General features: G+C 29.2%; 3 protein-coding genes across 3 annotated transcripts; 2 read left to right on the top strand and 1 right to left on the bottom strand.

Moving 5' to 3' along the window:
• The first annotated feature begins 2,268 nt into the window (after positions 1–2,268).
• On the top strand, positions 2,269–28,286 carry LOC135929074 (DNA-directed RNA polymerase III subunit RPC2-like). Its single transcript, XM_065465566.1, has 22 exons — positions 2,269–2,327; positions 2,367–2,456; positions 2,498–2,742; positions 3,198–3,516; positions 5,068–5,364; positions 5,841–5,970; positions 9,878–9,932; positions 10,111–10,342; positions 10,798–10,986; positions 11,043–11,169; positions 13,062–13,215; positions 13,358–13,578; positions 15,986–16,095; positions 20,836–20,914; positions 21,277–21,384; positions 21,861–22,048; positions 22,588–22,726; positions 25,250–25,391; positions 25,613–25,834; positions 26,008–26,233; positions 27,701–27,834; positions 27,978–28,286. Exons 1-22 carry the CDS (start codon positions 2,286–2,288, stop codon positions 28,189–28,191), a joined length of 3,663 nt encoding a protein of 1,220 aa, XP_065321638.1. The 5' UTR covers positions 2,269–2,285; the 3' UTR covers positions 28,192–28,286.
• Positions 28,287–36,150: 7,864 nt separating this feature from the next.
• LOC135928114 (uncharacterized) lies at positions 36,151–54,551 on the top strand. The gene is made up of 10 exons (XM_065464468.1): positions 36,151–36,339; positions 37,615–37,734; positions 39,684–40,577; positions 49,345–49,657; positions 50,351–50,627; positions 51,088–51,184; positions 51,508–51,574; positions 51,753–52,010; positions 53,777–53,874; positions 54,165–54,551. The coding sequence occupies exons 1-10, from the start codon at positions 36,195–36,197 to the stop codon at positions 54,473–54,475; spliced, it is 2,580 nt and encodes an 859-aa protein (XP_065320540.1). The 5' UTR covers positions 36,151–36,194; the 3' UTR covers positions 54,476–54,551.
• A 1,109-nt stretch (positions 54,552–55,660) lies between these two features.
• LOC135927990 (delta(24)-sterol reductase-like) lies at positions 55,661–67,318 on the bottom strand. Its single transcript, XM_065464285.1, has 9 exons — positions 67,079–67,318; positions 66,900–67,037; positions 66,736–66,859; positions 64,076–64,194; positions 63,709–63,889; positions 61,321–61,619; positions 58,999–59,196; positions 57,191–57,591; positions 55,661–55,958 (listed from the first exon to the last, which is right to left on the bottom strand). The coding sequence occupies exons 1-9, from the start codon at positions 67,307–67,309 to the stop codon at positions 55,772–55,774; spliced, it is 1,878 nt and encodes a 625-aa protein (XP_065320357.1). The 5' UTR covers positions 67,310–67,318; the 3' UTR covers positions 55,661–55,771.
• Between the last annotated feature and the right edge of the window lie 4,771 nt (positions 67,319–72,089).

Genomic DNA, 72,089 nt, shown 5'->3' with positions numbered 1-72,089 from the left:
CCATCTTCGAGCCCAAGGTGTCGGACGATTATTTGATATTGGGGAGATTCCTCTTCAAACAACCGTTCTAAAGACTTATGATCTGTCCGGAGTACAAATTGTCGACCGTAAATAAAATCAAGGAATTTTTCTATTCCAAATAGCAGTGTCCACGCTTTATTATTAATTGGCGGATACTATTTTTCAGAAGCAACAACGTTGCATCGAATATGCGATAGATTTTTCCTGGTTAAGTGAAACCTTATAAAGTAAAACTGCCCCAAGACTTGTAACTTACGCATCACACAAATGACATCTTTACTACAATATACATCACAATTTTAGTTCAGTAATATGTAATTTAATATAATACATATAAATCTTAATAAAATATATCATTGCTTGGGACCAAAATATTTTAAAATTTCGCAAATATCCTCATTTTCGCAATTATACTACTAAAATTAAAATCAGTTTGTGTTTTTTATAAAAATATTTATTCTCTATATATATTTTAAGCATATAAATTATCAAACTTTCTAATAAATACAATTTTTAGTTAATATACCAACTCTATATTTAAAATTAAATAGTTATTAAACGAATGAAAAAATAAATTTTTAAAATTTATCAAGTATGTTAACATATGAATTTGATTTTTCCTATGTATTAATTCATTTTCAATTTAAAAATATATTTTAATGTTTCCATTTTTTGAGAAATAATTCGAATAATAGGTAGAACAACAATGATATAGTAGTTAGACAAGGTAATAATTTTTTTTATAATTCGAATAATAGGTAGAACAACAATGATATAGTAGTTAGACAAGATAATAATTTTTCTTAACTTTTTTAATTGAATGCATAAGATTTACTTAAATTTTATTTATGATAATATTTAAAATAAAATTAAAATAATACGAACTAGAAACTTATTAGATGGATTAAGAAAATAATGTACTTTATAATCTATGGAAAACAAGTTAAATTATAACATGTCTTTTTTTTAAAGATTTTATGATACCCAAGAAAGTTTCATATGATAACAAATGCTTATAAATGTGAAACACTTCTACAAGCAATTCAAATCACAAAAAATTATTCAATTAGAAAAATATAAATATTTGATTTCATATATATAGTTACAAATTTATACCAATTAATTGTATATTTATATATGCCAATAAAATAAAGACAGATTTGTAATAAATTTTGAATATTATCATATGTTAATTAAAAAAAAACCAATCTATTCTAATTTTTTAAGCTCAACATTTTTTTCAATCTAATTGTTCTATCCCAAACTTAAAATTATATTTATTTTAGTAAAATTATATTATAAGATCTTTAGATTCCCTTTACCATTTCAGAACTTTAATTACCTTTTATATTAACTCATCTTTTTAAAATAAACTTATGAATTCTAATATTATAAATGTAAATGTATTAACAGGCCATGCTGGAATGAAAGTTTATTAATTAATGATTTGTTAACATAATATTTTATTTGAACTTATTTTATTATACATGCATCACAATTATAAAATAATGTAAGATTTAATAAAAATATTTTATGATAAGAGTTTGGCTAGACTCTGGAGTAAATAATTCTTTTCCTACTATATTTTCTAGCTTTCTCAGTGAATCTTGGTCCCTTAAATGATCATGAGCATTTTCTAGAATATAGTATCCATTAAGAGCCTGATTTTTTGCAACTAAAGGATTTGATTTGAGGCGTAATGTTTGATTGATGTTTTACTCTAAAAATAATTTGAATATGATTATAATATATAATAAAATTACGATTTTTGTATTAAAAAAAAAATAAAGGTGCAGTTCATGTAAAAAAAAGAATAATTTATTTCTGTAAAATTTTTTTATTTCTCTTATCCGATTAAATTAATGTTATTGTCATATAAATGGAACCTGGAAAATTTCGCAATTAACCGATATTTCGCAATTAACCGATTCGCAATTATAAATGCAATTTAATATTATGCCATAGTAATTTTTATCAAAATCGCGGGGTTTTTTCGCATTTAAAATTGTTTGCACTTAAGCGATATACAATTAAGAGGTTTTGACTCTATGTAATATTATTATTTATTGTAATATATATTTTTAAATATAATCAACATTATATCAAAATGATTAAAAAAATTAAAATCTAAAATATTTTATTGTGGTCGAGACAAAATATTTGTACCCCAGACCCATTGTTAAACACTGATGGGTTAAAATGTATGGTACCGGTCATAATTTAGCACATAATGTTTACGAAGCCATCCAAAATTTAAATTTAAAATGCCATTAGAAAAAAGGGAAAATATAGCAAACTATCTTAAGGTTTATAAGAGAAAATATAATAATATGAATTTTTTACAGGAAAAATGGAGATTACTTCCAGCTTTTTTAGAAGCTAAAGGATTAGTTAAACAACATATTGATTCCTTTGATTATTTTATCAATACTGAAGTTTTTTATTAGAATATTTTCGAATAATTTTTTATTTATAGATTAAAGAAATAATGAAAGCGAATAAATTTGTAACCAGTGATGTAGACTCCTCATTTTATCTTAAATATCTTGATATTAGAGTTGGAAAGCCAGATTTAGAAGAAGGTTTTGGAATCAATAATAAAGGTATTAATCCCCATGAATGTAGATTAAGAGATTGTACATATTCTGCTCCTATATTTGTAGATGTAGAGTATACCAGAGGACAGCAGAGAATAATTAGAAATGATTTTCTTGTAGGAAGGTTTAATATTTAAATTTTTATATTTTGTGTTATATTATATTGTTATATAATAAAATTTAAGATAAATAATGAATTACATTTTTGATTTTGGTAGTTACTCATTTTTAGCTAATAATATGGCTTAACTTTGAAGAAAGCAGAAATAATTTAGTCTACCTCAATTCTTAAACTATTTTTTTGTCAGGTGCCCATAAATTGATCAATTTCTAGGCTATTGCCCAACTAGATCTTAAGTATTAATATTGTTATTAACTTTAAAGTGATAGATGACTAAAATTTTAACCCAATTAATATTATATGAAGTCTTGATATTTTTTTTAAACAAAAATTGTTTATTCCCTTGCTCTGAATATATTCTTTTTTTGATGTAAGTTTAAGATGACCCTTCAAAAAATTCAGATATATTTATCACAAACATTTAATTTTTATCACGATTATATTTTATCACATGTCAGAATGCCTGTAATGCTTAAAAGTTGTATTTGTGTCTTGACAAATAAGACTGAAAGGGAACTTGCTCAAATGAATGAATGTCCTCTTGACCCAGGTGGCTATTTTGTGGTCAGGGGTTGTGAACGAGTTATACTTATACAGGAACAAATGGCCAAAAATAGGATGTTAGTGGAAAAACTTCCTAATAAAACTGCTACAAAGGATAGCAATGTCAATAATTATATGTGCTCAGTAGCCAGTCAGACCCATGAAAGAAGGACTAACACTAGTTTAGTGGCCAAGAGAGGAAAATATTATGTTAAACATAACCTGCTCTCAGAGGTTTATCTTTTATTTTTTAGTCATTATGATTATTTATTTTTTTTCTAATTTATTTTAAAGATTTAAAAATTTTTTTTTATCCATCATTATATTGGTCAATATTATTTAATGATTGGTTATTAACCAATTTTTCACAGACATTTTATCCTTGAACATGGTAGCCTATGTAAATTTTTAACAAGGATTATTTAATATATTTTCCTTATTTCTAGCCATTGGATCTTTATGCATTAATAGTTTATTAAAATTATTTACCATTATAAATTTTAATAAACAAAAATGATATATTTAAAAATATACAATTAACTTTAAAGCGTAATCTTTTTTCAGCAAATGGATCTTTATAAAAAAAATATAACTGGAATCATTTGTATTTCCTAAAGTAAATATTATTTTATAACTCTAAATATTAATTTATAAATATATAATATGATGATTTATAGATCTAATGATCTTAATAAATAATATTGTTAAATGGCTCTGTTTGAAACTATTTTTAAAAATGGCACCATAAAATATGCAAGCCTGAAGATTTTGTTCATAGATGCACAAAGGTTAAGACATTATTAGCGATATCTCGAGGCATATGCAATATATTTTTGGCTAAAATATTGAGTTAGCCATTTTAAAAATTTGCTTATTTGATCCATTTAACCAATAACTAAAATCAGCAGTTTAAAGACATAATTTATCAATAAACATATTTATTTCATGAATTTATAGATAACATAAAATTGTATTGAGAGTTAATATTATATAACAAATTTTAAATTATTTACTAGAGATATAGTGGTTTCTAATTTTTCATAGGTTAATAGTACTAGATCCTATGCAATTTTAGTTACTCAGTCAGATAACACTAAACAGCCAAAACATTATTATGAAACTTTTAACATTGCAACAAATCTAAATCATCCAGATATTTTTATTTTTCAGTAGTGCCCCAAGGGCAATCCAAAGTGTTGAATATTGAAATAAAAATGTCCCTTATAAAATAGAAAATAATTATATGATGATTGATAGAATTTTAAAAATTATCACTATTTTGTAGAAGAGGGGTAAAATACATAATCAAACCGATATAAGACATACTAGATTATTCATTATTATTATAGAAACATTAGTACTTTTTATGGAAGTAAAGGTAAAATATCTAAGTTAAAATAAGGTGTATTCCGCATTTTCTCAAAACGTATAATTAATATTAATATACTAATGAAAACCAACTAAATTAATGTAAGAATTCACTGAAAAAAGGAGTTTAATATTGAATCTTTTAAGCAAAATTATATTAAAAGTTATATATATCTTTTATCGAAGGAAATGAAATAGATTAATATTCTTTTGAATATAATGTAGGAAAGATATAAAGGTACAGGGTGCAAAAGGATTTAGTATCTTAGATACAGGTTTTGACATGACTGCTCACCTCTAGTTATGTGAGCCTTTCTGTCTGTCTGAAATCGGCTTCTTATAATCGATTTATCATGGATAAGATCATAATGACAGTCACCTGAATATTTTTTTTATTCCTCTTAACAATATCACCAGGACTTGCCTATAGCTATAGTCTTCAAAGCAATGGGCTTCGAATCGGACTACGAGATAACTCGCATGATCATAGGCTGTGATCCCGAGCCTTTTGTTTACGAGCAGAATGAATCAATAATAACAAGTTCAATTAGCCCCTCTCTGGAGGAAGCCCACACGTTTCAGATCTTTACTCGCAAAATGGCTCTGACCTACATCGGATCCAAGATAAAGGATTCCAGGCTTTGGAACATCAAGAAGAGCAAAATAGAACAAGCTTGGGAGTTTCTCACTTTCACACTACTGTCTCATGTTCCGGTATATTTTTTAAAAAAATTATAATATGTGAATTTTAAATTGAAAGAAAGAAGTGTAAATGTCGATTCTTAATCGTAAATTGTCCAAGTATAGTATTAAGTAGTAATTTTAAGCGGATCAATTTGGATCGATTTTTAAAAAACGGGAATTTTGGCCAAAATAATATTATGTAAGCCCGGAGATTTTACTTATATATCACACGGGGTTTGGGCGTCTCTATTTGGCAAATCTTGAAGCTTGCATATTATTATTTAGGCTAAAATCTGCTCGAGCCGTTTTTTCAAAATCAACTAAATCTGGCCGTTAGACAACATGTCTTATTTATTGACATAATCTCGTTCGCGGTTGTTTTAATTTATTAAATATACAGGAGGGGAAAAAAGGAAAGTAACATGAAAGGATTGAATTGGTGGCAAAAAGTCATTATAAACGTTCATTAAAAAAATTTTTTTTTTGGTTTATGATCTAAAAAACAGGTTAAAACAATACCACCGAATGTGAATAGAACTCAACCGGATAGCTTTGATTTCACGGGCAAGGCCTTATATTTAGCCGTAATGTGCAAGAGGGTAATCTTATCTTGCGCTAGCTCCAGTTTCAATCAAGGTATGCAATATGGTGCAATGTTTTTAGATAAAATTAAAGAAGAAGGAAATACAGTATATCCCCCAAATGTGATCATCTCATTATTATTGAACCGTTTTACTTCGGTCCCTTGAGATGGTAAGATCAAGGGTTCTGGACCCGAATTCGGGTTCAGGAATTTTAAATCCTATTTAGCCGTAATCTAAAACCGATCTTTTAAAAGAGGTCGAACTTGCCCCTGGTCCATATTTCCCCGGATTCGATGGGCTGCCCATAAATTAGTCCCTGCTTAGTCTGTGGTCTCAAAATGCCCAACTAAACAATTTTAAATTTCTGAACCAGAAATCGGGTCCAGAACCTTGGTAAGATTAATTTTATTCTTATTTATATTAATCATACCTCTCTTATTCTAAATATTGATAGAAAAAAATTTATATTAAACATTAAAATGGTCTTTGCAATAAAAAACAGTTTCAACATGTATAACGCAAGCTCATTTTAATTGATATTCGACCTGCCAATCTGTCATCAAAAATCTTTTAAATATATATTACTATTTTACCTCCAAATATAATATCTGTTATACAACTAACCTGCGAGTAAATGATCCATAATTTTTAAAAAGGGATTTTACAGAAATAATTTATAAAATTTGTAATAGCTTAAATCTTTTAGGATGAAATAAATCAAATTTTAATATATTATTATTACTGGGAAAAATTAAATGTGGATTTTTATGGGATAAAGTAAAATTAGGATATGATTATTGACTATTTTGATAAAGAAAGGATAGATATTTCATAGATCGGTATTATCCTTGGATAATGATATTTTTATATTTGTAAACCCACCACTAATCAATTCATAGATATGTTAGATAATGCTGACACATGTGAGGAGCCAAAAAAAGTAATAAATGATTTTGATAAAATAGAAGATCATTAGAATAGTATAGAAAGACAATTTTTTAAGTGCCATCTTGGTTTCTTGATTCCTAAATTGGAACAAAATCTGAGCCACTTACTATAAATGGAATATATTTTTAATATTTCAGCAAATAATGTCACTCAATGGTGCCCTGGAATCTTGCTTATAATTACTCATTCAGAAAATTAACAAACGTGATTCGTAAATAATACGAGCCGACACAAAATTTTGATATTAAACTCCCCCAAAGAATATTAAATTACCTATTCCATATTATAATTAACATCTGAAATGAAATAAAGCACTTATACCTCCAATGGGTGAACCTAGGTTGTAAAGCTAGTTTTGTCCACTACAAAATTTTCAGGTGGACAGTTCGATTCAAGGGGGGAATAAAAGTCACACTTATTAGTATTTAGTGAAAGTTCCTTTATGGGGGCTAAGCGATTTATAATTGTAGGAATTGTTATGATTTCATTATATGGGCCAACTATTGTGCCGTCATCGAGGTACCAAACATTTAATTTAAAGTCACAATTTGAAGAGATTTCTTTTATGATTAATTGAATGCCCTGACAGAATAATGCAGGACTTAAAGGATCTCCTTGTTGGATGCCTTGTTTAGAGAGAATGATTGAATCAGTAAATTTTTAAAATGTGGATTGGTTGTAACATGCTGCAATGTATGTTGAATACTCTGGGAATGTGTCACAGAAAGAGGGCAACGCACTCACACATTCTACTCTATTGCTCAATCATATTTTTTACAATACACCATTCAGCTCAACATTTTTGGAGCCCGCTTACTAACCTTAAACAAAACAAATGGGGACATCAGAACTATTGAAGTAGGGTCATTATTCCGGCTAATAATTTTTTCCCTTTATAAAATCAAACCTACTCAACCTACTACAACTTAACCAGTTTGATTTTAATGTTCCTGGAGGATGTGAGACTGCATCCCACTCGATGCGTATCATACTCTATAATGCGCATGATCAATGCATCCTCAAAATAGATCTACAAAATGCCTTCAATTTACTTCGAAGTGAACATTTTATACCCTCTTTCTGTGAAACATTCCCAGAGTATTCAACACACATTGCCGCATATTTCAACCATTCTAATTTTTTAAAATATAATGATTCAATCATTCTCTCCAAACAAGGCATCCAACAAGTAGATCCTTTAGGTCCTGCATTATTCTGTCAGGGCATTCAATTGATCATATAAGAAATCTCTTCAAATCGTGACCTCAAATTAAATATTTGGTACCTCGATGATGGCACACTAGTAGGCCATAGTGAAATCTTAAAAATTCCTACCATAACGGTACTGTCACTAAATCATAATAAGTGTGAATTTTATTCCCCCCTTGAATCGGATTGCCCACCTGAAAATTTTATTGTAGTGGACAAAACTAGCTTTACCCACTTAGGTTCACCCATTGGAGGTGAAAGTGTATATTTCATTTCAGAGATGAATTTCTTGCCAAATTCAATAGAATGAAAAATATTTTAAAACATTTACCTGCTCATCAGGCTTTTATTTACTTAAAATTTTTTCATTCATAAAATTTTACATGCCTTTCGTTCATCAACAATTTTCATGTCCCCTGAAATATTATTAGACCTTGAAGTTCATATAAAAAAATCTAATCTATTTTAAATATCAAGTTCTCAACTCTCCTGGATCTAAGCTACCCATCCATCGCTAGATGGTATATGTATCTATTATTCTTAAGCATTTAAGCCATTTTATTCTCAGTTGATAAGAGTCTTAGATACTATCGATCCACATAATACGATAGCGTTAGACCTCTGGAGCCAAAATGCTCCGAGCCGCTCATATCCAAATTCTATAAGATAAAGAGACTAGAATTTACTATTGTACAGCATTGCGTCGAATACTTACACTTCAAAGGTTAGAGAATATCCATCGCTCTTTTTCCACCTAAATCCAACACCGAGTATACAGAATAGCAATAATACATGCCTGATCACATAATTCCAGCCTCAACCATATGCCAACTTAGTTATGAATGGTTAAAAACCATACCTTTTCTAATTTAGGCTTGTTACTAACCAATGAAAAACTTAGAATAGCTATAGGTCTTCGTTTAGGCTCTGATATCATAACGCCGTCATCATGTGTCCCTGTGTGAAATTCATATTGATAGCCTTGGACACCACCCTTACAGTCGTTTTTCAAAAGACAGATTAGCCAGGCACTATGCCATCAATTCGATCATCAATAGAATCTTGAAATCTATTATTATTCCTTTTAAGCTGGAACCCTCTGGACTCTTTCCTGATCAAACCAGACATGATGGAATGACGTTAGTTCATTGGAACCAAGGTATAATCCTTGCTTGGATTATACATGTGTAGATCATTTTGCCAGATCTTTTTCTCTCAACTTCATCACGAAAGTTGAACATAAAAAAAATAAATATAGCCACTCTAATAATCTTTTGTTTGTTCCGGCAGTCTCAGACACCTGTGGATCATTTGGTCTAAAATTATTCAAAACAATAAGGCAAAGGTTACGTTTAATCACAGGTTATTAAAAAGATTCTACCTACAACAGTGAATATCTAAATTTGTCGACCTAATTGTATATCTAAACATGGGTCATTAAGCCCCGCCGACCAAACCTAAATATATTTCTTGTATAGCGTAAAAAAAATATTCATTATTTTCAGGTATAAAAATAGAAGAAAAAAAACGAAATAATTTTTCTAAAATATCAAAAATATTTTCGTTAATTAATTTTAAGCTATTATTTTTTTTTAAAAAAAAGGTTCCATAGTTTGACCAACTTATGAACCGTCACGGAGGTTCTACTGTAAAAAATATTATATATTGAATGAACAGAATAAAAGGATTAAATATTTTTGAAAGAAAGAATAGAAAGAAGGATGGATGGAAAAAAAAGAAGCAAAAGAAAATTTTTTAAAGAACATTACTACTGGATTTTAATTTTATATTTTATTGTAAAGAATCGACCATTGCTTCCGACATCTCAGATGACAAAGATTATTACGGTAACAAAAGGTTTGTTTTCTGTAATGTGTGTACAAAAAAAATTATTTTTATTTTATAATATTTTGATTGGCGTATTTTAAAATATATTTCACCGTTATCAAAATCTGAAGATTGCTCAAAACAGATTTTTGTATAAATAAAGAAATAAATTATACTTTTTTTTTGGTCACTTTTCACTCCCCTGAAGGCTCGAATTAGCCGGGAATTCTTTGGCCCTCCTTTTCGAAGACCTGTTTAAACGGCTCAACGCCGAATTGAAAATCGCCGCCGATAAAATCATCCCCAAACCCCGCACTGCCCAATTTGATCCCCTGAATCACGTCAGAGTCGATATTTTAGGGAAAGGTCTCGAGAACGCGCTGGCTACTGGTAATTGGACCATCAAACGATTCCGAATGCAACGGGCAGGGGTTACTCAGGTATTTATGATTATTTATTTGGAGGAGTTTTTTAAACTCTTTTTCCTAGTTTTTTTTTATACCTAATATGCGATAGATGAAGAGCTGTTTTTTAAAAAAATGGAGAATGTTATTCCACTCTAAATCATATACCATATCAAAATAAGTTTTTATACTTATGGTCTTCGATTTAGATACCTATTTTTTTTAGAATTTGGTAAATCAGCTTTTCCACTTTTATATCCCATTTCAGTCTTATCTTCTCGTCCTTTTTCACTTAGTTTTTGCTTTCCTTACATCTTATTATCACTGTCTTTTATCTATATACCCCGATTTATCATGAAAATCCTTAATGTAATTTTACAAACAATTTATCCCCTCCCCATCCTAACTTTTCTTCAAATCTTTCTCATTCTTTTTTTTAAAAAACTTTCATTTTATGAACTTTTATTCCATTCTTTTATTTCTTTTTTTAGGTCTTATCCAGGCTCTCTTACCTTTCGGCACTGGGTATGATGACTAGGATTAACTCCCGCTTCGAAAAAACCCGAAAGGTTAGCGGTCCTAGAGCTCTCCAGGCTTCTCAATGGGGTTCCGTGTGTCCGGCTGACACCCCTGAAGGAGAATCTTGCGGACTAGTCAAAAATCTTGCCCTCCTCACTCAAGTAATAACCTTATCGGTTCATAAAATTTCTAAATCCGCTCTTCTATTTACCTACAGGTTACCCACGATGTTCCTGACCAAGATGAACGTGCCGTCAGTCGATTCCTTTGTAAAGTGAGCAAGTTGGTGGATAGCGATCTGCTCAACAGTTTGGGTCATGGTAATACTCTCGTCTTTTTGAATGGTAAATTTTTTTTTCAACTGATCAATGCTTAACATAAATAAATATGGTAGTAATGGTTTTTTTTTATATTAAACTGCCTATCACTCCTAGGATTTAATTCTTCGACATTCAAGTTAAACGACTGTCAATCAAAAGTTGACATTACGAAATAAAATGAACTCTTATTTTTACATAACATTTATTTATTTTTTGTTATGGTAATTAATTTTCAGACAGCAAACTCCTTAATCTTGACTATGAATGTAAAATGACCTCTTTTTTTGAACGACACATTATTTTAAAACATTGATGATGAGTGTGTGGAGGGAAAAATGTTATTTACATCATTTTTTATTAGGTGCGACTTCGATTTTCATATAGGCAAGCGCATGACTGGCGCAATGATTTTTTAAGAATATGTTTCAAATTTACTATTCTAATGATGATAATAACAATAATGCCACAATTATGAAAACTTTAAAATTTTAATCCCAACCAGGTGGCATGGTACATTAATTGCTGAAAGCATATTCTGTGGAGCAAATAAGAATTTAATTAATAAACGTTTTGAAAATAAAACACTATATCAAACTTTGAGTCATATCTAGTTAGAAAAACTATTTTTTCTTTCAAAATTACAGAAACAGCCAAATTTCTATCTGCACTAAAAGGCTTACCTTAACTTAGTATCTTTTTTAGAAGTGAAATTGATACAAATTTAATATTTTTTAGAAATAATTCTCGCAATATAATTTTATTTTATCTCTTATCAAAATGCATTTTCTTTTTCTTATTCCATAATAATAATATAATAATGAAAATAAACATTTTACAAAACTTAACAATAATGATAGCTCAGAAATCATTTCTTTAAAGGAAAATATCTTAAAAAAATTGCGTTACGATTTCTGGTTTGTGATCTGCAAGTAATAATATATAAATATGTTCATTTATTTTTATTTCAAAAATAATCTATTTGGCTTCCCTTCCAGATCTAAGAATTTCAAAAATTGAAAATTGTGTCAATGTATAATATAGTAGAACAAAATTACTCAGCTTTGTAGTGTATTATAAAACATCTTAAACTTATAGAGTACGATGATAATAAGATTATTAAGATAACTATTGAGAATCAAGAGGAAAATATTAAATTCAAATTATTTGTCAAAATTAGCAACTAAACATTCAAACAACAAAGTAAAAAATATGATTCCACTTTGAGTGATTTAGAATAAGTATGCCATATTTTTCTCGGAAAACGCTATTCACAAAATATGGAATTTCAATATTTCTGGAGAGAAAAGAGGATCGAATAATCTTTACACGCTAGCTAAAAAAAAAAATTATTTTCCGACAACTAGCACACTCAATGGAAGAGTTTTTTTTCTACCGGTTGACATTGAATTCAAAGAGATCAGCATTATGTCCAAAAATTTTTAATACGATTATTTTTATACATGATATAATTATAAAATTACAATATCGATTTTGTTTATATAATGTGCTTAGCGATTTTAAAAAATATATATGTTATAAAAATTTATGACAGTGCGTCGAATTACGCCGTCTATGTTGACGACGGCTCTCGCGTCGGCCGCCGATAGTTTCGTCGGCTCACAGGTTTAGTTGTATGTTACATATTGTTATAATGAAGTCCTTCTTTCATGTTTGCCGAAAAAAAAACGCATTTTCATTCATATAAAAATGTTATTTATTATATACCAAGTTTGTAAATATTTTTTGTAGTGTTTTTTTTTAAAGTTATCAGTAACTGTATGAATATTGATCAACTCTCATTAAATTAACTTCTCGTATAAAATATATTTACGAATTTGAAATTCGTTATTATTGAGCTTCTCTATCCAGATCTCTTACGAATTATCATGTTCCTTTGTAATTTTCGCAAAATAAAGGCGTAATTCTGGGCGTAACCTCCAATCGCGAAAAATTAACGCTGACTGTTAGGATGCTTCGACGCAAGGGCTTCCTAGACCCCTACGTGTCCATCTATTACAACACATCTCATAAATGCGTCTATATATCGACCGACGGTGGAAGGATTTGCAGGTCATTTCCCTATTATTCTTTTCTCTCTATTATATCGCTATTGATTCTGATTACTAATCCAAAAAAAATATAAGGTTGAATTCTGTATCTTCTAAAGATAAATTATTTCGTATATATTTCTCTCCTGATTCTCCCGGCCCAGGCCCTACATAGTTGTAGATCAAGTTGGTCTCCCTCTCGCGACGCAGTCTAAATTGACCGAGCTTTGTTCGGGTATTCGGAATTTTGATTCGTTCGTACAAGATGGTTCTGTCGAATTCGTGGATGTGAACGAGCTCAACGATTGTTTCGTGGCCCTTTACGTCAAGGATATAATACCCGGAAAGACTACGCATTTGGAGATAGAACCTTTCACTATCTTGGGTAAATTCATATTTTATTTGGAAATGCAAGTATAAAATGTTTATATTTAAACCCAAAATCCTATAAAAAACGTCACTCAAAAAATATACCTGAATAAAATCTGAAATAAATTTAATTTATAATTATTTTTTAAAAAAAAACAAAATGAACAAATTTTAATACAATAGCGTTAATAATTATTGTATATAAAATTGTTATTGTTGTTAAATTAGCTAACTTTGACCATCTCTATTGTGGCTTAGTTTAGCCTTTAGCTTAAAAAATTGAATTAGGCTTCTAAAGTTAAGTCTTAACTTGAAGAGTGATTTGAATATTTTTGGATAAATACATAGCTACACTTGTTTTATAGATGACAAAAGTTAGATAAATATCGATCTGAATTAACTCGCAAAAATATTATCCAAAATTCACCATCTAACTTTATTTTCTTACTCTTTGAATTATGAGCGTTATTTAATCCGATTTATGGAAACAAGCCAACTCAATATTTTATCCTGAAAAAAAATATTACGCTACGCAAGTTTGAAGATTTTGGCCATCGATGGTGGCACAAAGGTTTGGGCATCTATCAAATAAATCTCTAGGCGTAAGCGGCTAAAATATTGAGTTCGCCATTTTTTGAAAATCGGGCCGTGTAACAACACTACCCATAATTGTGAGTGACGAGACATCATTAGTCGTTTGGCTCCCGCTCCCCTAACTTTTTTTTAAAAAAGTGACTAGGAATATTATACCTCCAAAAGAGATTGACCATTAACATCGTAAAAGCGAATTATAAAAGTTTTTATATATACTCGATTAGTAAGTGTCAAAATGTCAATCAAGACCCCTAAAATTAACATTTTCTTTTATTTACTAAATATTTGCTTATATAATAATAATATTTAGTTATTTAAGGCGCCTATTTAAATCGGTGAGAATTAAAACTGAATTGCTCAGATTAAAAGATGAATCGCTTAGAAATGTATAAAACGCTCAGAAATTCGTGTGCTATTTTAAGAAAATATATGTGAAATTCAGTGAAAAACCTTTTTTTATAAAAATTCTATTGATTTATTAAAATTCATATACAAATATGATTATTTAAAAATTAACATGGTTGGTATAATATAAAGAATACAGTAAAATATGTCATATATAAGTTCAAGTTAAAAAAAAATATTTATACAAAGCATGAGAAATTTTTTTTTTAAAAATCAGGTGGCGAGGTCTTGCCAGGATGTTTTATATATTTGATAGTTAGATCTAATTAAAGAGACGGCGATTTTCTGCTTGAGTTTATAAAATGGAGAAAGGTATGATTTTTTGATTGATTTGGATATTATTTTGAAGGGATTTAATGCCGCTTCTCCAAAAGGGCAGGTTGATGTAGCTGCTACGGGAACAAAGTGGTTGTCACACATTAGGTGCGAGTTATTTTTATTTTTTAGAGATTCAGCTCTATTAAGGAGATCATGCAAATTATTAGATGGTGCCATGGGATCAATGCAGATAAAATCCCACATTAAAGGCTTTCCCATTAAAAACGGTTACGATTGTTTTGAATTCAGGGCGTTTTTTATCTAAAAAGATGTCGGTTCTAAAATACAAGGAAAATTGGCATTATTTAAAAAGTAAACTATTATTGAATTTATTTGATCATGTCGGCTGATTTTTAATATAAATTTACAGTGGAGAGCGTGTCTCCCATACGCATCTGCCGATTGATTGCATTATGCAATGTATATTGGTTTAGAAATACATCCAGGCTTAAATTGATTGCATAAAGAAACGAATCGTTATCTATTAGTTGGTTATTTACTTTACAATGCTGGGATTCATGGCCAGAGTTGTTAAGTGTTCTTAGGAGGGATTTATATGGTGATCATCGCTCTAGTTTAGAACCGACATTTTTTAGATAAAAAAACGCGCTGACGGCAAAACAATCTTAACCGTTTTTAATGGGAAAGCCTTTAAGGTGGCATTTTACCCACATTGATTCCATGACCCCATCTAATAATTTGCATGAAAAATACTCCTAAATGTGTGACAACTGACAACCACTTTGTTCCCATAGCAGCTACATCAACCTGCTCCTTTGGACAATTGGCATTAAATCTCTTTAAAATAATATCCAAATCAATCAAATCATACCTTTTTTTATTGAATAATGGATAAAAATTTTGAGCTAAATAATATAAGTCGTTATTTAATCTATATACAATTTTAAAAGATACAGTAATTATTAATTCATTTGTATCATTAAATTTTTTATGATTTTATTCGAAAGAAAGAAAGAAAAAGAAGAATAAATTTAAAAAAAAATGTTATTAGCCAACCCCTCCTGATATTTAAAAAAAAAGAACCAATCATGTTTTGGGAAGATAATATATTTAATATTTTTTTAAAAATCATTCTTTAAAAATAGGCGTTTGCGCAGGACTGGTCCCATTTCCCGATCACAATCAATCTCCTAGGAACACATACCAATGCGCTATGGGTAAACAGGCCATGGGTACCATCGGTTACAATCAGCAGGTTTATTTTATATTTCATTCTATCTTAAATTTTTTGTTTGTTTGTCTATTATTCCTTCGTTATAGCTAATATTTTTATTCTAGCACCCCCCCCCCTACTCCCCATCTCATTTAATTTCTTTCTTTCTTTTTATTTGGCCTGATTTATCCCTTGAGCATTTTCTCTGGATCCAAACTAGAGGTCCGCCCCGCCTACTTTTGGACAGGTTAAAGAAAATTTAAATATTGAGCGATCAGGTTGGCGGGTTTAAAATTATTTTTAAAACAATGGACGGATGGGTGAATTTAAGATTCGGGCTAAATGAACAGAACGAACTTCTATTTATTTTAAATACGCTACGCGAGGTTACGGGTAAAGGTCGCGCAAAGTATTTTCTAGGCATCGAGACCTTGCGACTCTCCGCCTATTTAAATTTATATTTGCATATTTTAAAACTTTTCAATCTCGTAGTACAGGACTGAATGAATTAATTTAAATATTAACAAGATTTAAATAATTAACTACAAAATAATTAAATCAATTTCAGCTTTATTTTAAGGAAAAAACATAAATAATAAAATTTTATTATAAAAGCAATATTATATATTATAATCCTTTATCAACATTTGCATATTCCAATTGTATGCGAAACATATAACTTTTCAAAAATTATGAAGATCCACAAAAAGTAAAACATAAAAATTAACATAATAAAAATACATCGCAACTAATGTTGGCTCTTTTTGAGTCGAATTTTAAAAACGGCTAATTCAATATTTCATCCAGAATAATATTACGCAAGCCTGAAGATTTTGTTTATAGAAGGAACAAAGGTTTGGACATCTATTAGTGAAATCTCGAGACTATGGTAATATTTTTCTGGCTAATGGTAATATTTTTCTGGCTAATGGCAATATTTTTCTGGCTAAAATATTGAGTTAGCCGTTTTTAAAAATCAGCTCAAAACGAGCCGTTTAACAACGCTAATCGCAACAAAAATTAATCAAATAATTTTAAAAAATTGAGCTAACGGGTTGGTTAAACCTATTTTTTCTTTAGATAGATTGGCGAGCGGGTAAATTTTTGTTATGAAAACTAAGGTCGTGCTATTTAAAAAAATAAAATAATAAAACATTGGGCAGGCTGGTTTTTATGTTAAAACCCAATTGATGTACCCCGCTAGTTCCATCATGACCCTATAGTTTTCGATAACCTTATAACTTAAAATCATACATCGAAGTCAGCTGCAATCAATGTCGTTGGCTCTAAGAGACGCCATTGTTTAAATATTGCCTTTCAATGGCGGACTACCTTTTTTTAATCCATTTTGATGAAAAATAATTGTAAGTCTAGATTAATACGAACGTGATTCTCATTGGTCCTACCAGGCCGCCTTTAAAAATTTGGGGTTTTTTTGCTCATATCTATTTTTTTTTGAATTTAGCACTTTGCTTCATAGAAATATCATTTCAAACTTAAATTGTTGTATATGCTTTCAAAACTTGTATTAAATATTTAAAATTATACTCTACAAGCACTGTTGTTAAAAATCCCGAAAGATTTTTAGCTAAAATGATATTATACAAGCCTCGTGATTTGGAGGTCTAAACCTTTCTGCCCTTCTATGAGCAGAATTCTCCAGGCTTACATAATATTATTTTGGCTTAAAAATATTAATCGGGACGTTTTTAAGAATCTGAATTTTTAACTTTGCAAAAGAGGAAGTCGTATTTTTAAATCTAGCTCTCAACAGGTGTAAGAGAAAAGAGAACCTTTAAACACGGTTGCAATAGCAAAGTTATATTCAAACTTAAACCAAATGAAAATGGATACATAATTAGTGTTAAAAAAGTTTGATAAAACCCACAATCATCATGAATTGGGTATTATTATATCTTGGTTTTATAATTTTATCTAAATATTTGTTAATGGTTTTAAAACATTTACTTATTTCCAATAAAAACCAGAGTTGATACTTTTCAAACATATCTACACATCCATATCTTAAAATATTCATGTAAGGGTGAGTCTAATGTCAAAATAAATAATTAAAAATTTTTCTGGCCCTCCATTTTATGAAATAAAATTTACTATGAACTTCCAGAATTTTATTAAATTAATAACTGATTAAATGTATACATGTCATACAATATTTCACATCTGTAGGTCTCTGGTATTAAAGATGAACTTTTATAATTCTTATTCATTTTAATATTCTTTTTGAATTATTAACTAATATTATATTAAATCGTAATTTACATATGGCTAGACTGTTAAATTTTAAGTTCATCTTTATTAATCTGATAATTTTTTTATAGATAGGAAACGATGGGGCAAAATTATTACAAATAAAAGGAGCAAACATTAGGGCAAAAATTATTACAAATAAAAGGAATATAAGCATTGAATAGGTAGTTTCAGTAAATAAAAGACACCTTAGAAAAATGGTGTATGCGAATTCAATTGACAAATAAAATCAATTTTATAACCAGCTTAAAAATTTTAATTTATTTGAAATACAAAAATATTTCGATAATCATTGGCATCCAATTAGGCATCAATGGTCTTCTTTCATGGCGGAAACATACTACAAATTTTAAAAACTACAGCTTAGATAAAAAGCACAAAATAATAAACCTCTATATGACTTTCAATCCATCTAGATTCCATTCATCATCTCCACAATTTCAATACCATGCATTACTTACAAATTATGCTTTCAAAATTGTATTAAAGGAGCTTACATATTCAAATTATATTTGTTTTGAAATGATGAAATAAATTTTATTATTGATAAAGAAATATATAAGATTACCTTAACTCATTTCAGCTATGGATCTATAGAATCTATGTTTCTACTATGCCGACATATATTTGCTAGGGGGGGCAGTGAAAATATAGCTATATATTATAACATTCTGTTCTGAATTTACAAGCCACATGCCACATATATGGTTAAACCCTTCACCATCAATTAAAATTAACAAAAGTACTGGCATGCAGTAAATGTTCAATTTATATGTCGCGTCTATGAAAACAACTTCAGGATATGCATCAAACATTTTTCGCATATCCCTACTCTGAAAATAAATCCCCCTTAGCTCATAACCCTCAATATACATATCTATTATATTATTAGCCCCATCTTGATTCTCCATTAATTGAACCAACTGTTTTAGGTCATTCATTTTATTGTAAATGTTGTCATCCACATTTTGATTCAATTTAATTTTTAAATTGTACAAATTAGCAGCTGTTACAACTTTACCCAGCTTGTTAGAGTAATAATTTTACTTGATTTTCCATCAAATTTGAGGGCAACATTAGTTAAAAGATTGTCTAATTAAATGGCCCTCCTTTGTTTGGGCTTGTTATTAGACTCCACATCATCTATAAAAAAAATTAAAGCAATTATCAGATGATGAACTTAAAATTTAACAGTCCTGTCATATATAAATATAAATATAATTCATTAAACATAAAGTAAACTATAGCTTTTCACAAGGTTGTTCCATAAAAATTTTTTTACCTCCTAGCTTAAATTTTCTTTCGGAATTTTTTATGGCCAGATACTGCAAACTTTATCGTTGTATTGTTAATGATTTATGCTGGTCAATCATCCAATGAAGTCCATTTTTTGGGCCTACATAGCGTATATATTTATCCAAATTTATTTGAATTGTAAACTACTGTTTTAATAAAAAAAAAATTGCGTATTGACCCCTAGCTTTTTTGATTCTTTTATCTAAACACATAAAAGAATTTTGGCTTAAATATATTAACAAGTTACGAATTTTGTGCAATTGACTAATAATTAAAATGGCATATCTCATAAACATGTGCTCGATCCAACTAAGTTATTAACTAATCCTATAGCTATACATAAAATAAATTTGAAAGCCTATTTTATCTTATAACAATTTCTAATTTTTTTTACATTTAAATTTTTTTAACATTATATAACCTTAAAGACCTACCATTAATCTATATAAAGAAATTTTAATGACGCTTTTAGCTCATTGATATCCAAGGATATCTAAAATAATTATAGGGAGTGCATTTTTCCCCAAAATGCCCCATTTTTTTGACCTTTAGATGTCCGTATCTCAACCGCTGTTATGAGTCGGAGGCTTGGAAATAAATTTTTTAATTATAAATATGCAAACTCTATTGTAAAAATATTTAAAAAAATCTGAGGTGGTCATGGTTGAAAACTCATGATGATTTGTCATGCAATTCCACCATGTTTAAATTTCGAATATAATAAGTGTATCATTTCTTTTATTCACGGAACCATTACTCGAGACTAGTGTTGTTAAACGGCTCATTTTGAATCGATTTTTTAAATCGGCTAACTCAATATTTTAGTTAGAAAAATATCGCCTAAGCCTCGAGATTTCGATGATATATGCCTAGACCTTTGTTCCTTCTCTAAGCAAAATCAGGCTTGCGTAATATTTTCCTGGATGAAATATCGAGTTAGCCGTTTTTAAAAATCGGCTACTCTAGACTAAACAATGGTTCTAACTATTTAACCTCATTGCTAATGTGTAAAGCAAAGGAAAGCAAATTATGGAAAAAAAACTTTTTTAAGAAAAATAAGGGAATAAATTAAATGGAATTGAATGAAAAGGATTAAATAAATCAATATTAAAAGTATACAATGATAGTGATGTGGTAATGGTAACCATATATAGAACGAATCATTTCGCTTATAATACTTCAATTTTTTTAAATATATTTTATTTTGTTCTTTCCTAGGTGAGAATAGATACTCTTTTATACTTATTAGTTTACCCCCATCGCCCATTGGTCAAAACGAAAACACTGGATCTTATAGGTTTACATACATATTAATTTTACATTGTTTTATATGACGTGTTTTTTCTTAAGCGTTCTACAACTTAAAAAATTTTAAGCAATAGGCAGACGGGCGGGTTAAACAAAATTTATAGATAAATAAATGGGTGAGAAAGCGAATTAAAATAAATTTAAAACTAACCACTACCTTGAACCCTCAACTTTTAAAAAGGGTTCGGTTCTGGTTCAGAAAAAATAGCATGCAGGATCCTTGAGTTCGCATCCCTGGTGGCCCAACATTAAATTGAGAAATTTAAATTCGATTTAATTTTTTTTAAAAATTATTAAGAGATGAATATGAGAACCATTTTATTTTTGTTTTAAAAAATTTATTATTAAAAGGATTCGATAAATTGCCAGCCGGTCAAAACGCGATGATAGCTGTCATGAGTTACAGTGGTTACGACATTGAAGACGCCATCATATTGAATAAAGCTTCTTTGGACAGAGGTTGTTTTTTATTTATATATCGATTTTAAGAAAATTGGTGCTCACGAGTGGGATTTGGACCCGTGCCCTTAACCCCTGTAATATCCATAAGGGGTGGGGTAAATTAGACCCCTGGAAATTCTATCTTTTTGTATAGGTTTATCAATTTTTAAGCCTGGCCTAATTCGTATCTTTATTTTAGGTCTGAACCCACCCCCGAATTTTTTAAAATTAAATATATAAATTACCCGCATTTTTATGAAGTAAAAAAAAAAATTGTTTTCTCTTGATCATGAACAAGAGAAAACATAATTTTATATGTTGTTTTTTTTTCAAACCCAACAGTTCGAAAAATTTTGGATATTTTTAGGCCCTGCTCCAGGTCTATCTGTCCTCTAGTGTGAATAGGGGTAAATGATTTGCTCAGTGGATAAAGGGAGAAGGAATAAAAATATATATATATCTAATTATTGAAATATTCAAAAAAAAACTCTTAGGTTTTGGGAGATGCTTTACCTATCGTAACGCCAAATGCACCCTCAAGAAGTACGGTCATTCCCAGGGTTCTAGCGATAGAATAATTCCCCCGACTATAGATAGCGTTACTAATCAGCCCGTTTTCAAGCACGCCTCTTTGGATATAGACGGAATCGTGCGGGTAGGAGCCAGAGTCGAAAATCGACAGGTTTGCAGAATGAATCGAACAAATTACTAATAATTAATTGCCTCCTTAAGGTAATCATGTGGCTAGGATTTTAGGAATATTAAATTATTGTACCCGACACTTTTGAGTCCTGGGATGAATTAATATTTTATCCACAAATCATGTTCCGTTAGCTTTCGCGTAAATTTAAATCCTTGATATTTGGAAATTTGTAGAAATAATTCGATTTATTAACTTCTGGTCAGACCAATAGCCAGGTTTGCGAACAACGATTAAATTGGTGTTGAAAAACTAATCAAGAACTCAATACCAATATGCAGTAGGCTTTAATTCTGGAGACCGCAATTTCCATTTTGGAATATAAATTAAATATTGAGACCTATCTTTAACTAGTGTTTACATTATTATAAAGGGACTCCAAATCATCTGTTACGCTATTCTAAATTTAAAAATTTTTAGATGGCGTTAAATACGCGAAATTTAGACGAAATAACGGTTGTTGATCTGAACTTCATTTTCTTATTATACCAATTCTCCAATTTATTTTTTTCTCCCTATAGGTTTTGATCAACAAATACATGCCTCTCTTATCTCCTCCTACCCCTAACGCCTCATCGGTCTCAACGGCTTCTAATAATCAACAGAATCAGAACATGTTTTGCGACGAAAACTACAAAGAAACCCCTATTAGCTTCAAAAGTAAACTTATAAAAATGAAAACTTTGTTTATTTATTTTTCCCTCGAAATTTCTTACAAAAGAAACCCTTTAGTCAAGGCCCTGACTAGATGATAATACAAAGATGGGATATATCCTAACTGTTAATTAGCATTGAGGCATCGGCCAAGTGTATCTGTTAGGATTGAAAGTATCTGTAATAAAAATACTGACCGATGCCGTGAGTTTCAGCGCATCTCTGATTTTCGGAAATAGAAATGGTTAAAAATATTATTTTTATATTCGTTTCGGATGAAGAATTCACAAATTTTCTCCTACTTAAATTAATATTATAATTAAAATCTTATAATTTGAGTTTAAAAAAATAATAATCATATTTAAAAAATTGCAGATTAAATCAGAAATGGACTTGGGCTTTAAAAGGAATATGATTGAATTATCTTCTATTTTCTTTATAAAAAAAGGTTTATTCATCTATTATGCACATTTGTCTACAAACCTGTCCTTTAAAGAGATCATCACACTAGCTTTTTTTTTCTTGAGGAAGTCTACAAAACCTTGTTACACGGATAGAAAGAATAATATGGGGGGGGGGCGATAAGAATGCCTTAATAGGTTTATATAAATTAGATTTAATACTTCATATAAAATATAAAAACTTATCTTTCGAAATGATATAAGGATTGTCTCTTTTTCTTTGCAATTATTATAATTTTTAATCACAGTACAATTCTTAAAATTTATCGTCTGAGACTTAAAAGCTAAAAACTTAAATATTCATATTTTCTTCCATTTTAAAAGGCAGACGATTCTTTTCTATATATTATTTTCTTATAAAAGAAATCATTGATTGATTTATAATATCATGAACTCATTTAACTGACAAAAATCGAAATTTTTTTATAAGAGATTTTTTTTATAAAATTCCTTCATTTTTTTTTACTTTTCATCTGCTCTAATCTATTTTTGAGCGTCGTTTAATATAAATCAGCTGTTATATTTTATATTCTGTTGTCTTTCTTGATATAACGCCTCATTTATACTAAACGTGATTTGTTCAAATGCAGCATTTAACGCTATCGAAATTACAGCTGATTCTTCACAGTGATAATTTTGAAATATACGCCGCGACATTATCTTAGCGTTTTCATGGTTTCTCTCCATATCTATAAAATTATACATATTTACTGAATTGATTTTATAAGACACCGTTGAATGTTTACCATAAATGAGACCTAACTCACATTGATTTTTTTCAACAATTAGATTATTATTTGTCGTTATTTTTTGTAAAATCTACTCCGTGGGCTTGAGCAAAATCTAAAAATTGTCCAAATTAATATTGAACATATGGTAAAAAGTATATATAAATGTTCATTGAAATTTATTAGGGGTCCCAAGAAAAAAAACATCGAATTTTCGACATGCACTATATTTTAAAATAAAAGAAGAGTTTTTACCCTGCATTCACAATTGCTATTTTGTATACTTTTCTCAACGAATTTTATATATTTTTCCGGGAAGTGTACTATTTCAAAATGGCTTATTGTTTATTTTACGAATTGTGAGTATAGTGGGGGAATAGCCAATTTATTGGCTAAGAGCACACCTGAGCCGATTTATTTTAGCAAGTCTGAGTCGATTTATTTTGGCTAAAGCTAAGCAGCTGTTTTTTGATTGGCTAAGTTTAAGCCGATTTGATTGGCTGAGTTCTAAGCTTAAAATTATTTTTATTGTCTAAGGTTGAACTTAAGCTAATTTTGACTAGCTAACACTCTGTTTTAATGTAGATTTAATAATATAATTCAGAAGGGTGACATTTGTAATATTCGTCATTATAAAACTTTGTATTTTAATGAAATTAGGTGTGAATGAATATTTCAAGTCTTGTTTTAGTAGAAATTCAATAATAGTGTAATTCAGAAAGATGACAATTGTCATAATCATTATTTAGGTAATATTTTAAATATTTTTAGGTACTAATATATAATATCATTTAAAGGGATTACAACTGTCATAGTCGACATTTTAAAACTTTTCCAATGTTTTTTAATGAAAATAGGTATAAATGAATATTTTATTGTGTAAATTCAATAATAATATAAGTATTAAGGGTCACGATTGTGATGTTCGTCGAAATAGGTTAAAAATATATTTTATATCTGTTTTTGTAAAAATTTAATATAAATGAAATTCATTAGGATGAAAATTGTTATCTTCGTCATTTTAAAACTTTTCCAATGTTTTTTAATAAGATTATATTGCCATTTATTAAGTTATACGATGAATATAAAAATTGTCACCCTCTCACTTAAATTATTATTAAATTTACAGTAACACAGAGCTTTATCCAATCAAAATCAGCGTAAGTTCAGCCTTAGCCAAAAAAAATTAGCTAGGGATTATCCATGTATAATTGTGAGTAACAACCTTTTATTAACGTTATTAAAAGCTATTCGAAAAATTACCTCTTCTGCTTGTCCCCGATAATATTATTTTTTTTAAAAAAAACTTTTATATACTTTACCCGTGATTCTGCTTAAAGGTACCCCCGACATTAATACATACGCCGAAAGGGTCATGATATCATCGAATGAAGAAAATTCCTATCTCGTCAAAGTTTTGCTTAGACAGACGCGGAGGCCCGAGATTGGCGATAAATTTAGTAGTCGTCACGGCCAGAAAGGGTAATTTTATGAACGCCATTTTGGAAAGGAGTTTTTTTAAAAAAAAAATGAGATAATTGGTATATCAGGCCTGAAAAAAAAGTTCTTTAAAAAAACTTTACAAATAAATTGAGCAACCTGAGTTTGCAGAATCCTCTTTTGCAGTTTACAGGAACATTAACCTTTTAATTATTGTTAGCAGACTCTGTTGTTAATCCCTTTTTTCCTCTTTTCTATCATAGAGTGTGTGGTCTGATCGTGGAGCCTCAGGATATGCCATACAACGAAGCGACAGGCCAAGTGCCGGACATTATAATGAACCCTCACGGGTTCCCATCCCGTATGACTGTGGGTAAACTGATGGAACTTCTGCTGGGTAAGGCCGGCTTAGCTCAGGGTACCCCCGACAATTACGCGACGCCCTTCCAACTCGATAACCCTTTCGTCACTATCGACGATGAAAAGTTCGATGAAATTTTTTTAAGCATCTTGTTATTTTCATGTTTTTATAATCGAATAGGATGAAAAATGTATATTTGTGGGATAATAGAAATAAATGCGCATAAGAAAGTTAGAAAGAAGCGAAAAATATTTTTAAAAAGTATCTTTATTAAAAAAATATATGGGGGAAAAAAAGTATACCAGAATCGGAACGAGTCAACAGTGTACATCAAGCCCTAATATCCAATGGCTTTAATTACGAAGGGAAAGATATTTTCGTGTCAGGCATAAACGGGCAACTACTATCGGCCTATATTTACAACGGGCCCGTCTACTACCAGAAGCTTAAGCATATGGTGGCGGATAAGATACACGCCAGGGCTAAAGGACCCAGGGCTGTACTCACTAGGCAACCAACTGAGGTAATATTATATAAACAAATTTAATATAAAAAGAAAAGAATATAAAATGGCAATAAAGAAAGAACGAATTACTATTGTGAGACGAGACTGTTAGTTTTGTTGCAGCAAACCGAAGCCTTATAACTCAGAGTTTGAAAAAAAAATCATTAATAATTCTGACGTGAGGGAAAGATTAAGAATACGATTGTAGAGGAAAGGAAACAAGGAAGATACAGGCACTTGGCCATGTGGGATAGGTGTTGTTAGAGATTCAATACACCAGCTGCCAGAAAAATGGGTACTTAAAAGATGTAGTGGTGAGAGAGGAAGCCTAATGATAGCTTGCGCGACTTTTATCTGTAGAATATGCCTGGAGCCATGATAATGATAACTTAGAGAAAGGTGGCTTAGATATTGGCATTGGAGCTATAAACTCTTCCATTCATATGTGTACATTTTTATTTATTAAAATGAACGACATATCTCGGAACTTCTTTCAGCATATCTGACCCTCGCAATAACAATTAAAATCTATATCTTCGACCTAAATGACAAAGTTTCCCATTTTTTCATAATTAGCTCCAATGCCAATATCTAAGCCACCTTTCTCTACGTTAGCATTATCATGGCTCCCTACATATTCTACAGATAAAAGTCGCGCATGCTATCATTAGGCTTCTTCTCTACACCACATGACCTAGTGCCTGTTTCTTCCTTGTTTCCTGATCCTTCCCCTAGTGATCTGCATCGGGCCTAATTTTTCAAGCCCGGCTCGGCCCGAAATTTTTTATAGAAAAGTTTTGCCGGCCCGAACCCGAAATTTTTTTAAAAAAAATTTACCGACCTAGCCCAGCCCGAATTTATTTAAATATAGAAATTAATCTTTATAATTACTCAAAATAAAAGTCATGTTGTATGTCGTTTAGTTTCAATAAATAAAATCAAATATTTTTATTTTACATAAAAAATTCAATATAAAATTAATAAATTTAGATATATTTTAAAAAAAATCTAAGGTCCGACCCGACCCGGTCCGAATTTTTTTTAAAATATTAGGCCCGGCCCGAATCCCGTTTGGGCCGGGTAAGGGTCGGGTCTAATTTTGCAGATCTCTACCTTCACCTACAATCGTAACCTTACTCTTTCGTTCACGTCAGATACTTCAGTAGTGCTTGACTGCTGGACTCCTTATGAATTCACTTGTAAATCTTCCCACTTTAATATTCATAACTTTTAGCCTTGGCACATATTTCCATCTCTTCTTTCTCACACGTCTTTGACCAAGGGTCTCCTACCAAATAATATTTGAAATAAATTCTCGAATAATATTACTACACATTTATAATCTTATTTTGGCCTTTTTATAAAATAGTGGGTTAGGATATATCCTCCTTTTTTTCTTCTAAGTTAGTCAAAAATGAATTAGAAAGAATGAAAAAACCTAAATGAATGGAATAAAGAGGAATTTTTTTTTTATTCCTTACAAAGGGTCGCTCGAGGGACGGCGGTCTTCGACTAGGGGAAATGGAGCGTGATTGCCTTATTGCTTATGGCACTAGCTCGTTACTCACCGAAAGACTTTGTTTTTCATCCGATCAATTTACTATGGACGTTTGCCCTAGGTAATTATTGACACCTATATTATAAAAGTTATTTTATGTTTAATTAAATGAAAAATCGAAATATTATAAATAAGAATGTAATATTCTCTAAGTACGAGATTAGGACTTAACCTTATAATATATTTATTTTCATTCGATAAAAGGTGTGGTCTTCTAGGAACATCTTCAGGACCCCTGGGAGGCTGTAACTTCTGCAGCAAATCCAGCAGTACCCTAAATTCTAAACATACCGCTGCTGAGGCAAATGAGAGTACTATGGCACGCATTAAGATACCTTACGCTTGTAAGTTGCTCTTTCAAGAGCTTAGAGCGATGAACGTGGTTCCTAAATTAATTCTCAAGCCTGCCATTGATTGAGAATTTAAATGTTTTACTTTAATCATGATATTTTATTCATATCGTAAAAATTATTTGTATGTCAATCATGATATAAGGATGTATATGTACATATATTTATACTAGTCATAAAATATTGAAACATAAAGGAATATTGTAATTCCTTTAAAAATGTAAATATTTTTATTAATGCCAAATTATAGTTATTATGATCGATTATAGTACTGCAATAGGAGGCGAGTTTAAAAATTTTTTTTAATATTTGGGGGACATGCTGATGACGTTGAAAATATGTTTTTTTAAAGGGGCTAGGGGGATAAAGGTGAAATATTTTTTGGGGAGAATGACAGAACTGGTTTACTTATATTGAAAATTATTTATTTTTAAGTTTAAATAAATAATATGTATTTAAAATATTGAAAAACAACCAATCAAATTATTTTTAAACATTGGAAGAATCGGAAAGCAAAACAAAATGTTTAAATAAATGGGCTGAAAACTATTGGCAGATTAATTTTTTAATCAATGGAAGGAGGGAAAAGAAGATACCGTGAATCTGAAATCGTCAATGAAGTTTATGTTATCAGATTTGACTATATCTATGGTTGATGTTTGCCCCAACCTTTACTAGGATTAGGATCATCATTTTTATCCGGTGCTGGAATATTCGATGATTTTTTGCCCTTATATTCTCATATATTAATAATATGATTTGTTTTGAAACATTTCCAGATATTTGTAACAACTTTGATTATTCAATTTGCTTAAAGAAAGTTGCTACAATATATGGAGATGTTTTGCAACCATTATTCCTCTAAATATTTAGAGTAACTTATTTATTAATTTTTAACTAGGTGAAATGTATTAAACAATATAACATATATAAAAACTAATGTTGAGAACGTCAATAGCTTACCCAATATTTTAGTCAAAAAATATAATGCATGACTCAAGATCTCTTATTAGATGTCTAAACCTTTCTGCCATCTATGAGTTATTTTACAGGCTTTCGTAATATTTTTTGACTAAAATATTGGTTAATCGTTTTTAAAAACCATACAAAAACAATATGAGATATTAAATTAAAAAATTCTACGGAAAATGCATGACCATGGATTGATAAAAAATTTGATCTACAGTTATATAAGCCAATCGTCTGGTGCAAATATGAGTATTCTTAAGGATCGCTGGATAGCACTGAAAGTTTTTGCCCTATAGATTTAAAAAAGGCGAATGCCTCATGTCCTAAATTTTTAAGTGTTATGGTAACGAATGAACTGGATTGTTTAGGAATGAGTATTATTTCTTTTACTATTTTTTGCTTGAAAAATGGAATTGTCTTGGATTTGATTACGCTGATATATCTATGCAGGTATAATCCCAACCAAGAGGAAGACCGTTCACCTAGGATATCAGGATCAACCCATCCAGCCTTTTGCCGTCCAATGTATTGAACTCTATAGGTTCTAATGAAGATGGGTTTAAGGGCTTTAGATATTGTATATGACGGCCTTTAGAAAATTTGCAGTGGGGCGGATGATGGTCATTTTTTCAACAGAAGCCTAATGGATTCTCAGTTATTCAATTCATTGTAAACCTACCGAGATTTGCGAAAGGAGAAATTCAACATAACGTTCGAACCAGAGAAAAATATCAATTCTTTTGAAGGACGGGTTAATATTGAGGATTTATTAAGGTCCCAGATAATAATAGTTTTATCTAAATGAGGAGACAGAATTTAAAAACCAGACTTTGATGGGAAATAAACCTGGATCCAGGATAAAGTATAGAACCTTAAATTCTCTTCTAGCTATCGTTCCTACTTAGCCACGTGATTTAATTTGTACATAACAGGGGAAGCACGAGAGCCATGGAATAATTTAGAGATATAGAGGAAGCTTTTAGTTAAGAAGAATGCTGAGGTGATAATATTGTTAGCAGATCTTAATGACCAAGGGAAAGGTTTTTTAAAAAAAGAGACTTTCAGGATCACCAATTGAAGAGCCTAAATAAGAAATATTAGAGGTATTATACTTGTCAAGATTAAGGCATAAACCAGTTCAGGAGACATGGCTTCAATAATTTTAGGGACTTATAGTAGTTCATCCAAATCGCTTGCTAATGTACCAATATCTAAGTACTACTATCTTTTATTCTATCCATTATTTGGATGATATCTATGCAAAAGAGAGCAGGTTTTAAGGGGGTCACCTTGTTAGATAAGATTTTATACAATTTTGATTGAATTTGAGGAATAATCTATGCGCGTATTCAATATGAAGGTGTTTATATTTGGAAGAGATTTTGAAGAAAATAAAGATTTTTTTGTAGATAGAGAAATGAAATCATTTTTAATATCAATTATATTTTTATGCCTCTAAATTTAAACATGTGATATAATCAACGAGTGCTAAATTAATGTTTTAGATTCACCTTCTGAGGTAGTTTGTAGAATCTTTTATCCGGCCTATTTTCCGGTCCGAACAATCAAACCCGTTTCCCAAAGATCATATCCAATTTTTTTTATATTCAAATCTAAATAAAATTACTATATTTGAACTATCGCCTCATTTATAATAAGCGCGATTTGTTTGAGCGATACGAAATTATTCGCTCCCTAATTTACAAAAGTTAGCCAATAATTTATAACTATGGAGCGAAATGATGAAATCGTGACAGCTGTTAAAGTATATATCAGAAAGTATTATAGTTATAATCTGCAGTGATTCTGCTAGCGACAAGAAATAGCACTTACTATAATCTTCAGCTTAAAATTTTTTCGAGATACTAAAAAATAAATTGATATTTTTCTTGAAAATAAATTAGGAAAACACAAGATATTTAAAATTTTACAGAGGTCCGACTCCCAACCGAAAATATGTTTTAAAATCATGGTCTGACTGCGAAAGAATGTCTGTCCGATTGATCCGAATCGCTCCTTGTAAGGCTCTCCTTGTTAGGTCACTAAGAAGAACGATAAGGGAATTTATTTCTAATTATCATGAAACATAGGGGAAGTTTGGGACTCGCAGATAACAAAGATAAACAATAGTAGAGCCTGTTATGATTAAATTTATAAAAAGCCTAGTAACTATATTGCGCATGACACCTTTTTAAAAATATCTATGCAATAATACAATCTATGTGAATTAATATTTGACAACTGTCAATATATCTTGTCTAGCTTTGACAAATTTTATAACTTCATATTTTGTTATATCGTCAATGTCCACTTAAGGGGTAAAATATTTAATGATTTACATTATCAATGATTTTTGGAAAATATTGCATAAAATACTATTTCTACTTAAATTAATTTGTTGATTTCTAATGCAAAAAAAAAAAAAATTATTATCGATTTCCTTAAAAGGTCTTTTTTGAGTAGATGTCTTTTTCAGATTATCTGCCATTTAACTCAAACCTATAATTGGCTTCTTAACTTCATGAAATAAATGTTGCTTTTTTTAAAAAAAATTGAATTTAATTGGCATTTTGTTAGCTTTGTATATTTGCCTCACACGGGGTTAGCTATACGTCTGACACTATTTAAATTGTTACGAACATGAGTAATATTTTTATTCTCATGATACTCTATAAATATTAATAACTATTAATTAGAATATATATATATATAAAAAGAAAGAAGGGTTAATTGGGTGCTATGCAATTTAAAAAGTTTGTTAGAAGTATCATGAAAGGGGTAGAAGCAATTTATCTTCATATATCTTTCAGGAGTGTGGGTGTAAATTTGGCTTCTTGCGTTTAATTTATTATTCTCTCGTGAAAAACGATTGGACGAAGATTCGATTGCCAAAGAAGATAGTTAAAAAAATTGCTAAATTTTTAATTTCAAATAAATCCTTTTTTTCTCCTGAATTCAGCCTAAACAGGAATCTTACAGAGATATAATATATGATTATCATTGATTCCCTCCCTCTTTCGTTCATTCCTTTTTTTCCCTCTAAGCTTTCTCGTTTTACATAAATTTATCTCTTTTTAAAATGTGAACGACCCTCTCCCTCCCCTCCCCCCTTTCATATTCATATTCATAAAATATATAAGCAATTTATCTCATTAAAAATTAAAAAAATATATATAAGAGATTTGTATTTATTATAAAATTAAATATTTTATTCATGAAAAAAATAATTTTCGGTGTCTGAAGACTCAATAAATTATATAAAAAAAAAAATTTATTCTAATTTTATTCCGAAAAATTCCTTCTTATATTTTTTTAATCTCGAAAAAAATATTTTTAATCTGATTAACATTAATTATTTTTTTTTTTTTCTGAAAATTTCCACTTATTTTTTATTTTATCCTTAAAAAAAGTTGAAGTTCTTTGCATACTTGATTAAAATAATTTATCAATTTATCCTAAAAATTTTTTTTTTCTTTACTCTCCTTCATCCGGCTTTCCTATGTTGCAATGACATATAATAATAATAACTAGACTGACCATACATTCATAACAATGCCATTTGAAAGGGTCGTTGAATGTAAATCAGCTGGGCCCGCCATTTTGATAACCCATATAGTAATTATTCTCATGTTAAAAACCTAACTATTAAAATTGATAACATGTCCTTATTATCTCGATGATCAGGCAATTCTTTAAATAAAGTTTGAGTCAAGACATAGGAATAAATTGGCCTCTTTTTTAAAAATGATATGGATTACCAAAATGGCGTCCCCAGCTGATGCACCTCAGTCTAGGTATTATCGTAAGTTATTTGCTATGTTGGCTTTAAAACGTGAGTTAAATATGTTAAAGTAAAAAAAATAGATTTTACCGAGTTAAAATTTTTATTTTACCTATACTCAATTCGATTTAGTTTATTTGTTCACCATAAATTTGTATCATTATATTTTTTTTCTTTCTATCCTTTTTCTTCTTGTTTTAATTAAGGGATATACAGTGAAAATTAATCAATCAAACAAAGTACATTATATATCAGTATATAATATAATATAACAGAATAAAAAAGGAGTTTTTTTTAAAATATTTTATTTATATATTTAAGTTTAGGACCTTTTTTTCTCCCAGTTTTAATAGGAATATCTGGGTATATTTAAGCCTTTTGGCAAAAACAATTCGTAGCTCTTTAAGAATTGTGTAAAATTAAATTAAGCTTAGATTATTTTTTTTGGGCATTGCACAAACTATTAAATATCGAGGGAAGGTAAATCTTTACAAAAAAAATATTTCTGAAGTGAATTTGGGGTTTTGTACTGCACTTTACTAAGATTGTTGGAAATATTCAGATACATTTTAGATTATATTCGAGGGAAACACTTTGGCCACTAGTAAAAATTTAAAAATTCTAGTGTCAGATCTATATTTTTATATATTGACCTGAAATGTAATTATTTTTTTGCTCCAACTAGAAGGGAGACGGGGGATGGGGTGGGGTGTTGAATCTAAAAAATGCATCCGATTTATTACCAAATAAGAAACATTTATTGATAAGTGTAACTTCATTCTAATGAATTAATCCAATGTTTGTGAAAAGAAAAGATTATCAACGTTCATTTAATCCCAAATATATTGTTTCAAAGCCTTGCTAAAAATTTTGGCAACGTTTATTTGAAGAAAAAAAAAATCAACTTTCCCTATGTTTATATCCAAATTTTTTCCTACATTTTGAAAATAAGTTTCGATTTGTTATATAATAATTTTTTTTAAAATCCCATATTGGTATATCTTTCCAGAAACATATTGCCCTCTTTGAAACTTAGTTATAAAGGTGAAAGTAACTGTTTTTTTTGCATTAATATGACAAAGAAAACATTATATAAATTGTTGTATTACAAATATATGTTATAAATACAAAAAAAATACCAATATTACGAGGTGTATATTCACGGTTATAAATTTCACGATTCTTGCTTTTTTGATTGCAAAAAGCATTTATTTAATATTTGCGATATTGAAAAAATATGCAATATCATTTTCATTGGAAATTATTTAATTTGCCAACTAGACGATTATGCGTCGTGCAGAATCTCAGGTAAGTGTCATGAATAACTTTAAGTTAAAGTTAAGATCGCCTGGCGCATTGGTCAGAATCGTTAGAAAAATTTTTATATAAAAAGATTCCGCTAGTCCATTAGCGTGAAATAAAGCTCACGAATTTATATTGCGCCGGTTATAATGCGTGTGGGTTGAGCTAGAAATTTAATTCTCAAGTTGAGCTCATTAATGTCGGCTTCCATAGAATCTTGTTCAGTGTTGGCTTTGATTAACGCTAAATTTGACGGTGCTTAAAATGGGATGCTGCCGCATATAACAAATTACTTGATCATTTTATTTTAAAACAGTCGACATATAAAATACTTGTTTCTTTGCATTTTTTTTTTCCTAAAATATTTCATGAAATTTGAGATAAGTAATATAAAATAACTGAAGATAAAATGTAAATTTAAAATGGCATCTTCTAATGATGTATTCGTGATTCATAATACCCTGGTTTAGTAAGCCCCCACGTGAACTTGTTTACAAATCAGGAGTAAAATAATATATTGACAATAATGAATGTTTGTTTGTCAAATTATACAAACAAGTACAAACTTTCTTATATAAATTAAACTCTATATTATAAATCTGCAAAGTTTGCCCAGGTCCGCCTAAAAAACTATAGCCGACATAGCCGGTCTACCGGACAATTTAAACATAAAATATCACTCAGGGTCGCCCAAGTCCCTTATTCTTATATAAAATTTTAATAGTCCTGACATTAACATTATTTTTAATATATTTTTTTTTTAAATTTCAAGCTTAATATTTCTTATTTTGATTAATACTATTTTATTTTCGAAATAAATTACCATATATTAGTATTCTTTATATTATTTTTAAGAGTTTGGTCTAAACTAAAATATTAATTCTCTAAATAATAAATATAGTAAATTCCGCAAAAAAATTAAACAATTAATTTATGATACGAATTTAATTACAAATGCGCAAATAGATTATCAAACCCAATTAATGTTATAAAACGGTTGTTATGGGAATAGATAGTCATAAAGGTGAGATATAAACGCCATTAGTTGACATTGGGAAGAAAAAAATTAGAAAAAAATGCGACGGGCTGGTAAATTCATAAATAAAAATATAACGGGCTGAAGCGGAGTTTTCGTAAAACTTTAACGGGCTGGGATGGGTCTGACTTTTTGTAAATTTTTACGGGCCGGGCTGGGCATTATAACGGATCGGACCGAGAAAATTTTGTAAAATGAATTATAATGGTCCGGTTCTAGTCTGGAAAAATTTAGTGGGATGGGCAACCTATCTAATAAAAAAATTTTTATGTACCAAAGCGCACCCAAGCCTTCGCAGACTTTCACTCTTTATTAATAATTTTTTTTATTTAAAATTAATAGAAATTATATAATTTTTTATCTCAAAATTTTTTTATATTTTATATAAAAATTTAATATGATTTAATTTACTTCAATTTATAGAAATAAAATATAAAATAAAAATAGGTTAAAATTTTTAAAAATGGGATCAAATGGTTTGTCGCGATCGAAGGTTTGACTAGCCTGGATATTATTAATTTTAAATAAATTTACTATTTCTTTCTTTCTTTCTTTCTTCCTTTTTTCTTTCTTCCTTTTTCTTTCTTTCTTTCTTTTTTCCACCAATTCTTGTATAACTTGTAATATCGGGGGAAAAAATAATAATTTATTATTAATATATAAAAAAATTTTTTTTATAATTATATTTAAAAACTGTTATCTATAAAATTTCCAATGGTCACAAAACAATTCACAAGCTATATGAAAAAAAAATTTATTACATTTTTTATTTTTAACTTAAAATTAATTTCTATGTAATAAAATATTATATCCATTGATTATGATCATATTTATAAAAAAAATATTATTTTTATATATATAAAAAGAGTTCAAAATATTTTTCGATGAATTAGCAAAATTAAATTGTATTTTTATATACAAAGGACTTTTTAAAAAATTTATTTTGTGTTTTACACAATAATCGGTAGAGTTTTATTCCATTCATGTATAATCGGCTGAGATTCTCAAAAATCTTGATAGTTTTCAAAATGGCGGCCATAATTTACTATTCATTGTATGGCGCGAAAATATCTGCATTTCCCGGCAACTCCAGATATTCCAAAAAATATTTTGAGGCGGCATTTCAAGGTTAAATTTTTTTATTGAATTATTATTTTTATCCTTTTAGTAAATTTATGATTTTAATTTGAGGCGTTATTTAGGAAAATTTCTTATGTCTCTTTATTTTATTGCTTTGACAAAAAGAAACGACATTACCTACCAGGGTCCTCTAGTGCAGGGGTGTGGGACGATAGAATTGTACCCTTAGATATTCATGGATCGGGGTAATTTGGATGGTGGTAGCCTAACCTAATGATAAATATATATTAAAAAAAACTGTTTACATTATTACTAGAAGTTTCTACTAGCTTCATCTATTAGAAAAATTTCACATGTTACAATGATTAACGATCTACAAGTTGCCATACTGATCTGATGTAAAATCTTGGAGATTAGAACCATTTTACTGAAAGAAGGTTTTTTAGCGATTAGCAACAGAAGATGGAGATTCCATTTGGGGTAGTGAGATATGTTAATAGGGGGATAGGATTGTATTGTCCCAATGTTATTTGGATATTATTATTTTTATCGTTAGTTTGTATAGGTTCTTCTTTTAACATTTTAATTATATATCGAATTTTTAAATATTATTAATATAAAATTTGCAAAATTTTTAATCATTGTTTTATTAAATATTTAATTTTTGACAATAATTATCTATTTTCTTTTGTTAATTTCCAATGATCTTCAGAGAAATCTTTAAGGATATATATATTGATACTTTCTTTCCATCCTTCCATCCTTCTATCCTTCTATCCTTCCTTCCTTCCTTCCTTCCTTCCTTCCTTCCTTCCTTCCTTCCTTCCTTCCTTCCTTCCTTCCTTCCTTCCTTCCTTCCTTCCTTCCTTCCTTCCTTCCTTCCTTCCTTCCTTCCTTCCTTCCTTCCTTCCTTCCTTCCTTCCTTCTCTTCCTTGCTTCCTTCCTTCCTTCCTTCCTTCCTTCTTTCCTTCCTTCCTTCCTTTCCTTCCTTCCTTCCTTCCTTCCTTCCTTCCTTCCTTCCTTCCTTCCTTCCTTCCTTCCTTCCTTCCTTCCTTCCTTCCTTCCTTCCTTCCTTCCTTCCTTCCTTCCTTCCTTCCTTCCTTCCTTCCTTCCTTCCTTCCTTCCTTCCTTCCTTCCTTCCTTCCTTCCTTCCTTCCTTCCTTCCTTCCTTCCTTCCTTCCTTCCTTCCTTCCTTCCTTCCTTCCTTCCTTCCTTCCTTCCTTCCTTCCTTTCTTTCTTTTATTTCTTAAAAAATATAAATCATCTCATAAGTCGTGTTCATTTTAGGAATATATAATTCAACACAATTTTTTTTTAATATAGGTGACTGCCTGAGTGAAAATAATTTGTGTTCTCAAATCTGTTTAGACGTTGATAAGGGAATCTTTGAATGTGACTGTTTTGTTGGTTACGATTTAGCGGAAGATGGATACTTCTGCAAAGGTAAAGTTTCAATTTTTCCTATAAAATTATGAATAAAAACTTTAAAATTTTTTTGAGGAAAGTAAAATATGTTATAATATCACAATCAAGAATTAACTATCACAAGAAGAACGATAAAATGAAGGAGGCAGCGTCTTATGACTATTATATTGTTCTAACTCTATTTTATGAAACAACTTTGTCTTAGTTAATTTTTGGGAAAGAATGAGGGGTGGTGGAAGCCATTTTTAAAATATAGATATTTTGATTGCGATTAAATATTTTTAAAAAAATCTTTCTGAAGATTTTATTTTGCCCAAAATTTTGAGCCAAAATTCTTCGGAGATCAACTCTTCAAGAGATCAAAATCTACAGATTTTTTTATCATGAAGAACATTATAAACTTTGCTTGGTTAGTAGTATAGTATACCTGCGATATATCTAAAACGATATTCGGCAAGGAAAATATATTATCTATGGTAGTGTTGTTAAACGGCTCGATTTGAGCCGATTTTTAAAAACGGCTAGCTCAGGTCAACATTATAGCCAGGAAAATATTGCCTAAGTGTCTAGATTTCGCTAATAGATGTTCAATCCTATGTGCCACGTATGAGCAAAATCTTTAGGCTTGCGTAATATTTTTCTGGATAAAATATTGAGTTAGCCGTTTTAAAATTTTTTTTAAAATCTATTATTCGAAATAATTTCTAAAATAATTTTTAAAATTATAATCGTAGATTTTTTCATATTTGAATTTATTCTTAATTATTTATAGCGCTCCTTGTTAAAACTTTTTATTTATTTATTTTTTTTAAAAAAAAATATAGAATTTAATTTTATCCAATTCTCTAATATTCGACGAATCGAATCGAATCAAATATTCGACAAATCGAATCTAATATTTTATTATTTCTTTCGGATACAAATATAAAATTATTCAATTTGCAATTAAAAACCGAAAACGAATAGTGCAAATATTTTGTAGGTTATAAAACATACCTACTACTATTATTTAAGGGAGGAGGGGGGGAGGGTGTGATAGCTCGGAGATCGGAAAAATTATTTTGAGTTATTAAGTTTATATTGATTATTTTAATTATTTTGTATTTAAATTAAAGATTTGGTTATTTAAATGTAGTATCTAGTGACACAAAGTCGCTACTTACAATTGAGCCGATTTTTAAAATACGGCTAACTTCAGTATTCCATCCAGAAAACAATTGTGCGAGCCGGAAGATTTTTCCTCATAGAAGGCACAAAGGTTTGGACATCTAAAATCTAGAGGCTCAAGCGATATTTTTCTTGGTTAATATATTGAGCGTGTCGTTTTTTTAAAGAATTATGCATCACTAATAATGACGCATTTTTGGAATGTGGGGAGGGGGGAGGGAGAGTTACATATATGTTTGCCCAAAAATATGATTAGGGGGTATCATTTTTATAAGATCTGCCATAAAATTTTAAAAATAGAAAGTAATTCAATAAAAAAAAAAAATTATAAGCCAGAGTTTGGAATGGGAAGGGAACCGGGAAAAATCTAGAAACAGGAAACATAATCTAGAATCTTCTATTTAAAACTAAGAACCAGAATCCATTTTAAAATTTCCAGGAACACCTGTCTTATATTATTTATTTTTTTAAAAAAGTGATTTCTGAGGGTTTATTTGTCACTATCGTTTACAAAATATTTAGAGAAGCAGAACAACCATTATTAAAATATTGAGAACCGGAAATCCAGAACTACCTTAAAAGAACGGAAAAACCAGAACCACCATTTTGAAAATGTTAAACCGGAAGTCAGAACCCTTTTTAATATAAGTCGCTAGCTTAGTAGGTAACCCAAAAATTTTAAGAATTAAACCATCTCCGAATCGACCTCAGACCATGACGATATAAAACTGTATAATTCCAGTATTATCTTATTTATCTTTAAACTAAATTAAAAATGTTCGAAATGTAAATTTATGCAGATATGTCTAATTCCATCGCGAAAGATGTAACCCAACATGAAATGCATCTATCCAAAAATGATATTCACGGCTCATCCACTACTACAAACAAGGCATCTATGAATACAGCTGGTTTTATCACCCCGATAAAAATTATTCCATTCCCTGTATCGTCTAACATCCGTTCCTCGATGAGTCAAAGACCATCGTTCTCCAAAATGATTGGATCAAGAAGGAGCGTCGCAAAATACGGGGGTAAAAATAACGACATAAAATTTCCCGAAAAATTATTGCACCACGAAATAATAAACACAATCGGGGAACAAAATAGTAGTAGTAATGATGTTAATAATCGATATTCCCCGTCATTTTCCCATTTTTTATCGACCAAAATACCCTTTTTAATACATCACCATTCAAAATATAATCGCGATAATTATAATAATAATAATTATAATGATGGAGGGGGGAAAAAATCGAAAACTACGGGGAGAGGCATGGTAGAGTGGCCACAAATGGGTGTTATTATTAATGATGAACATCGAAATACCACGCTAGACGTGGAAGGGAATAATAGGAAAAAAAATGATAATTATGTATACGACGATTTTTACTATGGTAAAATAGAACAAAATAAATTTGACGATGATGATGAAGACATTGTTCGAAAGAATGATAAGGAGATAAGTGGCGATAAAATGATAATGGAGGATTATTTGACCAGTCGAGAAAATATTTATCGATTGGAAGATGAAATTTGTAACGTTTGCCTTAATAATAATAATAATGTTAATAATAAAAATAATAATAATAATGATGAAAGCCGAAAGAGAAATAATCTTAATGAAATCTTGACTTTAGCCGACGCGAACGAAGGAGACAATGTTACGTTGTTGTGCCCTCCCTCGGGAAAAGGTTTCAAACAAACAAAAAACAAAAAAAAACTTTTATTGAAATAAGTTCTAATTTTAAAAAAGCTAAATATAAAAGAGATATTTTATATTAAATTTTAATCATATTTTTTTCTTTTTTTACAGATATAAAAATGATAACAATGTTATAATTTCCATCTTTTTATTTTTTCCGTTTATGAAACTTTCGCGTATTTATTTTAGAAAATAACCTATAAATCTTATTTACTTTAATTATTTTCCTTTCTTTACACTCTTTTTCTCCATTTTATTGTTAATTTATGATCATTATTCCCTTGTGGATTAATTTACTAACATAATTTTAGTAGCGTTTTTTGTTATTATTAGGGCCAAATAAAAATTTTATTAGTCCCCGAGGGGTATACTGGGTAGTGTTGTTAAACGGCTTTTAAGCCGATTTTTAAAAAACGGTTAACTCTATATTTTAGCCAGAAAAATGATTGCCTAAACCTGGTGATTTCGCGAAAAGTTGTCCAAACCCTTTGTGGCATCTGTGACCAAAATCTTCAGGGCCTGGGTAATATTTTTTTGAATCAAAATATTGAGTGTTTAACAAAACTAATACTAGGAACCGACACTCCAAGCATTTTTAAAAATGATCAATACAAAAAAAAACTATAGATATTTTGACTTGATTTATGCTAAACTTCGTTTCTGAAAAGTTAGACGCGTTTTTTATAGAAAGTTATTTAAAAGATAAAATCATTTGAGTTTGAGAGCAAAAAAATAACATTTTAATATAATTTTTTTTTTTTAAATTATTTAATTTAAATATTAAATTTTTAATTTTTTTGCATGTTTTTTAAAACAGAATTTTTATGATTTATTTTTTATGAAAAAAATAATATTTAAGATAATTTTTGCTTTTAAAGTACAATTGTCTAAAAAATATTAAATCTTTATAAGAATATATTTTTTGAGTGAGATATGACAATTTTGAAATGGAGGTGTGAGATACGTCCTATTCAACTCGCGCTATTTCTTTGACCTTACCCTGGGTTTCCCGGGTAGCGGTGCGAATTAGCAGAGAATTATACAAAATAGGCTATAATTTTTGTATTCCCCCCCCCCCCCATGCCATATATTTTTTCTCAGTTTGATGACATCTTTAATTAATTGCTTTTTTCATTTAAAGTTCTTTGATCAAAATTTTTTAAAAAACAACTATGAGTTATATAAATATTTTCAAAAGTAACTTACAATGTAGATAGTTACTTTTGAAAATATAACCAACTCGTTACTTTAAAAAAAAATGTAATAAGTAGTAACAGAAACAATTTACCATTTTTTAACAATATATAAATTATATAAAATTGGGCGGACAGATGAAACTTTGAAATATTATAATTTAGTGAAAAAAATTTTTTTTGACCAACTAAATCCTTCTTACAACCCTCTAAAACCAACTTTTTTTTTAAAAAAAACTTGAATATTTTCCCTAACAGAATAATGAAAATTGGTCATATTTATCGAAATACTGACTTCCAAAGATTTTATAATTCTCAGCTATTACGCAGAATTTTTTTTTTATCTCATTCAAAAATCAACTTATTTAAACGATTTTTACCCTTGTGGATTGTCGATATTTTAAACTAACTCTTAAACGATTTGTAATATTGTACCCATATCATATTCGATTAAAAAATCGATTTTTTTTTAAATTATAAAAAAATATTTTATCGCAATTAACGCCAACTTGCGTTAAAGATTTATGTTAAAGATATAACCTTAAAAACTATTTATTATTATTTTTTCTTACAAATTAAAATAAAAGATGTTGTTTCCAATTTATACAATTGATTCTTGGATAAAGATGATTCAAATTGTTATAAAATATTATTAATATTTCCCCAAATTAATTTTTTATAATGATTATAATTTTTTTTTATATTAAAAAATTACCGTTTAAATAGTAATATATAAAACGATAAATATTAAATATATTAAAAAAATAATATAACACAAAAAATAAATTTTCTAATAAATTAAAATAAATTTTTATCATTTGGAAAAAAAAACTTTAATAACTAATCTCAAATTTAACTCCAATTCATGGCATCAAGCCACTCTCCCCTGCAATAAAGAAGGCATAGAGTTACGATCACCCATTCTCGCCCGGATTGGCTAGTTCCAAAATAATAACTGATCACCTGTCCTTGCCAGATGGGTTGCTTGACGAAGCCTATATCATATGGGAAGCCTTAGTCGGAGATGAATGTCAACCTCCAGCCTCCCATAAATAAAAGGGTTGGGATAATCCGATAATCTCAAGATCCGTTGATTACCTCTTTTCAACCCTGATGTCTGAAGATCACGCTTTACTAGCTTCTTTCAATCAAGGTTCTCGGTATGAATACTTATTCCCTCCAAAAATCTTAATCTCGATCTGTCAAACCAAGAATTCAGCTTTGCAGTAGCCATTCGCTTAAATGTGAAAGCCTCCGTCTCATAAAGTGCACCAAGTGCAAGAAGCCAGTAAGTCTAACTAACCCCCCCCCCCCCCCCCCCCCCCACCCTCCAGACTATAACATCCTTGGAAGCCAGGCTCTTAACCTTAAAAAGCGTGGCAGAGTCTTAAGAACTTAATCAGGAGGCCCAAAAGGAGCGTCTACTCACGTTAAGGCATAGAAATTCAGATCATAAAATCTAATTTCATATGTTCATGGTTCATTCATCGGACAACCGGAATAATCTAGATCTTTTTCCTCTTTCCTTATATATTTAGAATTTTTTTTTTCTTATTTCTCAAATTAAGAAATATCATGTACTTTTTTTTTATTCCCATTTATATTCGTGATTAATAAAAAAACTTTTTTTCCCCTTTCTCAATTACAAATTTCTTTATAAATTAAATTGATTTTTCTCGTAAATTTTTAATTAATAATAAATCATTATTTCTTTTCTTTTTCTCTGTTAATTTTTTTAAATTATATTATTTTTTGATATAGTTCTTTTTGTAATTATTATTTTTTTAATTTTTATCTATTTTTAACAATTTAATTTTCATTATTTTCGTAATTATAAATATATTAAAATTGAAATATTATAATTTGTTATTTAAATCAAAAATTTAAAAAAAATATACTAAAACTTTACTTTTGTCATTTTTGAAATTGTTTACATAATTTTTTTTTTGATAATCTCTGAATTCATTTTTTTTTACACTCGAATGAATTTTCGATAGAATGTCTTCTCCTATTTTCGCTCATTTTCAATGCCTTGAATTTCTTCGTTTCATTCACAATATCTTCGTGTTTACGATCTTACTAATTTTCGATAACATGATGATTATTCTTCCCGGCCAAATCTCCTACATGATTTGTGCTGATCTCGTTTTTATGATCCAAAATTACTTCCAAACATTTATATAAAACTTATCTCCTACCCACAGAAATTTTTATCCGGCCCAAAATAGAGTTAATAAAAAGAAATTCACCCTTGTGGAGTAAAAACAAATGTCGTCATCAACTTTAAATTACTGCCGGAAGAATTTTAATATTGCTCTTAATAATCATAATATTTTATTTCGGTCAAACCTAGATATTTATTTATGAAGCAAAATTAACTCCACCTTGCGGAAAAAGTCTTGTAGCAAGATTTAATTTAGAAACTATTTATCGTAACATTTTCTTCTTGCAATCTAAACTAAAAGATGTTTGTCTAGTTAGATTTTTAGATTAAAATGAGATTAATTTTTTTAAATATTATTAATCTTTTTCTAAATTTATTCTGACACTTATGATTTAAAAGCCATTTTTTTAAAAAAAATTAAATATTTTTTCCCATAAGAGCAACATTCATTTTCCACATTTTATATACCCAGTAGGGTTTAATTCGATCATATTTGACTTTAATTAATTATAAAAAAAAATGGAGAGCTAATTTTTAATAAAATAATTTTTACTTATGAAAAAAAATATATTTATTTATAAATAAATAAATAAATTATTTTGAAATAAATAAATATTGTTAATGGTAAAAAAAAAACAACATGCGTTCTTTAAAAAATGAAAATTTTACTTTTTTTATAATTTTTTAAATGCAACAATAGTTGCAAGTAACAATAGCCTCATATATATATATTTTGGGAGAGAAATTTATTTTGCGCAATCATTGTTATATGATGTAGTGATCTGCATCGGGCCTGATTTTTCAATCCCAGTCCGACCCTAAATTTTTTTAAAAAAAGTTTTTGCCGGCCCGGCCCGAAATTCTTTAAAAAAAATTTACCGACCTGGCCCGGTCCGAATTTATTTAAATATAGAAATTAATTTTTATAATTACTCAAAATAAAAGACATATGTTATATGTCATTTAGTTTCAATAAATAAAATAAAATATTTTTATTTTACATAAAAAATTCAATATAAAATTGATAAATTTAGATATATTTCAAAAAATTTCCAAGGCTGACCCGAGGCCCGATTTTTCTTTAAACCCGATTATTTTAAATAGAATTTGCGGGCCGGGCCTAACTTTGCAGATCTCTAATATGATGCTTAATTTTGTGCATTTATTTTTGTTAATTTATCAATTCATCAATATCACGATAAATATATTTTACGTGATACGTGATAAAAATATTTTCGCCCTCAGGTTGTGAATACAAAAGAGCTACGCTAGGTTTTCCATAAAAAACCATCAAAATAGTTAATTAGGGGGAGAAAATGAGGAGCCTTCCAAACATTTGTGGGCAAGCCGCACGTACTTGTTGTACGCATAACAGTCCAAGAACTGTTATTTAAACGTCTATAAGGCTAATAACAAAAAGAATTGGGCAAAACAAAAGCCTATTATGATTGAGAAAGATTATTTGTAAATTTATAATTTATTTTTTTCAAAATGTGGTAAAAAAGAATATAAAAAGAAAAAGAAAGCATTAAAATAAAAAGTTAAAATCATTATTTTTTTTTTATTATTAATGATCCTATATTTTCAATTTTCAAATAATAAATAATATAAAGTATTAAAAAAACGAAAATATAATATTTTATGTTTTAATATATTTAAAAATGTTTGAAAAATATATAATAATACTATAAAAAAAAAGAACGGAGATGGTGTGACGCAGGGAAACAAAAATGAAAAAGGGACGTAAGTGTTGTCTAGGATAGCTCTTTGGCTAGAAGACTACCATTGAAACTGATATAATTAGCTTTGAGAATCGCTATGGATAATCGTTGACGAAGAAAAAAACCCTCTCGAGGTTCTTCTGAGAGTTTGCTGATTTGTGATCCTAAGTTTTTGAAAAATGCTAAGGCGAGTTTGCCGAAGGTGCCAAGAGTGTTTGATATGATTGGGATGAAACAATGATCATTCATAATTTCTGTGTATTTAGAAGTTTTAAGTTGTTCCATCTGGTCAAGGATGTTGATGGCGTGGTTGGATGGGGCCAAGGGGTCAATACAGGAATAGTCCCATACCAAAAGTTGGCCTCTCCTCCATGGGATTTGAGAGATCCCGTCAGGACGTTTACCGTCAGATCTAAAAAGACCCTGTGGTTTTAGAGTGGAAGGAATTTGAGCGGATTTCAGTGCATGTTGGATGATTGTATTACATTGCTTGTGTCTGATGAATCGTCCATTGCAGGAGCGACAATGTAAACTATGTCTACCCTTCGAGGCAACTGGCGAGTTGCAACCTGAGCAGATGTGAGGGTGAGTGATGGAACAATTTAGACGAATGCCGATGGCGTGGGTAAATTCATTGTTGGATAGTTGAAGCTGAAGATTGGTAGATGGGATGGCCTCAAGAAACTCATGTCCCGTACCATTGAGCAGGGAAGAGAATAGGGTGCGGTCGGTAGATTGCATGCTAGATAAGAGAGTTTCAACGCAGCGAGCAACCACTGGTGCATCCCAGTCTTTCTGTCTATGGGTGGTGGGGGGAAGAGAATCAGCATTGATCCTTGTTTTCCAAATATCCATAGCCACGATTAAGGAAAGGTCTTCTTTAGAATTATGGGCGGTGGTTATTGGCTTTGTCAAGAGACTACTCGATATGAAAGTAGTTATTGCTAAGTCAAGTGGAGATCTGATGCCGAGACCACCAAATTTGGTTGGAAGAGTTGCCTGGGCCCAAGCGGTTTCGTTAAATCTGATATTTACTATTTTTTCGGTTAAGTCCTTTATTCCTTTTTTGTAAGTTTGGAGAGGAATAGAATATTTAAAAATTGGTGTTGACCGAAGTGCGTAAAGAATCCTTGGTATAAAAAAGAAATTTTTTAGCAAAAAAAGGACTTGTGTGATGGAAGAAGTGTAAAGATGTCCTCCAGTTTAAGGAGTATGTCAAGTGTGGTATGAAGAAAGGTGCTTATTGCCTCGTGTCCTCCTACAGGCGATCCTAGATGTGTTAATTCAACGCTTGATGTGACTTTGAAATCGTGAGTGTTGGGAGCATTAGAATTTAAAAGTGAGAATTCAGATTTGCTCTGGTTAAGCGAAAGACCAATGGCTGTGCCCATTTCTTTAATTATGGTGACTGCTTTGGCAATTTCACTACTGGGACCACTCAAGATTCCATCATCAATATACCAAGCGTGGAGCGATAGAGTACATGAAGAGTTTATTGATTTTATCATGTCATTGATTCCAAGACTAAAGAGAAGGGATCCGAGAGGGTCACCCTGTTGGATACCCTCGACAGAAAGTATCTTTTCTTTGTTGAATTGTAAGATTGTTGGTGATTGGTAGCAAGAGAAAAGTAATTTGGTGTAAGCGGGGAAATGGAAGCAAGTTGAATGTAGGAACGTGTTGCGCGAAAGAGTGTTGTAGGCGTTAGAGAAGTCAATTTTTTTATTTTTTTTAAAAAAAAGAAAATTGTTTTTCTACAATTGTGTAATATTATATTTTATCCATTTTTAATTAATATGTGTTATTTTATTTTGACGTAATTGTGTTTTGCAATTTTATTGTTATTTAGATATTGTTAAATTGTCGAATTAGACAATAAAGTAAAGAAAAAAAAACGAATTGCATACATCTAATTATTTAATTTATAAATATCAACACTAGATAAAATTGAACGTTTTTTTTTAAATATAATTTTGAGTCCAATTCTCACTAATGTTGTCAGCCACCAAACCCAGTATTTTAATAAAATAATATAACGTAGCATCGAAATTTCGTTATAAATAGATGTCTCATCTTCATTTACAAGCTTTTCCTTCCTTTCTACCCTTCTATTTGAAAATTAAAAAAATTCATTGACTCTTGAAATCCTCTTAAACATTTATATTCCCGAGTATTAGGGGGATGATTAATCAACTTCCGGCCAAACAAGGTGGTTTGAGATGATTTCTCCCTCTCAATCTAGTATCTTTGTCAGCATCTCTTCTCGTCTTCAATGTGAGAGGTTATTAGTAATCTTATGAGACAAAGTGATAATCTATTTGAAACTCCCTGTGACATATAAAGGAAATATTTATGCCTTTCATCTCTTCCAAAGTCCACTGGACAAGGAGATGTTTTAAACCATTTTCTGGCTAACTTTAACAAGAAATTGATGGGGGTTAATTAATGCCAAAATAAAGTTTAGAAATAAATAATTCTTACGACAATTGTCATTTTTCTGTATTTCATTAAATTCTGATGTATTCCTTGTGGGGAAGGAAGGGGGGGTTCATTTTGATATTAAAAGAATTTATTAAGGAAATAGTATTTTCCACTTAAATTTTTTTTTTAAATCGAAAAAATGAAGAATTTATTTCAGGGGAAATTTTTCCCGGAGTATTCTTTTCAGCGGGAATTTATTTTTTCCGGGGAATTTTCCTCTTAATAAATAAAATATAATATTATCCATATATATAATAAATCTTATGATTATCCATAAACTTAACTAATGGATCTCTTTTGTTCTTCTCCTCTTTGCATTTTAACTGCATTTTAATTTTATGAGAAAACTAAAAATATTTTTTTTTAGATTTAATAAATCTCAAATACGAATTTGAATTGACAAAAAAATGATATAAATAAATGACTACAAATATGTGTAACATATAGCATATCTCGATCTCTTCTTGCTGTCGTTTATAAATCAACCACGCAATAAAATTGTTTTTTAAATTAAATTTTGATCATAATAATTTTGTTTTTTTAATATTTCTTATCAAAAATGAAAATTTATAATTTAATATAAAATAAAATTAGAACAAAATTTCTATTATAGACATTAAAAAAAAATTTATTTTATGTTATCAATAAATTATGTGAGATGTGGTCAAAAATACAAAACCAGAAAATATGCTAAAAAAAAAGGTCTTATGTTATATCATTTACCTCCTCCTCAACTAATTGACATAATATTTGCGAAAGCACCGAAAATTTCGCCCTTTTTCTAACATTGTAAACTTATCCTTTTTTTTAATGGTGAGGGGGAAGACCATCTGTTTAAAATATAAGCTGATTGGGAGAAAAAACATGTAATGTGATCAAAATTTATAACAATTATATGTCCAAAGAATTTTAAAAGGGTATAGCTAGCCAGAATGGTTTCTAGCGTAACTGATAAGACATAAACGACATGTGACTGAAGGACTTTATACTATTTTTATTTGTAATGTTAAACCGTTTGATTTTTAAAAATGGCTTAACCCATTAGCTTAGCCAATACTACGCAAGCTGATTCGCTCATAGATAGCAAAAAGATTTGCACATCTATTAAAGAAAAACCCAAGGCTTGGGTAATATTATTTTAGTTAAAATCTTTATCAACAGTTTGTTTTGAATTAAATATTTTCGCAAACATTTTAGATTTCCTTTTCCGGTCCAAACCTGCATATCAACAATTAGGCGGAAAATTTCCGATGTCAGGGAAAAAATATTTTTCAGTTTTTACCTTTCGGTTAGAACTGATATTTTGCTACGAGGGTCTCGTCATGCGAGTTGCCTTCAAGGATGAATGTTCTAGGAAAAAGTCTGGATCTCGAATTCTAAAACGGATGAAACGTAGGAGGCGGCATTGCAATGATGGACGATATCTTTTATTGTTGTATTTGAAGAATGGAAAATTAAAATGCGCTATATTTAATACCACCCTTGATTCGCGTTTAATCGAAGAAATAAAGTATTTTTTTGGATTTTCTAAATTTTAAATTTTTTTAAAAAAAATAAATAACAGAAACCTGCAGAAGTATCATTTGCGCGACCGGGCCCAAATTTTTTTTACCAATAATATTTTGCTGCCCGGCCCGGTTTTTAAAAAATATATTATATTTATTTTTGATTTTTATAGCTAATAATGATGATTTCAAATATTTGGTTCCGACCCGTGTACCCGGGGGCATAGGGCCGGGTCTGTAGGTCTATGAGTTGGATTGAACGAATGATATCTCATATTATATTTTTTAATTAAAAAAAATAATACTGAAACTTATATAAGACACCCTTACACAAATTACATTACCCACTATTTTATGTCTCTATGCTATAAATCAGATTTTTATGATATAATTAGTTTGCCAATATAACAAAACATTCTCTTGAGAAAAGCGCCCAGGACACCCATGGTGTTGGTTGATGTGGGAGATGGGGGGGGGGGGTGTGGTCATAGATTTTGAAATAAGGAGATAGTACCTTAAAAATAGGCTTTAACTATTATTTATTTATTTTTAGTTTTAGAGTGATAATTTATTCAGATCAGACCGCTATTTCAAATTCTAAGAATAAATTTTGACAAACGAGCTAGTTATGAGGTTTTATAAAGTTTAAAATTATATTTATTTATTTTTTTTCTTTGCGGGGATTTCAAAAAAAACAGCTCTCAGGTCCAATTGGCGCGAAATGTTTGGCACAATATAACGGTTAACATTGATAAAAAGGGAATTAAACTGGTGATGAGCGAAGGGATTTATAGTTCCACGACAAAATCTAGGTATGATGTAATAAGTTCCTCCATTTTCTACTCACGTTTAAAAGACCTGATAATTGACGAAATTCAATTGGGCGGATTACCTAAATCTCGAACGCATTTTGACCTAAAAAATTATGACGATTATAAATATGTTAAACGAGGAATCCGGGGATGTATAAGAAAGGTTTTTAAATTGATTTATTTTTTTCGATATTTTATTACATAAAACGTAACGTCGGTATCCTTTCAAACCCTTTCTATCTAAACTATTTCAACATGTTTTATACGATATCCTAAGTTCGAAAGCTAAGTAACCAATAGAAAATGCCCTATTTTATCGTTATTTAAAAATTTCTATTTAATCCTTTGTAATTAATGTAACTGTAAAGTAACTGCAACTAGTTACAGTTACATTATCTTTTTATTAGAAAATTTGCTCAACCTTGATATCTCTCCTTTCAAAATTTCTTTATTAATAGTTCGGTTACTGTTCAAAAAATTGTAACGATTTTTTCGGTTTCGCTATTCAGTTTGATACTTTGCGTTGGTCTAAATACCATTTTTATATAATGCGTTATTATCATTTTTTTTTTTAAATTTATAAATTAATAGACGTGTGTTAATCACAATTTTCTATATTTTAGGTACGGGTTCAAGATCAATTAACACCCTTAATCTATTCTTTAAAGGGTGGTATATGTGGTAAACCAGAGCTGGACCACATATCTCATGATTACAAATGTAAGTTACGTCAATCAGTTATATCTCTAAAATCCATTTGATTTCTTTAATAATAAATAACCATATATTATCATCTTTTTGAAGATTTCTTTAAAAAAATGATTTATAATAATAAATATCTTTATATCAGAGACCTGCTGAGATACCATTTGCACGAGACCCGGCTCGGATTTTTTTTTTAAGAAAAATTTTCGACCCGGATTTTTTATTAAAAATTTTATTACGGCCCGGCCCATGTACCCGGGTCGGGCCGGGCCTGCAGGTCTCTATTTTATACATTTCTGTTTCAATTCAATTTTCCTTTTTTTTATCGTAATTATCAGCGTACGAAGAGGTGCCATACTTCAATGGAGTAGATAGCTATATTCAATTTTCGTACCCGTTCGACAAGTATAATTCAAATTATCTTAACAGAAATAAGCGCCATAAAAATCATTTTTAAAACAATAATGTCAATGTCGTGCTTGAAGACATAGTCCAATTCTTAAAATATAATTATAATTTTCTATAAATTCATAGCTATAAAAAGGATTTTTTTTATGTCAATTTTTTAAAACTTTTTCCTCAGAATTCTCAAAATACAATCGAAACAGAAAAGTTCCAACATGCTATCCCTACATTTTATAGCGCACGATCCTAACGGTATATTGGTCTGTTTTCTATCCAAGAGTGGGTTGGGTGTAAATCAACTAATTATACTAGCCATTTTCGACGCCAGCTTTAAATTGATCGTTGGAATAGAAAATTACTTTTACGTTTCCAAACTAAAACACCGTCAATTAGCTTTGGGCATTCCACATTCCCTCATATTGAATAATGATGAAAGGTTTTTATTGCATATTATTTTAAAATAAATTTCAGACCATAAAAATTCATATATATATATAAATGTCGTATGGGGATTCGGAATCTCTCAATTTCAAATCATTTATCGAGGGCGATTTAAAAAATTTTTTTGATTTAACTGGAAATATATTCCAACATGTGTAGAGTATTTAGCTTATAAATTTCAGCCATAGACATTTTAGTATTTTTTAATTTATATATAAAATTTAATATAAATTATGAGTAGTTCTAAAGTTCGTTGCAAAATTGCTTGAAATTTACAGTTTGGATACTCTATACATGCCGAAATACGATTCCTGTAAAATCAGATTTTCAAAAACTAAAAATATGCTATTCTATGGGCTCAAACCTAGAGGATGTAGTTTTCTTCTTTTCTTGGTTTTTACTGAAAACGTGGTTTTAAAGTTTTACAGCATCATCAAAAATATCTTTATATTAGTTGCTTATATATTAGAAAGCCGCAGGCTCGAGACCCCAGGGCCATATTTCAATTTTTTAAATTTAACCTATCGACCGGACTTGATTTTTTTTAAAAAAATATCCTGTACAAATGGTACCTCTGATTTTATACCCATATCGTGGCATGATTATAGGAGTAAGCTACTTACTCTAATTTCTTAAAAAAGATGGAAGAACAAAAAATCAACTTTTAACAGAGGAATAATTAAAAAAAATATCCTGTACAAATGGTACATGTGATTTTATACCCATATCGTGGCATGATTATAGGAGTAAGCTACTTACTCTAATTTCTTAAAAAAGATGGAAGAACAAAAAATCAACTTTTAACAGAGGAATAAATACAAATTCTAAAAATTAAATAATATATAAATTTTCATCAATTTGTAAAAACTGGGCAGACTAATTTTTGATCATAACAGTGGCCTAATAGAAGTGTTCTAACTTCGTTAAAGAGTTGTATGTTATCGAATCAAATTTCCATTTTCGTATTGACTCATTTACCTCTTGATTCGTTTATTATTCTGATCTCTTCCCTCATTTTTTCTTTATATAATAATAAACCGTATTTATTTTTCTTAATCACTACACTTTAATTTATCGATTTACACTTTAAAATTTTTTTTTATATAGTTTTTGTCATATATAAATTGTTATATAAAATATTTAAATATAAATAAATTATCATTATAAACGATAAAACATAGTGTTTTTAAAGTTAGTACTTAATTTTTACTACGGAAAAATATTGTATTTCGTTATTTTAAAAAAAAATTATAACTATATTTTTTGGAATGTAACGAGAAAAGTAATTCATTTTTTAAAAAAAATATCTTAAATATATTTCCTATCTTTATGATTTCCCAAATTTATAATTACTTATAAACCAAGCGCTCTTCTATAAAGTGTGTTTAATCTAGGAAAGCTTATTTGTGGAGAAAAACAAAGCACACATTTTAATATATTACACCAACTTTGAAACTAGTTTATTTTTAAATAAGGTCAAATAAAATTTTATTAATTCTAAATTTTTAACAAAAAATTACAATTAGTAAATCGCAAAAATTATTTTGTATATAAATATTAAAGATTATATTTTAAAATGCTGAATTATATGAAAAAAAAATATGAAATAACTTTCAAATGTAGCTATTTGTTAGATAATTTTTAATAAATGTAAAACTACTAACCTTATAATGTGTAACCTTTAACTTAATTTTTATCTAAAAATTTGATTTTGCGCGTAGATAATCGTTATATCCATCCATTTTTCTTTTATAAAAACAGATCCAACACGGGAACGGTAATAATCTTGGACAATGACGCTATATATCAAACTTACACCGTACCTAGGATTGCTTTAACAGATTACACCGTTCATTTAGGTATTTTAAAATAACTCAAAAATTTTTTATTTTAAAAAGCTTCTTTTTAAATTTATTTTTGAATAAAAAAAATGTCGTTCAAATTGATCTGAATTTGTTTAGCAGCCCAATACTATTGACTGTCAATCAAATCTATGACAACTCTTTGATAGTAAAGAAAAAAATTAGAATTAGAACAAAATAAATAAACTTATAAAATGTAATAATATTTTAATATAACCAACATAATAATAAAAGAATATTTGTTGCCAGTACCCATCTCAATTAAAATTTCGCAAAATTTATACTAGGTGGATTAGATGAAGCAACTTTCGGCAAAAACGCGGATCCCGACAAACGGTACCTACCAGAATGGGCATTTCATTACAAATTCAAGGGTTGTATTAGGAAACTGACGATAAACGATTTCGAGCTCATACCCGGAAACCGAAAAAGGAAATCAGACCTCGAAGATCTTGGGCGAAATAATCTTGAAAAAACTCCCCGAACGCCTGATACCGGAAATGCGAATATCTCAAATTATACCACGCGCATAAATGACGACGATATCGATGTTATAAAATATGTTTCCAAAAATGTTACGAATTGCGCAAAGCGCTAGATATGTTTTTAATTATAAAGGAGCGTTCAATTAATTTTATTTTTCATCAATAAAATTAGATTATTTTTTTAATTGTTACACTTTATTTGACACTTTTTATGAAATATATATAGAGGGAGTATCTCCGAATTTCAAACACTTTCGATTTTTGAAATTATATGAAAAATCTAGAGTAGTGATTTACCCCGTCGAATTGTGTTTATTTTTTATGTTTCCTTTCATAAAATAATATTTAAACACGTGACAAATTTACCGTTACATGCGAAAATTTTTTGTTTGAGTAGCGTCTTTGGGCCTCATCGGTGAGGGCATATATCACCTACCGTAAAGATCTGGCGAATTCTGCAAAGAGCGGGGAATTTTTAATGGAATCAGCAAATTGGTTCTGACACGGGGTATGATATGTATGTAATATAGGAAGCGACCACGTGATTCCGCCTTTTTCAATATTTTAAAAAATGTGTCTTAACACTTATCGCAATTTTTTTTATAATTTGGCTGTTGTTTAGTAAATATTTGGTCGTAGTTTAGCATGTCCTCGTAAAAAAATTCGTTGTTGTTTATAGCAAATGATCTGAGGTATCCACTAACCAAACGTCTAGATTATCAAAGATTACGGAACTATAAGTCCAAAATTTTCATGGCTAAAATTGTCTTAGATATTTGCACGAGGTAAATTTTTTCATGGCTGGAAATACAATTCTGACAAATAATCATTTCAAAACAAAAAAACGCCTAATATAAATGATCTAAAGTTTTATATTTAAACAAAAAAATTTGCTAAAACTCCTGGGACAATGAAGCATAATAGCCCTAGAATTTGCCTAAAGTCCTTAGGACATTTATAACGTCAAAAAGGTAAACATTCCACGAATCATTTTAATTTTGGTATTCCCGTTTCATCTTTTTCTTCACCTTCATCATAGAAAAAATTTAATAGCACAAAATCGGAGATGTAAATCAATACCAACATTTTAGCCGGTATCAAAAATAATGTAGTATAATTTATATTAACATATTTTTAAAAAATTTTCATTTGTATTGAGTTAAAATTTAAAAGTATCGGACGATACTGATATCTGCAAAAAAGTAAAGACATTTTTTGCATAGCGGGATCAATATATATTGCATTTTTAAAAAAAATCATAATGTAGCCTGGCGAGTATTAATGATATCATGTGATTCTTTATTTTTTTTAAAAAATAAAGCTTAAATTGAGCAAAATTATTATTACTTCCTTTTTTTAAATAAAAACATTAACAAATTTTATTAAAAAATTATATATTCGGGTCTTTGTTATCCTCTAGCGAGCTTGTTCACTTTGTCGTAAACGTGAGGCAAGTACCATTTAGGTTCGCCCTCGGTCGCGTTGTCGGCATCGCCGATTTTAGCACGCGTCCTCAATTTGTCGTAAGTCGTGAGATCCATCATTTGACCGAATTCTTGACGCGTCAAATAAACGTCACCGTAAAACATTTCGAAACTAAAAAAATAAGTTTTATAAAAATTACAAATTTGTTCGGTTTATAAATTAAAAAACCCTTCTGCCATCATCTAGGAGCAAAATTTCGAGGCTTACGATAATATTATTTTGGATAATATCTTACACAAATTGAGCGTTTCAATCGCTGGCAAAATTTTACGTGGCCTCGTGCAAATTGGTAAAATTACCGTTTAGCGCTAGCAACCATTTTAAAAAAGACGTAAATAGGTTTGCTTTTTCATAACTTTTTTTTATTCTTCTCTTATGTAATATTATATAAAAATGTTATATAAATAAACTTACTTATATCCTATAAAAGGGAATATTTAGAATATTAAAGAAATAAGAACGCAGACGATAATATAATTTTCGAAGACAAATCCTTTTTTTAAATTAGAACTTATTTAAAATTTAGAATCGACAGACGGATATTAATAAAAAGACAACCTAACTTTAAACAAGGAACGCGTTACGTTTTTTTTATTTAAAAAATTACGGCGAAACATAAACGCTCAATTTGTGCGCACTATTACTCTATAAAATAAATTCAAAATTGGTTGGCTAACAGAAAAAAAACTATGCTTTACATAAAAAAGAAAAAGTTAACTTCATTCATTCATTCTTTATATATTTATTTCTAGCGTAGATCGGTGGTTGGATAAATAAATTTTTTTTAAAAAAAAACATCGTTTCAAAAACAATTGAAATATAGATAAATTTATTGTTGTATAATTATTTATCGTAAAATAAAATAAATGGATATTGGTTAGTAGCTAAATTGTATAAAAACATATAAGATCAATGATAATGTAGCTACAGAAAAAAATATTGCCTAAGTCTAAAGATTTCGATAATATATGTCTAGACCTTTGTTCCTTCTATGAGAAAAATATTCAGACTCGGGTAATATGTTTCTGAATGAAGTATTGAGTTAGCCGTTTTTAAAAATTGGCTCAAAACGAGCTGTTTAACAACACTACAAAATAGAAAACATGCTAATATATGTACTCAATTTAATTCTATATAGATTTTTTATTTATAAAACCTGATCGGTTTAAAGACCTATTCCAACGGTATTTTATAAAAAAAAACATATATTTTTTCCAGTGTTAGAAAAAATATAGTTTTCTGAGTAAAAAAAAGAGAAGGGGGGGGGGGGGGGAGAATGCTTAAATTATTATAAAAAAATTTTTTAATCTTCATTTCCGGGAAGAAAAAAAATGGTTACTAACCCATCATTTTTGATCAAAAGTTTTTCTAATTCGTGCAAGCTATCGACCGGTTTAAACCGCGGTGACTTTGGCATTCCGTACAGTCCTACATCTATATACATCCCCCATTTTTCTTCTTTTAACCCAAAATTTCTAGTACTTGCGAGATTACGAGAATCGATCATCGTGAAATCGGCAAAAGATTCCGCGTTAAGAAGATCCTTCTTTAGCGGAGATTTAGCATCGCCACCTGTGGTTAGTTCCTCGCTTCTTTGATTTTCGTCGTCATTATTCTGGATACTCGGGATCATGTCGAAATTATTTTCGGAGATATCGTGATCGAAGAGGTGTCGAATAGGCGGGTACACCATACCCCTGTTACGGTAATAAAGTTTCATGGGGCACAACCAAATGGGGTATAACTGAATTATATTTTTATTCAAATAAGAAGATTAGCAAAAGAACCCCATATTTGAATTGCCATAATTTATAAATAATTAAATAATGTATATATAAAATATAACTAACTGTTGCATATCAGTAACGATTTTATTTTGTTAATATATTTTTTTAATTGTAGATAATGAAGGTTTAAGGCTATCGTGTGATATATTTTAAAAAAAACTTTTACTTTATATTAATTTTTATAGAAAACGTTATTATATATGATATATATTTACACAATTGATTTACTTTGGATATAAAAAGAGATCTTATATTATAAATTTTATCAGTTAACTTTTCATAATAAAAATTTGTTTTAAATAAAATTCTTATTCCCTACACTACTAATATCCATTCTACAAAGCAATTCCCCTCAACCGACGTCAAATACCCTACTAATTCCTATCAATACCGACGTCCATGACAAGTTAATTTCCCTGCTTGTCATTACTAACCAATCATTGCATTGTCTTCATTTTTCTTTTTACTAAATAATTTTAAGCGTTTAATTATTAATTTTTTAAAATCCTTTAAAGGCTTTAATTATTCTTTGTTTAAAATCCGTGTTATAACATTAAAAATTATTGTCATAACTAATAACAATGATATTAATAGTAACTATTTATTTATTAAAAGGGTTCACACATTGACAGCTGTAGTTGATGTCATTGGCTGTAGAAGACGTCAATGAAATCCATCATATCTAAATTCCTTTCAATGACAGACTTCGATGCATGTACTCATTTTTTAAATACATTTTAATGAATGAATTGTCAGCCCTGATTAGTATTAATGTCATTGTGACCGATACCCTAAAATTCTATGCATCTTACAAGATTGAAAAACTTTTCTAAAAAAAGTCTCCTAGAAAATCGGTTTAGGTAAAAAACATCGACAATGCTAAAGTATATCTATTTTAACGATTTAAATTTATCAGTTATAATAATATATTATTTCTTTGTGTAATTTCTCAAGCAATGTATCGAAATTAGGTATGAAAAAAACTATATTTTTTAGAAAAAAAACAAATATTGTTTTTTTATTGCTATTTAAAACAAAAAAATCTATGAAAAATAATATAATCTTTCATTGTCACGATCAATATATCTCGTTCATTTTGTTAAGCAATGTTTTATTTTAAAAATTTTAACTTTGCAATTTTAATTTCGAGTGTTAAAATTCAGTTTAAATTAATTTTGACACATGTTTTTCGTTTTGTTTTTTTGCATTGTTTTTCCCTGATATTCATATTTGGAGAAAAAACAGTTTTATTGTTTTTTTATCCCTAAATTAATACCTTTACATAGTTGTATCTTAAATAATACAATATTTTTTATTGCTTACGAAAAAATGATATATCAGTTTAAAACGTAGGGTAAAAAAACCGCGAATTTATCGTCGCAAAAGGTCAACATTTCTTCTAAATTCGAAGCTGGAACCAAGATATCTTGGGCGACGTGCAGCTTCTCGTACAATTTTTTCACCCTTTCGGTTTGCGCGAGTTTTAAGAAGGACACCTTTAAGGGTAGCATCCAGCCGAAGAGTACGCGGAAAAATGGGTGATTACCGAATGGAATCATATGCTTTATAGAGGATGACATAAATGAATAAATAAAATTAAATGAAATAAAATAAAGGGAAAAACATTAACTCCTTTAAAAAGAGGGGAAAAAAATTGCAGAGAAATTTTTAAATAAGAAAAAGTTTGTATAATTAACGCGAATTATTCGATATTTGATCCGATTAGTATTTTTTTTGAACACGAATAACAAAAATTTCCGATTCGAATAAAATTATTGGTCAAAATAAGAGCTTTCCTCGAACAAATTATTGGTTAATAGCAGAAATTATTGGCAAATATCAGAAATTATAGGTAAATATCAGAAATTATTGACAAATATCAGAAATTATTGGCAAATATCATAAATTATTGGTAAAAAGCAGAAATTATTGGCAAATATCATAATTTATTGGTAAATAGCAGAAATTATTGGCAAATATCAGAAATTATTGGCAAATATCAGAAATTATTGGTAAATATCAGAAATTATTGGTAAATATCAAAAAATATTGACAAATATCAGAAATTATTGGTAAATATTAGAAATTTCGTATAAGCATTTCAACCCCATGATTCCTTTGTCGAAATTTTTATATTTTTTTTTACTACTTTTCATTCGATTTAGTAATCTTATTTAAAATTTTATTTTCAAATCAAATCCTACAATGGTTTTATTATTCGTACGAATACGAATGAGTCTGCTGAAAAATTTGGATCGAATAAGAATAATGGCATTATTTATATGTATATAACGTTACAGTCATATCGCGTAACCTCTCATTCATAGTTAGGGCGAATTCGCGGCGAATTATACAATACTTGATTTTTGCATTCTCCGTCGGAAATTCCCGCTAACCATGAACGAGGAGTTACCCTGCATTCAAGGTTAGCACGAATTCAGGGCGAAGTTACGAAATATGCTGTATTTTCATATACTTCGCAGCGAATTGGCGCAACCCGTGAAGGCAGGGTAATCATAATCAATCAATCCGCGTAATTGTCTTAATCAAGTTGTATAATATTTTATTTTAAAAAAATTATTTGAAATTTATGGGATAGCTATTTTTACATGTGCTGGAATACATTTCCGAAAATGAAACAAAAATTTGATTATTTAAAAAAAAAAATTTTTAACCCCGCTAAAAAATAAATTAATTTAAAAGTTGGTCCATAAATAGCATAATTAATTGTTCGTAACGTTTTATTTTTGTTACATTTTAATAATCTGATCTTACCCCCCCCCCCCCCCTTCAAGTTATTCAGAAAAGCGCGACATCCACAAGGTAAATATAAAAAAATATTAATAATTTTCTATTTTATAAAGAAAAGAAACGACCTAATAAAAACACGAGGAAGCATGAGATAGATAAAGACAGCTTTCATTTAAAAAAATTTTTAATTAAATTTTAAAAGTGGCCTAAATACGATAAATTATTAAAATAATGCAAAATTAGATCGAATATTAATCAAGCTAACTAAATAATAGGTCGATGGTGTAGATTCAAAAAATATATATACATAAAATGGCGGTCGATAGAGATAAACGGATGCAACAAGTGGCTTCCTATTAATATCATGCGCTTCAAGGGGTAAGGAAGATTAAAGGGATCATCCTTGAAATTGGAAGCAATAAAATGCAAAAGACAAATTCAGCTTCCTTTAGGAAAATAGGCGGTATAGTAACTGACCAAAAATATATGATAATTATTCATTTTTTCAGAAATACAAGAAAAAATTTTAAGGATAAATTTAATATATTTTAAGAATTATTATAAAGCATATAAGATGTAACCATTAGATATATATTAAAAATTAATCATTTACTATTTATTACAATGTTTTAAAATCTTTAGAAAACAAGAACCCAATTCAAAATTTGCAACCGGTTGTAGAACTGACAAAAACAGGTTGTGAAATCGATTCCAATAAGAACGGGTTGTAAAATCGGTTCTAACAAGAAAAGTTTTTGAAATAGGTTCCAATAAGAACGGGTTGTGAAATCAGTTCTGAAACCGGTTTTAATAATAACAGGTTGTAATCCCAGTTCTAATAAAAACAGGGTGTGAAACCGGTTCTAATAAAAACAGTGTGTAGCAAGTTTTTATAATGGCAAAGATCCACAATTTTTAATATAAAAAATTTTAACTTCGATTTCCCAGAATAAGCTTTTGGAGTGCCTGTGATAGTATTGCCTTATAGGCACGTACTCTTCGTGTACGCGCGGCGGGTCTCCCTTGCCTTTCTCGTCCCTACGCAAAAATTCCGCTACGTAAACGTAAAACCAGGGCTTGTAGAACGCTGCCAAAGGGTTGATCTTTGGGGGTGAAAATTTGGTGATATCTCGATTTTTAGAATCGTCGGCGATGGGTGGTAAATCCGACATATTACCTTTTAAAATGACGCAATCCGTCGGAGAATATAGGATGGCCTCGACGAAATCGCATGCTTTGTGGGGGAAAAAAATAAGATAAATAATTTGTTTTATAGATCGTAAGTTGTTAGCAATATCGCATTCAAAAAACGGGTTGGGTCGGGAAAGTTATGCGAAAAATCTTAACTGACCAATTCCTGAGGATCTCTGATGGTGGATGAACTCCTCCAATATATAAAACTATTATTTTATGATACCAACATATGATAACAATTCCACACCACTGTTTCTAGTGGGCTAATATTATCAGGATATTTTTTTTCTTAGCTCTGGAGAGAGAGAGAGAGAGCACTAATCTTTTGAGAAGTAACTTTTACGTTGGCGCACTATTTTCTTCATCTTTATAATTAATATTATAATGTTTATTTTATTTATAAATTAAATTTGGATGAAACTTAATTTATAAATTTTGAAAATTTAACTATATTTTAAGAATAATATTTTTGTTTTATAATATGAAATGGATGAGACATATATGAGTAGTGACAATGACAATATTTTAGAGGATTATTTTGCAAAATATTGCTAAGAGATGATAAAAAATTGATTTTGTTTACCAATAATTAAGGTCATAAAATTAAAATTGCATATAAAAAATGGTGCATATTATATAAATATGATTTATTAGACATTTATTGTTGCTAATATAGAAATACATCTTCATTTATTCACTCATTTTATATTTATTCGATTTTTTGCAATCATTAAGATGATGATGATAATGTTATTAGCTGCCATTACATCCAAATTATAGAGTGAATCGGCCATAAATTAATCTTTCTGGGTCTAGATCTAAATATCAGCTAAATAGATGCACTGAAAAATCAAATAATCTATATCCCAGGAACAATAGAATTGGTTAGCCACAAAAAATAACCACTTCTATAGATACTATCTTTTAAAAGAATAATACAAATACGAAAGAAAATCTATCTACCAAATGCTTTTTTTGCATCAAAAAATAAATACCATGAACATAAATGGCTTTCCTATTTTATAAATATATTTATCAGAGACCTGCAGAGGTACCGTTTGCACTGTTCGGCCCGGCCCGGATTTTTTTTGAAAAATTTTCAGACCTAACCCGGGTATATTTTTTAAAAGAATTAGAATAAGTTACAGGTTCCCTGATATTTATAAAATTAAACACAACTATTCTCGCGTGCTAGTGTTAGACTACTTAGCCAAGCTAAATTTATCATTTAGTTAGTGTTGTTAAACGGCTCGATTTTGAGCCGATTTTTAAAAACGGCTAACTCAATATTTTATCTAGAATAATATTACGCCAAGCCTGAAGATTTTGCTCATAGATGGCACACAATTCGCTAAATCTCGAGGCCCGGAAATATTGAGTTGGCCATTTTTAAAAATGGGCTCAAAACGAGGCGTTTAAGAACACTACATTTAGTCATCGCCGCTAAAGACTTACGGACAAAAATGGTTATAAAAATGTAACGATAAATTAAAACGTTTAAATATTTTTTCCCTTACATAATACAAGTAGCCATTCGGAATAAATCGATAAATTTTGCCTAATGTTTCAATTCCACCCTTTTTAAATTTCATAAATTTTTGAGTGCTAATTTTTAAATATCCGGTATTACCGTGCTATTTTAAAAAAAAATCTTTTGAAATTAAAATGGCGCATATTATTTTTAGCAAAATCAAAAATATTAATGTCTTAGCATATAATCGCGTATTAATTAAAAAAAAGCGAGTTTTACAAGACGTGGCGCATTGTTTAAACAAAATGGCGAGCATTGCCGCCTTTTTTAAAAAATTTCCCGCGAAAATATAGCCTTAGCGCATCTTTTTTTTTAAAGATTAGTGATAAAGGTAGTGCACTACCTTTTGAACGCGGTGAATAGCAACACTATTTTACGCGATAAAAAAAAATCGGCATCAATTGTTTTTAAATTTAAAATAACACATGTTCTAAAAATATTCTCCGTGTATATAAAACAAAAGAAAAATATCCGGCGCCACAACAGTTATAAAGTACCCTCAAAAGTAGCTTCTAGGTTACTCCCCAAGGTACACACTCAATAGCATAATTAAACCTACAATGAGTCAGTAAAATTAATGTATTTAAAAAAAATTTACACAAATCATAACAAGCTTTTTCGAATTGATGACTAATTTCGGTGAAATTGGAATTATTGATGGGAAAATATCGCAAATGAACGTAAGGCTTGGCTGGTACTATCTTGATGTTAGCCGATACCAAAAAACCTAAGGTACCATGGGACCATGGAATATTGTAAAATAGTTCCCTGTTTACATCCTATATTGTGATTAGGGGACAAAAAAAATGATAGCATTTCATTTTCATAAATGAATCTTATAATAATTAAAACAATAATTGATAATTTTAAACAAATTTAACGAGACCTAAACAGGTCATTGGCCTATTTAATAAAATTATTATATACTAAACAAATATCAGGATTTATGGAAAATAAAAACATACTTTAGAACATGTTAAGAGTTCACCAGTGGGACTCACTACTTCGTACATTATACATATATGCTGAAATAAACCATATTTGTGAGAAGATGTTTCAATTCCACAACCATTAATTAATCCACCTTTAAAAAAAATGAAATGGATATAATGGGAATTAGTGATTTGCATCGGGCCTAATTCAAGCCCGGCCCGGCCCGATTGCCGGCCCGAACCCGAAATTTTTTAAAAAAGTTTTGCCGCCTCGGCCCGAACTCGAAATTTTTTTAAAAAAAATTACCGACCCGGTCAGGCCCGAATTTATTTAAATATAGAAATTAATTTTTATAATTACTCAAAATAAAAGACATTGTCGTTTAGTTTCAATTAATAAAATCAAATATTTTTTATTTTACATAAAAATACAATATAAAATTGATAAATTTAAGATATATTTAAAAAAATTTCCAAGGTCCGACCCGACACGAATTTTTTTAAAAAATATTAGGCCTGGCCCGGCCCGAACCCGATTATTTTAAATAAAATTAGGCCCGAGGACCGGACTCGGGTTGGGTACGGGCTGGGTCTAATTTTGCAGATCTCTAATGGGAATACGGAACCTCTAATTTTTTAAAAATTTACCAAAGGCAATTTTTTTTTAAAATTTTTTAACCCGAATTAATATGATATGCATTCTATCATGTACACTACCGGCCATAAATGATTGCCCCATTTTCTTAACATTTTTCTTCAAATAAGACAAATAACACACAATATGAGGTTTATCAAATATATTTATAAGTTTACATATTATTGCATAAAATTATAAAAAATAAAAGACATAGCAATTAATTGAGATCAAATTTTTTGGTCTCATCAAATATGACCACCTTTATTCTTAATAATCTGCACAAATTTTTGGTATTCTTTCGATTAGGTTTTTTAAATATTCGGAAGTGATATTGTTCCATTCTCTCTGTAATACTTCCCAAAGGTGCGAATGAGAGGTTAGAGGGTCGCGCTTGTCGATCAAGGTGATCCCATAAAAGTTCGATTTGATTGAGATCGGAAGCTGGGATGGCCAAGTCATCAACTCGAGAATACCGTGTTGTAGATTTTGTAAATAATCTTTTGGGTCATTATCTTGTTGAAATAAAAAGTTATTCCCGATCAAACGCTTTCCTGATGAAATCACTTGATCCTCAATGATTTGCCGGTATCCCTCCTTGTTTAGGATTCCTTTGATTTTGACAATGTCGCCGGACACCAAATCACCCCCATACCATAACAGCCCCTCCCCCATTGACTGTAGGAATTATGCAGTGATCGCTCATTCTCTCTCCAGCTGAGCGGCGGATATATTGCCTTCTTTTAGAACTGAAAATTTCGAATTTTGACTCATCACACCATAAGACTGGTACCAGTTGGCACATATCCAAAATTAATGTTTTCGTGCCCAGTCTAATCGCTTGAGTTAATTTTTATTGCTCAAGAATGGCTTTTTGACCACTGCCCTACATAAAGTTAAAGCTCCTAAGGCGCCTTTTCACAGTTGTGACACTTATAGGGTTTTCCCGAGTCAGATTAATTTCCACAGCTATCACTGTGGCCACAAGGTGTCGATTGCGTTTACTTATCCTTGCTATATACCTATCATCGCTTAAAGTCGTTTTGCAGGGTCTTCCAGGCCTCTTTGGATTTGATATTGTATTATTGTTGCGTATTTTTTCAAGTATACAATCGACTGTTCGTTGAGCTAGGGTTAATTCTCTGTCAATTCGGTGATTACTTTTACCACTTAGTAAATTAATTATTTTGCATTTAGTTGGATTAGAAATTTATTTTCTTTTAATCATTTTGGTTGAATGTTCGTTAAAATTTATAAAGACTAAATATACAAATTTTTTTTTAAATAATTAAAAATTTAATAAGCAGATTAGAATGTGATTAATGACTTTCTTCCAAAAAACAATGGGCAAATTAAAATTGTTGCTGAAAAAAACTAATTAACCCTATTTTACCAAATTGCTCATTTTTGACATGTTGTTTTCAAAGGCTAAAATTTCATAGAAAAATTTATAAAAATTCTGAGTTTTTTATTTCTAAATATGGCCAGTAGTGTATATATAGAGTACCTAACCTATCCTATAAATTTCAGACAATTTTTGCCATAAATATATGTGTAATATTTAATTTAAATAGAAAAACCCATATAAAAATCAAATAAATTAAGAGTAGGTCTTAAGTTCATGGCAAAAAAGTTAAAAATTTATTATATGGGTGATCTCTATACATGCTAAGAGAGATATTAAAATCAGTAAATTATTTAAATTGAGATACCAAATTCTCCCAGATTCAATATACTAATGTGACATATATATTATTTAAAGTATTTAACTTATAGATCTAGTGTTGTTTTTATTTGTTTATTATTATCAGGCGCATAACAAATGGGGGGGGGGGGTATGAGCCCTATAACAAATTCCCCTTCTTTGTTCTCATAAATGTCATTTTACATCAATACAAATATTTCCCTTATAATCCCCCTCCCCTACTACCTCTTCAGCACAAGTATTTACAATATATTATAAAAAATTATTTGAAGAAAAGATAAGTAAAAGCCAATAATTTTTTAAAAGATAAAAAAAAATGATGGCCCAAAATTATTTTGTATACTTATGTCTAACCTATTGTCAAATCATCTAATTCAGGTAAAACTGGTAAGGTCCAATTTAAAGGCAATAAAGTAGAAGTAATCTGCCCCATTGTCACCATTGGTTCGACTTTTATATATTGTTTATCTGTGTTTATCTTTATAAAAATATATATTTGATATTAAAAGTAAAAATACATCTAATATATCATAGAGATCAATTTTAATTTTATGAAATTTGGATTTATATTTTGCATTATGTGGTGACATATTTTGCCACCCAGGCCTGCTTGTACACATTGGAACACCAAGATCCATTTTATTAAAAAATCTAATCTAGAAAAATATATTTAAACATGTTTAACCTTTATATATACTTGTTTGATGATATCTTGAACTTTTTTCCCATGTTCTTCTGGACAACTTCTTAAAGCAAATCTTATCCAGTTTCGTATATTAAAATAAAGGGTATATATGTAAGAAAGAGGAAGGACTATTAAGCATATTGCTAAGCATCGTATAAATGTAATAATATGAGAATATTTAATTCCAAATATAAAACATAAAGTTATTATCGAAGTCAAAATCGCATTAAAAAGAATCCACATGTTTTTAAAGGAGAGAGTTCTTTAATAACATATGAAATAGTTCAAGAGTTAAACGATGGCCGTTGTAAAAAATTACTATTAAAAAAATATAATTTAATATATAGATCAAAATTTAATATTTCTACATTAAAATATAAATATATATAATAATGAATTTTTATATATTAATCAATCGATATTTTTTCAATCTTAGAATATTAATATTTTTACAAACAGTATTTTATGAAATTATATTTATCAAACCAAAAACATATTTAGTTTGCCTTTTTAATTGTTTTTTAAAATTTAGCGTATAATTAATGATTCTTAATTAAAAAGGAAACACCATATGTCAATGATAAAATAGCCTTGTTCTAGAATATTTATTTCGTTTCATCATGATTATTTATGATTCATTTCATTATTTGTTGAATATGTTGGTCGATGTTATTTTTATTATTTATTTTGGCAATTGATTTATTTTATATTATATCTATTTATATTTAAATTAATAGGTGAAAATTTTATATTAACATTTTTATTTATACATCAATTTGTATTAGTTATTTTTTTTATTATTGTTTAAAAAAAGGATATATAGAGATAAAAAAATGTAATTGAGGTTAAAAAATAAAAATATAATATTATATCATATAATAAAATTTAATTATGATTTAAAAATAAAATGATAATAATAAATGTGGATATTAAATCAATTTCAACATTATTTAAAATTAAAATAATAATTTATGAATTTATTAATGTTATCCAATGATATAAAAGAAACGCGAAGTGGGCTAGTTTAACAATATTGGTTAAAATATATTAAAGTAGCTATTATAAGTATCGGCAGGCAACATAACAGTGTTATATTTTTTTAATTATCAGCAACGTTATATTTAGAGATATCATTTTCGAGTAGTCTATTTATTTAGCTACTTGACAAAAATAAAATTTTTACTAAATATATTTAAAGGAATTAAATTTGTTCAAATAATTTATCAATTATTTAACATCAATATCATACTCCATTATATTTACTTAGTTTCCACTATTAGAGCATTATTCAAAATATTATACTCATCTATTAAATTCAGTAATTCTTTTAAGAAGCTATTTAGATTAGAAAAGGATGTTATTAGGAAACGTTTTCACCAGATTAAAATTTTCTGAGGCATGTTCCCTTACAAGTTAATACAAAATGAATAATATATTTATTTCTAATAGATGCCTTAACCAATTCTAATTAATTTTGGCCCGTCATTCTATCTATTCTCGATTTATAATCATGTTTTTTTAACTGTACCATTTATGCAACGTTGACCACTTAAGGGTTCAAAAAAGAATTTTTCTAAAGAAAATTAGGCACAATATTTTATAATATATTTTTGTTTATATTCTTAAACAAAAATACTTTATCATAATATTTTTATTATTAACAAAAAAAAATTGCAGAAAATTCATAATTTTATGTATTCTCATAATATTTTTTCATTTTAATATAAAAATTATTTTATCATCTTATATTTTCCAATATTTAAATGATATTAACATATTATTATGACTAAGCAATTTCTTTGTTGATGAAGCCCTATCCACGCTTTTCGATGAATGCCCTGGTGATGAAATAGATTTTGTAATTAAACCTCCTAATGTTGCTCTAATTAGTAATGAAGATCTCGATGAATTCGATCTAAACGACATACCTTATCTTCCATTAGATATTTTAGGGGTGATAAAAATATCCATAATCCAGCAGCCATTATTGTCTCAGAATCGTCAATATCTACAAATGGAAGGAAAATTAAATTTTCGAAATAATTTAAAATGGAGAAAAATTGATCCAATTTATATATCTAGACATTGATTATGATAAGAAATATTTATCTTTAATTTTATGGGAAAACTTGAATATATTTGAGTTATTTTTTGATCAAATGTATTCATTGCTTGTGAATCAATCACATATTTATTTTAAACAAAACAAGACCAAATTTTATTAAAATCGAGTCACAGATAAAAAGATTTATAGAAATTCTTTTGCTTACTGGATATTATTCCATTCCGTACTACAAGAAAGTATGTATTGGTCGAATGACAATATTATACCATTCGTTAGGAATTCAATGACACAACATACATTTCGCGATATCAAAAGGAATCTACAGTAATCTAGTAACTCCATTCTTGATGAAGAGGGGAATCTTTATAAAGTCCCAACATATACATTTAAATTTACTAAATAAAAAGTTTCAACAAGTCAGTCTCGGTATTATTATATGTCATTGCTATTATATTGTATTTATAATTATATTATCAAAATAAAACTATTGTATATTTTACATAATCTATGCATAGATGAACAAATGATACCTTATCGAGTAAGACATTCCTGTAAAATATTTATCAAAGATAAACACATTCGATTTGGATATAAATCATGGACCCTTGTTTACTCCAAATATATATATTTGCATTTACCAAAGTAAAATAAAAGCCTTTCAAATCTTGAATTAGGAGGCATGGTTGTTATAAATTTACTCAGTTGTCCAAGTATCTTTTTTGCATTCTATTTATTTCGAAATTTTTTTACATCTCTATGGCTTTTTTTTGAAGCATCTTGGATTAGTTGCAACAAGAACTATATGAGAAAATAGACTTGAAAATTTTCCCCTAGAAACAATTAAAGTTATGGCTAAAAAGTGGAGGGGTTATTACAACTACCGATTTGAAAAGGTATTTGCAAGGATGATAGTGGTGATAGTTGCATCAACATGTATAGCTCTTAGTCCTCTATGCATGGTATCAAGATTCTCTGGAAATATTTTCTCAAAAATAAAAATTACAATAAATTCATATAATTCTAATATGGTGGCACATTGATCTGTGCGAACCTAATGTCAACATATAGAATAAATATACGAGGTAAAAATGGTGACCTATTTTTGACAATTTTATTGATGCAGCAGTAGTAAATTTATGGAATCAAGTGAATCCTGATGATAAAAAATTATTACTAACATTACGGAGGGAAATAACAACAAAACTTTTGAAAATTCCTCTGGTAAATAAAAAAGATGAGTACAAGTAGAAGCCATCCTCGTCAATTTTTCTCACTAAGTGAAACCTGGGTCATTATGTTAGAACTATATTATTGTTAACTTTTACGCTGGCTGCTTAAGAATACTTTACGTGATGCCCTAGAGAATATTTATCCTCATTCCGAAATTAATTTTAAACTACAAATAGAGACAAATTTTTATTTTTTAATTTCATGAGTCGAACAAGGAAAGAGTGGAGGAAAGCCGAGGATGTGAATCTGTGCTATGGATGCGGGAAGGCTGGACATATTAGAAGATGGTGTCCGAGGGAGGGTTACGGCGCGTGTGGAGGATAAAAAAGGGAGTCGCGAAGACGTCGCAAAATGTTAGATGATGTTCCCGAGTTATGGGTAGGAGAGGAGGAGTATAAACAACTATTGGAGTCTCCAAAGATGGGGAAAAGGGGGGGGGGGATGTAATAGTTGAGTCGTAATTTTTATGAAATATTCGCGTTAACTGGATATTTTTAGATTTTGTAAAATATTTTTTAAATCATTGTATTTTACAATTTTTAGTATAATTTTTTAATTATAATTATGATGCGGGTATTTATAATTTGTTAAAATGTATTTTTAACCTATAATTTAAATTTTCTACATGAATAGGTGGTTTGTAATTTTAAAAGAAGATATTTTTAGCTTGTTAATTTTTAATTATTTTTTTAAAATTATTATTCGCTTTCCCATAAAAGGGAAGTAAAATTGTAATTTTATTCATTGATATTTTTTGTGTTTATAAAATTGTAAAAATTATAAAATAAAAATTTATCTCCATTTATAGTTTAAATTAATTTCGGTTTGAGGATAAATATTCTCGAGGGCATCATGTTAAGTATTCTTAAACGGCCAGCTTAAAAGTTAAAAGTCCAAGAATATTTTCACAATTTGTAAAGTCAAACAATAGGAAACAATTAATATAACTCACATGGAAACGACACAACAGTACATAATAATGTTCCCCACTTCTTGACTTCTACCTCTAATAATTGACGGTTACTTGTTTTTAATTCTTTGCTACTACTTCCAATAATTGACGGTCACTTGTTTCAATTGTTCGCTACTACTTCCAATAATTGACGGTTACTTGTTTTCCACTAAAAAGTCCAATAACCACAGTGCTCCACTAAATTTCCACAAAATAAAAATATCATATATAAGAAAAATTTTGTTTTTTTTACCTTCCTCTCAGAGTTGTTAAAGTAACGAGCTACTTAGCGTGCTAACTATTTTGGTAGCTTAGCGCGCTACTTTTTTTGATTTAAAAAAATATAATGAAGGTAAGTATAAACATGAAAATTTAAAAATAATATCATAATTTTTATGATTTATTATTTAATTTTGATAGAAATATATTTTCAATTTGTGATTTATATTATCAATTTGTAATTTATATTTACATTTGTATTATAAACCTAAATCACGGGTTAATAATTTAAAATGTCATCGCCTATGGATATCCAAATCGAAAGTGATTCAGAAAATGATATTAATGAAATGGAAAATACCTAGGAAGAAAATGTTCTTAATAGCTATAATACAAATTTCCCATTCCCTAGATTTGAAATTTTTTTTAAAATAAATATAAAAACCAAAACTGGCTTCAAATTTATTTGTTTAAAATGTAAAAAAAATATTTCCTCAAATCAATCCAGTTATAACTTCAAGAAACACCAAAAGGTAAATTGTCATTTTTACATTCTA

The sequence above is a fragment of the Gordionus sp. m RMFG-2023 genome, chromosome 4, assembly GCF_954871325.1.
Source record: "Gordionus sp. m RMFG-2023 chromosome 4, tfGorSpeb1-WG-v2, whole genome shotgun sequence".
Classification (NCBI taxonomy): Eukaryota; Metazoa; Nematomorpha; class Gordioida; order Chordodea; family Parachordodidae; genus Gordionus; species Gordionus sp. m RMFG-2023.
The sequence above is the reverse complement of the archived record's forward strand: the minus strand, read 5'-3'. Positions and strand labels throughout refer to the sequence as shown.

What these genes read in the sequence shown, in the direction of transcription:
- LOC135927990 (XM_065464285.1), bottom strand. Translation starts at nt 67,309, where the DNA reads ATGTGGATTCTTTTTAATGCGATTTTGACTTCGATAATAACTTTATGT. An exon ending in ATTAGATGATTTGACAATAG is followed by an intron (nt 64,195 to 66,735) that starts GTTAGACATAAG and finishes TTTTTTTTAAAG; the next exon opens with GTGGATTAATTAATGGTTGT. An exon ending in GCTTATTCTGGGAAATCGAA is followed by an intron (nt 59,197 to 61,320) that starts GTTAAAATTTTT and finishes TCCTCTATAAAG; the next exon opens with CATATGATTCCATTCGGTAA.
- LOC135928114 (XM_065464468.1), top strand. Translation starts at nt 36,195, where the DNA reads ATGTATAATCGGCTGAGATTCTCAAAAATCTTGATAGTTTTCAAAATG. An exon ending in GTGCCCTCCCTCGGGAAAAG is followed by an intron (nt 40,578 to 49,344) that starts GTTTCAAACAAA and finishes CAAACATTTTAG; the next exon opens with ATTTCCTTTTCCGGTCCAAA. An exon ending in ATATTGAATAATGATGAAAG is followed by an intron (nt 52,011 to 53,776) that starts GTTTTTATTGCA and finishes TTATAAAAACAG; the next exon opens with ATCCAACACGGGAACGGTAA.
- LOC135929074 (XM_065465566.1), top strand. Translation starts at nt 2,286, where the DNA reads ATGCCATTAGAAAAAAGGGAAAATATAGCAAACTATCTTAAG. An exon ending in TAAAGCTTCTTTGGACAGAG is followed by an intron (nt 21,385 to 21,860) that starts GTTGTTTTTTAT and finishes AAAAACTCTTAG; the next exon opens with GTTTTGGGAGATGCTTTACC. An exon ending in TCACTAGGCAACCAACTGAG is followed by an intron (nt 26,234 to 27,700) that starts GTAATATTATAT and finishes TTCCTTACAAAG; the next exon opens with GGTCGCTCGAGGGACGGCGG.